The sequence below is a fragment of the Astatotilapia calliptera genome, chromosome 6, assembly GCF_900246225.1.
Source record: "Astatotilapia calliptera chromosome 6, fAstCal1.2, whole genome shotgun sequence".
NCBI classification, from domain to species: domain Eukaryota; kingdom Metazoa; phylum Chordata; class Actinopteri; order Cichliformes; family Cichlidae; genus Astatotilapia; species Astatotilapia calliptera.
In genome coordinates this window covers 39,852,750-39,922,674 of record NC_039307.1, presented here as the reverse complement: position 1 = coordinate 39,922,674, position 69,925 = coordinate 39,852,750, and the positions used below count along the sequence as shown (strand labels likewise).

The 69,925-nt window shown below is 40.4% G+C and overlaps 1 protein-coding gene across 1 annotated transcript; it reads right to left on the bottom strand.

The window, feature by feature from the left end:
• Window positions 1-11,981: 11,981 nt before the first annotated feature.
• hand2 (heart and neural crest derivatives expressed 2) lies at window positions 11,982-17,192 on the bottom strand. Its single transcript, XM_026169393.1, has 2 exons — window positions 16,493-17,192; window positions 11,982-12,381 (listed from the first exon to the last, which is right to left on the bottom strand). The coding sequence occupies exons 1-2, from the start codon at window positions 17,105-17,107 to the stop codon at window positions 12,259-12,261; spliced, it is 738 nt and encodes a 245-aa protein (XP_026025178.1). The 5' UTR covers window positions 17,108-17,192; the 3' UTR covers window positions 11,982-12,258.
• Between the last annotated feature and the right edge of the window lie 52,733 nt (window positions 17,193-69,925).

Genomic DNA, 69,925 nt, shown 5'->3' with positions numbered 1-69,925 from the left:
CTAGTATAGCAAAAATATAATAAAAGGAAAATCAACTTGAAAGCAGACATGAAATGATTCACACATGAAAAAAAAATGTTCTAGCCGGGGTCCAATTTTCTCTTGGAGGTCTAAAAAATGTTTTAGGAGCTCCCTTTAAAACTATTTAGTTTTACTTTAATCTACTAAAATTGGTTTAAAGTGCAAAAGAAACAAAAAACAAACAGAAAAAAGTAAAGAAGGAAGAATCTGCTCTATTGCCTGTGTGGATGCTATACATAACGTGTGTACAGCATCCTGTACAGGGTTTTTCCTTTTCTTTTTTACAGATTATGCAGAATATGGGTGGTTTCCAAGACTCTACACAAATGATAGCATTGGGCTTTGCATCATCGGTTGTAATGCCATTAGATTTTAATTGTTAAAAAGAGTAGCTACAATGCCTTAAAATATTATTTTTAAGCTTGGACACGCAAAGGCCTCAGGCAGTTATTTTTGTGACTCAACCAGCTAATAAGTACCTCCAGGTATTTCAATCAGTATGATAGATTGTTTAAAAGTGCTGTGTCATATTTCGCTACTTTAGTTTATGGATTTTTAAGGGCGGATCTAATTAAATTCAGAGGTTTTCCTATAAAGGGAGGCTGATTTTTTTCCAGGGATATATGATCTGCTAGAAGATTTTTCCATTGCACAGTGTTTATACAATTCTTTCATTTCCAGTTTAAAAATATAACCTTCTTGCTGATAGTTCAGGCTATAGGGAGAATACTGGCATTGGACTCTTGTAGATGAATGGACAACAAGTCACCTGGGATGCAGAGTTGTGGAGATGCGGCAGCCCAAAGAATGATCTAAGTTCAAAAGTGCTTGACTGAGAGGTGCAGGGCCAGAGAGCATGTAAGTAGGTGCCTGTGGTGTTCTAAGAGCATGGTGTGCAGGTATCTGTTTCACTAAATCCCATTTTGTATAATTGTTCCTTCATATAGTGTATTGTCATTATTTTCTGACAATATTATTACAGACTTAGAATAGATTAAAACAGCATAGCCCCTTATTTTCATTGTACATATATAAGAAACTTGAATCCAGAAGTCTGTGTCAGTACAGATCTTTATCCCATTGTAATACAGGGATGATATTTCAGCATTGTTCACAACTCAGATATTTGAATTTATTTATTTAAAAGGGAAAGTGCAGTTTACATAGTTCAAGTGCAAGACATGAAGCTGATGTGCCGCACACAGGTTCATAGCTGCTGCTAATTTTCAACAGTTGTCCCTTGTTGGGCTCACAATCTAAATAGATACATTTTACAATAAAACATATATTTTCATAAAACCAAATTACATCATAAATACAATTACAATTAATAGACAATAATTTAAAATAAAATTAAAATCATTAGTTAAAATATCTTGCAGTTGCCGTTCACCTTACTCCTAGTAATACGATTACTATCTTGTCTCTGGATGTTTCTATTGAGACACTCTGGGGCCATCCTATTCATACATTTAAAGACCAATTTAAGAAAACACAAATGATTAATACTCTTAAAGCTAAGGAGATTATATTTCTTTAAAATGAGACAATGATGCCACTGAACAGAGTTTTTAACCATTATTTTTAAAGATTGGTTATATAAGGACACCACAGGCTGAAGTGTAGATGGTGCTGCTTGGGTCCAAACTGTCATACAATATGAAAAATGAGAGAATATCATAGAATGCATAAATATCTGAGCTCCTGAAGTGGGTATATAGTGCCGAATTAACTTAAAACAATTCAGATTAGCCTTGACCGTCTTAGAGATCTTCTTTACATGCTTGTCAAATTTAAGATGTGAATCTAAGATTATTCCTAAAAACTTAAAATCTTTGACCTCCTTTATTTCTTCGTTCCCTGGGTTGATTTTAAAATCATCAGATGAACTTTTTTAAGTTCAATAGAAGATGATTTTGTTCCAGCCATTGTTGGACATCATTTAGATGTACCGTTAAGGTGTCTGCTGCTTCACCAGGTGACTTAGCTGCTACATGTATAACTGCATCATCTGCACAAAGCTGGCAGTTAGCTTTTGGACAACTGGCAGGCAAATCATTTATAAACAAACTAAACAGCAATGGGCCAAGAACAGATCCTTGGGGAATACCCATTCTGTTTTCCAACATGGACGACTTGTCTTTATCAACCCTCACACAATAGCAATTTGCCATTTCTGTGGAAATTTTTGGTCTAAAACCAAACTGCATTGGATGAAGCCGTAGATTAGTCTCTAAGTAATCAATTAACTGTGCTGCCACAACCTTCTCAAGCACCTTTGAAAGAACAGGGAGTATGGAAACTGGACGATAATTACATATCAAATCACGCTCGCCTCCTTTAAAGACCAGAGTAACTGCAGCCCTTTTCCAGTCATTTGGGAACATCCTGTTTCTTATCGATAAATTTATAAGATGTGTTAATGGTTTTGTCAAGAAATCTCTATATTTTTTAATAAAACAAGTATCCAAGCCATAAATATCCTTTGCCCTAGAATCTGATAATTTCTTAATAGCCTCTGTGATCTCTGCTTCATTAACCTCTTCAATAAAAAATGAGTCTGATGAATCGATAGGGCTATTTTTAATAGTTACAACTGGAGAGCTGAAATTTTGCATGAGTTCTTCTACAGATTGTATCAAATATTTGTTAAAGTCGTATGCCATGGAACCCTCGTCGATAATAATTGTGCCATTTATATTGACTTGCTCAATTTCCTTCCTGCTAGATGATCTGTTAATTAAATCGTTTAAATGCTTCCAAAGGGAGACATTATGACCTTTAGCTTTTTCTATAATGTGAGTGTAATACAAAGCCTTAGCTTTATGCAGTTCCATAACTACTTTATTTCTTAAGCCTTTATAGATCATATAATCCGCACTACCTTTAGTAGTTAAGGCTGTTTTTAAAGCCAAATCTCGTTTTTTCACAAGTTTATGTATTTCACTATTTAACCGTGGTAGATTTTGCTTCCTTTGCTTAGATTTGATACTTTTGGTATATTTAGATATTACTTCAGTCTAAGAGCTAGTCATGGAATTGCAACACAACTCCAAATCATCTGTTTTTATAAGATGATCCCAGTTGCAATTCGCAAGTGCTACGAGTACTGATTAATTACATTTAATAGGAGTTATTTTAGGTTTGGATAGCGTAGCTGATTTTAATAGCAAGTATTACGATTAAAAACAAATTGTGAATTCTGATACTGAACTTCTGCAGTAAATATTGAAAATTGATAAATGAGTTAATGAAATAAATGACACCAATGAGTAATTCCTTTTTCTTTCCAAGTAGTTAAATTGCAGCTGCTGTTATTGGTTATAAAGTTATTCGAGATTGGTGACTGAAAGGATGGAGTAACTATGGAGTGTGTCATTTGAAGTGCCTTCCACCAAGCTGCCAGGGTTGAAGCTTTGGAAACATTTATGTGATAAACAGTAGATCTGATAAATATATATCTTTAACAACTTCTTGTTCTGTATCTACGCAGGCAGTGTCAGATTGGGAGAACTTAAGCCAGCTAAATAATCAATCAATCAATCAATCAATCAATCAATCAATCAATCAATCAATCTTTATTTATAAAGCACTTTTCATACAAAAAAAAAAGTAGCACAAAGTGCTTTACATGGTTAAAAGCAGCCCACCCCATCCCACCCTCCAACTCACTCCCCACACTCTCATTAACAATAATATAGTTCTGAGTTCGGAGCTTCTAATTCCCTTTGGGATTTAGATTTTTGCATTGCTCATATAAGCTTTATATGAGACGTTTTATTTTTCCAACAGAATTTTGATGAAGTGGAGTTGAGAGACTGAAACCAAGTATTATTTGGAGAAATGGGAATGATGGAAAATAGACAATTCATTTTTAGTAGAACTGACATTTTGATTATTGCTATTCACTCATAGAGTGAAACAGGGAGCTTAGACCATTGATTTAGATTGTCTCAGACCTTTTTTAATAAGAGGAGCAAAATGAGGCTTTTTGACAGCTTGGGAGAAATATTGATTCCAAGATATTTAACGTTGCAGGAGTGCTGATTCCAGAGGTCCCACAGCCTGCTCGTCTATACAGAGTGGCAAGGCTAAGTTTGAACAATTCATGTAGTAGTTGGAAACCTTTGAAAAAGCATCAATGGCTGTAAAAGATTCTGGAATGAAAGAGTGTGGGTCTTGCATTAATAATAACACATCATCTACATAAAGAATGGTTTATGCCTCTGATACTTTGCTACTGCAGCTCCTAGTGGTTCACTGAATAATGGAAAGAGATATAGTCTAGTGTCACTGTGGAGAGTGAAGCTTGATGAAACCAACCCATTACTGTGGGTGTAATGTAGAGTGCCTCAATCCAGTTAATAAATGATTCAAAGAGAAATTTCCAGTTAAGTCTGTCAAATGCTTTTTCTGCATCTAATGGTAAGATTAGGGTGTTAGATTGATTGATAAGTGACACCTGAATTCAGTTAAAAAGCTTGTGAGTATAGCTGGATGAATGTCTAATTGTAATAAAGCCAGACTGGTCAGGGTGAATAAGAACAGCTATGACTTTAATTAGTCTAGATGATAGAACTTTGCTTGTTATCAATATAGCTCACAACTTTTACTGTTGTTTTTTTCTTTATTCTCTTAAGTGATCAAGCTATTTGCTTGATTTATTTTTGTTCTGGAACTCATCATGTCTGAGTCGCCCAGTGAGGAAAGTTGTCTTTTGATTTATTAGATCATTAAATTTCATTTTAGATTTTCTTAATTCACAAAGTACCATTTTTAGATTGATTAGTGAGAATGAGTTTTCTAATTCTGGTTTTTAATTTCACTTCCTGTTCAATGTCAGTCGTTTTTTCATATGCACAATATGAAATGATCGGACCCCTTGCTGATTTCTCAAGGAAGAGCTGGAAAGATGTTTGGAGAATCAGTTATTTCCAGAATAGATTCCCAATCCGTTTCTAAAGCATCAATAAAAACTTGGTTGCTAAGCACAGACTTCTTGAAAATTCATCCGGTAATCGCGGTTGGTAGTTTTTCTTAAAATGACCAAAAACTGGGGAATGATTGCTGATCATCTTTGAGCGAATTCACCTTTCTGAAAGGGAGTGTGCTGCTAACGATGAAAAATCTGTTCTAGTGAATGACTGATGTGCTGAGAAATGTATGAATATTGTTGTTTATGTGGATGATGAAGCTCCCAACTATCACCAAGTCCAAAATCAGACATATGTTGTTTTAAAATGAATGTTGACTGCGATGTTCTGGTACTGCTAAGCTAGGTAGGTTATTAATTAACTCCAATTATTAAGAAGAATTTACGGGGGGGAAGGGGGGGGGGCATCTTTATTGGGACCATATAAATTCGCTGTCGTCAGGGGAAGATTTCAATAAAGATGCTGATGATTACGAAACATCTTTCTGGGTCTGTGATTGTGCTATCACGAGCGGTGAATTTAATTCTGTTATTAATGAAGACATCAGCTGCTTTTATCCTGGCGATATACTTAAACAGAGGACACTTCTATACTGTACCTTTTGCATCAGTTAAATGGTTTTTTTAATACACATATATCTGCTTGAGGTTTGCTAAGGTAGTTTATCACTTGAATGCTTTTTGCCTGGTTTCCCATACCACAAACGTTCCGGCTGACCAGCTTACGTGACAGCATTCCTTATAGGGAAGAGAATATGTAGCGTGGGTATGCTTGTCCAAGTGAGAGACAGTATGACATGACTGAAAGTTAGTTGGACAGATTTAACTCATTCACTGCCAATGGCTGGCAGTGAATGAGTTAAAAGTGGCTGAATGGAGGGTAGAGAAAACACATAATATGTAGGAAGAAATAAAAGTGAACATAAAGAAGGTAACAGAAATACATAACAACACATAAACACTGAGCATGATCAAAAAGAAAGACTTTTACAATGTAGCTGACAAATGGAGACTATGGCATAGAGTGTACATCAAACCAACCGAGGGGTCAAAGCACCCATTAATATAAAGTTCATCAAATAAAATGACAGCTTTCATTTTCTTATCAAGGTACAGGGAAAAGGCATTTGCACTGTTCCAGAATGTTCCAGAATGTTCCAGAATTGCAGAATGGGAATTGATCATTTATCCAACATTGTTCCTTTTTTCTTTTCCTTGTTTTTTCACCAACTCCTGGTGTTTAAAATGTTAGACTTTTGCAATATTTGGGCTCGGGATCTTTCAGTCTTTTTTGGGTTTGCAGTGGATTCAGTCAAATGTAACCTTTGAGGCTGTATTGGGTGAGATCTTCAGATCAAGTCATTTAAAATGCTCTCATGTGCATGAGAGCATGAGGGTGGGAATGGATGTTTGTATATGTGTGTGTCTGTATGTCTGTGTCTATATGTCAGGTTGGGTGTCAGGCACCACCTCTCTGGGGACATCTTAGGCCCTCCAAGGTTTGGAGGCCTATCTCCCCCCACCACCACTTCCCCTGCCAGTGGCGGACTCGCTCAGACATCGGTGCGTTGGTGGTTCTTTGTGTCCGGGGATGGGCGTCCAGGTACACACCGGCTCACTCCTTGGCGGCCGCTTATCGGGGCCTGGAGCCTGGGGCTCGCTCGGGCCACTTCGGAGGTGGGGTGCCCCCGGCCTCTCGGCCTGGGGCTCGGTCACTCAGGCACGGCTGGCTGCCGGCGGAGCTCACGGGCGCGTCACTGCAACTCCCCCTGGCTTCTGCTCCGTGGCTGCTGAGTGAGCCCTCATCTGGGACTCTCCTCAGCTCTTTCTGGGACAGTGGCGCGGCTGCCCCTCTGTTGGTCTTCCTTGGTCTCTTGTGTTCTGGGGGCCTCTGGATGTCTGGAGTTTTGATCTCCTCCATACCTGCTTCATGCCCTGGAGGACGGGGCTGTGGCTTCCCACACCCTCTAGCAGATCATTACATGAAGGAACCTTTTAAAAACAAGCGCGTCCATGCTCACAGGTGTACACACGGGTGATCACACTCACAAACTACACCCTTTTTGGCTCCTACCTCAAAGCACACTGTGTTCTGTTGATCTTATGTGCTGCACAATAATGTTTAATATTTAGTATTTACTGTCATATTCCCATATATCATTGTGATGTTGTTTATTCTATTACTCTTGTTCTCTTCTGCTTGTTTTCTTTTTTCTTTCTCAACAGGTGAAATTAGAAAAAAATAAAAATAAAAAATAAAATAAAATGCTCTCATGTTCGATAGAAGAGTGATGGCAGGATTCCACGATATCAGAGAAGACGAGATTGTCTCTCGCTGAGCAAATTGGTAGGTCAAGAACCATTTGTTTAAATTGTGTCTTTGGATGCTGTGGTTATTTTGTCTGTGGGAGTTTTGACCAAAGCTTCTAACTGCTTGTTGTCTTCAGTTACAGTCAGTATTTGCTTATGACAAATGTTTTATTTCTTGGAATTCTTTGAGTAGCAACTTGAAAACAGGGATTCTTGCGTTTAGAGTTTTCAGGTTCTTGTCGATGGATAAAAGAATATCACTGACCTCTGAAGAAAAGTTTGATGGTTCTGTCTGAGTGGGTGAACTGGTAGATGAGTCTGATGAAGCAGGTGTTTGAAGAGAGAGTGGAGCTTGTTGTAACTCTGTGTCCTTTTTTCTTGCCCCGTGTGGGGAGTTGGTCATCACACCCAACAATATATTGTTCCAGTTTGTCCAGTTTGAAGAAGTAGCAGGAGAAAACAATGATCTTCTTTAACAGTTATGTTGTTAAATGAATTTATTCTGTTGTACTCAGTAACTGTTTATGTCTAGCAACACACCAGGTCTTGTGGGAACAGCAATCAGAAAGCTTTGTGTCATGTGTCAATGTGTGGCTGCACCCACATGCAGACACCCAGGCAGGACTGAACTCAGAACAGCTTTATTGCTGCAGCTCGAGGAGCAAAATAAAAGCAAGACTAAACAGGATTTAAGCTCTTACTGGTTAAAAAGCTGCTGAACAGGGAACACACGGGGAAAGTATGACGACGATTTGACAAAGACCAGAGGGAGATGCAGGCAGTAACCACACAGGAAGGAATCAGGGCAGAGAGGAAACACCTGGGGAACATGGCTGAACGGAATCTAACTGACAAGGGACGGGAAGCAAAACTGAACATAATGCACACGGGACAAGAGACTATCAAACTAAGACAGGAAACATAACAAACTCAGAGACTCAGGCTCGAGACACCAACTGGAAACAGCAACAAAGTAACAGAACACAAACACATGACTGAAAGAGGACACAAAAGCTTAAACAACTAACTAGGAGACAGAGCACAAGGAAAGAGAGACATGGAGACATGACAGGAACCAAAGATGAAGGCAATTAGATATCACTAACTGAGAACACAGAAAAAACTAATAGACCACAGACTATGAACCTAATATGGAACTGTAAGCTATCAGACCAGAGGTAACATGGAGGGTGACATGAGAGGGGACTAAAACTGTTACAAACCAATGACTAAGAATATAAATAACAAAACTCAGAAGCAGAAATGAGAATGACATTAAACTATGAAGGCTAAATGTCAGAGCTAGAGCCCAACTTATTTCAAGCTGAAAATATAAATCCAAAGTCACTAAAGCCAGAATACATAACCTAAAAAGCTCCTAACAGGTAGCTGTAGCTCATGCTTGGTGAATAAACTGAATTTTATCCTCAAAATATTTCATGTGGTTTGGGTGAGAAACTGCTTTCAGGGAGGAGGACACATGGCACCTGTTCACGTTCACGTTTTTAAAGTATGATTCAGACAGTTAGGGAAATTAGAATTGTTGGTCCAGGCTGATGTGACCATCTCAGAACAGCAGATCTTACAGGAGGGTGTGATGTCTACTGCTGAGGACGGATGCACTGTAGAATGTGACACACTGAGGAAGTGGACATAATAAAAATGAAAATTTCAAAAGCACGCCACGTCATGGTCGGTGCCAAAAATGTTTCATTTCCCGTCCTTCATTGCATTTTTTTCATTGCTGTGATTATTTATCAGAAATGTTTTTCAAGGGCCTTGGCATATGTTAAGAAGTATCTGCCCAGCAGTGATCGAACTGTGATTGACCACATTTTTGGAAGGTCCTTAATAAATGAACTCATCATTTAAAAATGCACCTTGTATTTAATCTGGTTATGTTTGTCAAATATAAACATTTGTTCAAATGAACATGTATTTGTGACAAATATGCAACAAAATTAGGAGGGTGACAAAGACTTTGTCACAGCACTGTACCAATGCATGGTGTCATGGTGGCAGAAATGTGATTCCTTTGTTGTTTTTCAAATACTTGTGCACTTAAACTGAAAAACTTACAAAAACAATCAAAGCTGGAGGTGAAAATGTGCCAAACCCAAACTTATTGTGTTTTATCTCTTATAGCTGGTGTAAAAATCATTGTGAAAACTTCAGTGCTTCATCATAAAGTCCTTACAATACTTGTTTCATATAATAGCATCAGCACAGAAGGAATATCAAAAGTTGTACGGTTTTCAGGGGATGGAGTGTGTGTTTGTTTGTGCCCAGGTCACTGCAGGGTCATTTCTGCCTGATGCTCACTAATTACGCTCTTTGCATTCTCCTGTTTTCACCCAAGGCCAGACTCAGGCCATTAGAGTTTGTATTAGTTTTCATCAGGACCAGAAAAATCCTCTTTTTTATGGCCCGATACACACACTAACCAGCATACCAGATAAAGTCTTGTCAGTAGATGGCTAACTCACAGCTCTATCAGATCAAAATGTGAAGAGTAGGAACCGTGTCATATGGCATCATGTCTTTTACCTGCTAACGTGGCAGTTATCTGTGAGTGGACGTGCCAAATATCCTCCGGCATGATACCCCGACTAGTAAGCACTTAAACATAGCAGAAAGTGCTTGTGTGAATGGGTGAATGTGCATAAAGTGATTGGAGTGCTCCTGGAGAGTAGAAAAGCGCTATATAGGAATCAGTCCATTTACCATTCAAGTTGATAAATGGACCAAGTTTTCTTGAAAGCGTCTTTTTCCAAACAGCTTCCATGGTACTTCTTGTAATACTCCACCTGGGGCTTTATGTTACTTCTTGTTCATTAAAGGTCAGCGTGTGGTAGATGCAGTCTGCTTCCATTAGCAGAGCAAGGCTACGTTGAAAAATTCCAAAATATAAATCAAGCTGTCTTGTATGAGATCTGAATGATTTCTTGATGATTGGAACAACAATAAATGCCAGAATGATGAAGAATGATGCTCAGTTTCACATGAGTCTCCGCCTTTCAGGAAGTTCATCAGCCTCCGCAGTACTGCGATTGTTCAGCAGCAAAAGGTAAACGTTTTTCTGGCTTTAATGATTAACAAGCATTTCAGCCTGTTGTTTGTTAAAGCATTTCTAGCAGCAGCATTTTATTATGCAGAGCGCAAGAAGCTAAAAAACGGATTAAAGCCCCGCCTTAGCTTTAAATGAAATGTTGCATTTTAAAAAATGAATGTGCTCTGTTCTTCACAACTTCCTGCTACTGCCTGATCAAAAAAGCATAGTTTGTCACAGCAGGCTGAAAACACAGCAACAAATCAATCAGCTGTCCAGTGAAATATGACAGTCATGCAATTAAAACAACATAGCCTCCAAAGAGAGCTAAACTTGTTCTCTTTGGAGGCTAATTTTGACATAACTTTACTAAACACTGTCTTGGTAGTGGGATTAAACAATGTTCACTCCTGGCCATGAACATGCTCTTAGCTTTAATTGCTTCTCCATTTCTCATATTGATCCTTATTATAGAGCAGTTATTTATGCAGAAATTCGAAATAGTACTTGTTCAACTATCAGAGGATATTTTTCTTCCTATCTTTTCTTTTCTGTGTTTGTTCCTTTAATGTAAAAATGTGAGGATGCAATTATTGTTTTCACTACCCAATCAGCACCTAACTCAGACATAAGTTGTTTTTTATTATTTGCTCCAAGAACATTTTTCAAATGTCAAAACATGAGTACTCTTAACAGCATGGGGTCAAGGGTTATGATTACGTAGCCCTCACAGGATTTAACCTTCTGGCCTGATGAAGAGCACTCAAACTTGAAGCCAACTGCAGTGTAAATGTATTTTGTAAATAAAAAGGGCATTTACCCAAATGCAATGCTACTAAGCTCAGAGTGAGAAAAGGCAAAACACAAGTTTTCATAGTCATGTCACCTTTAAACCACTGACAAAGCTAGATTTGAAATGTAATAAAAACATTTATTATATGAGAGAACATTTCTTGTTTTTACCTTTGAATAAACCGGTTGACATATTATTAAATTAGCAACACTGAATTTCCAATTTTGCTTTTAGTGTTACTTTCATTAAAACCTTTGTGCAGTCTGACCAACTGAGAGTCAACAATCAACCCAGTTACCAGGTGGCGGTTTATTCAAATCGTGACACTGTTTTCATGACACATAAAGCATTACTTAGCTCCCGAGACATTTTGACACCACAACGTGGACACGTCGTCATCTGCCGTGACGACATTACATTTACAACAATAAACTGTAAGAGAAAGACGGAGAAACAGAAGAGATCTTCACATACACCTGGTCCTGTAACCACAGATACTCTGTAATATCAGACACAATGGCTGTTTGTATCCTTCCAGAGGTCACATTGCACATAAATATTTTTCCTTAAATAAAGCAAACACCTCAAGACCCTGTGTGTGAATCTGTGTATGTGTTTGTAATTTTGTGTAATTCTGTGTGTGGGAGTCGCACACGTCCTGGTATGATCTGGTAGAACATAACTCAGCGGTCTGCGCAGATGGACCACTCGTTCATTCCACCACACCGAGTCCAACAGATGACCTTTCACGGACATCAAACATGACCACTGACAAAGCAGTCTGTGGTTCGTTTCTGGACCTTAAGTTAGAATATAAAGTGGGATTTTGCTGATTGATGGTGTGTGTGTGTGTGTGTGTGTGTGTGTGTGTGTGTGTGTGTGTGTGTGTGTGTGTGTGTGTGTGTGTGTGTGTGTGTGTTAATCCTAAATTACAGCAAACTGTCATTGCCTTCGCGTCACACCTGAACAGAGCCTCACGCAGCGTCTCTGTAGCTACTGTTTGTGAGGGAAGCCTCGACAACCTTAGGAAGCCAGGCCGACTCCCGTTTCAGTTCGCCTGGACGCTCTCTCCTATTCGCAGTTCGACGGCCGAGCTTGAGAAAGGAAGGAGTGCTGTCAACCTGCGACAGGAGACATTGAGGCAGAGACGGACTACTGCTTCAGTTCCAGAGCCCAGACATGCTGAGGCCATCCCGTCCGCCCCTTACTTTTCTTATCGCCCGCTGACGAGGAGGACGACGAGGAGTTGGAGGACGAAGTCTTCGAGATCTCCACCTGTAAAAATATGAAATTTATCCTTATTATTTTATTTATTGATACATCTACTCTTTCTTTGAATGCGCAATACTTCAGACTACTACTACAATACCGAACGCACCTAAATTTTATTGATGTCTTGAATGTCTTAAATTGTAGGCAGCCTGTGTCACTGTGTAAAATAATGACAACGATGAGAAATACCCCAGCTACTGTGTACCACGCAGTATTAACGAATGGGTGGAATAGCCACTGTTAACATGAATAAAATAAAATAAAATAAAATAAAATAAAATAAAATAAAATAAAATAAAATAAAATAAAATAAAATAAAATAAAATAAAATAAATACATTTGAATAGGAATTCATATTTATTTTTTATTTTTGTTTTTTCCAACTAAGCTTGCGTTTTCAAAAGCCCCAAACGCTGCCCGTTATGACGTATTAGGCCTGATCAAAATAAGTTAGAATATATATATTCAGAGTACAACAGCAATATAGTAAACAGAAGAGCAGTTAGAAGAATAGACTTTGCTATGTTGGTAAAAATAAATAAATAAATAAATAACCACGTTCGCGCAAATGCAGGCACAACGTGGGGAACAACAGAGAGAAACTTTCGTTTCGAGGTTTCGTTCATCCCTTACCCAGGCCTTAGGGTCTTTGTTGTCTGTTTTTCTTTAACAACGACGACAATAATAATAATAATAATAATAATAATAATAATAATAATAATAATAGACCTCCTTAACAGGCCAAATGAGATAATCATTTTTAATGAATGAACGGCGTCTATGTAATTGGGATACTGTACATGTCAGGGGAAAGAATCCAGTGCGAATCATAAATTGACTCTATCTGTAGCAATGAGCGCTGACGACTCCTCAGTCCGGCTTAATGTTTTCCTTCTTACATCAAACTCCATAAAAACGCGACACTACGCTTTGAGCGAAGACAGCCTGCTCTAATTCTGCAGCGGTAAACCACTCTGCAGCTTTAGTGCACACATAATCCACCAACCTCGATCCATCCTACACAAGAGGGGAAAAGAAACAAAGTAACTAGTTCTGAACTCGAGTGATTACCTGAAGCCGTCGCGTTCAGACCTTTTTGAACGGCTTTAAAACGCCACGCAGAGAATATAAAGTACAAGTCAAAGAGGACAGGCCACCTGCAACCCCCCCGAGCTGAAATAGAGGAAGTGATTTTATTCTTCAGGCAAAGTGACAAATTTTAATATGCAACTATGACTATGAATTTTTTATATTAGATAAGTTTAAAAAAAAAGAGAATTCGTATTTCCAACCAGCAAAACCTACGCTAACAAAACATCAGAATTTGTCTCCAACTCTGAGTTTAGGGGAAAATGTTTACGAAATATTTTGTTTATGCTCTGTGTGTGTGTGTGTGTGTGTGTGTGTGTGTGTGTGTGTGTGTGTGTGTGTGTGTGTGTGTGTGTGTGTGTGTGTGTGTGTGTGTCATACAATGACCTAATACGTGAATGCAAAGGCCTGAAAAAAGTTAATCCAGCATCCAGGAATTTTATTGTTAACAGACTGTATCCTTGAAACTAGCGAAACACAAACTGAACTGGAAAAAAACCTTCTGTGGATTGCGTTATATCCAGATCTTAATTCCCTATTTTACGCACTGCGATGTAAACTTACAAAACAACAACAACAAAACTGAGTTTATTTCCTCGAGACCGGCCACGCACCCCTCCCCCTTATTTGCAAGCTTAGAGGTCTGTCCTCTTAAGGACGCTGTAAGTTGTCCTCTGGGTTTCCCACTTTATTATTAATGGAAGACCAGGCTGAGGAACAGAAGCGCCATTATGTTAGTTCACTGATGTAACATAGTGATGCTTCTTCTTATTAATTATTTTGCGGATTTTTTAAAACTAATCAATGGATTCTGTTGACACGTAGGATATAATTTTATTCAGCTGTAGTGTCTCTGTTGGGCTGTGAAAATGTGCATTCAGCCCAAGCCAGGAGTCTCATGAGAGAGCTGACATGAGTTATGAAGTGGACTACATTCTCTTTTTGAAATATGAGGGAAAAAAGAAAGCTCTCTGGCTTCAATTATGCACCACACTTCCTATAGACAATAGACAGGAAATGATTATTCTCCTCCAGTCTCTGCTGTGGTATTGTTTGTCTGCTGAACAAACAATACCACACATGGCCATCATCCACACTCATCTTCTCTGCAGGACAAAGCTCAGTGGTCCCTCTAAGAAAGGCAACTTGTTGTGCTGATAATATTTATTCTGACATAAATAAGCATTATAAAGAAAATGCAGAAGCATGAACCGGTGACATAAGCTATGACCATATAAATATAAATATGGCCTCCGTTTGATATTACTATGTTTTGGCCAGATAAATGCTAGTGTGTGCGGGGGTCAGCTGAATGCAAAAGGCAGGTAAGAATCCGTTGAAATGGAATTTCAACTGTTGGATTAGCCAAACAAATAAATAGCAAACAACTACACAGCCCTCTAAAGCTGGAGCCATGGCTTCCACATTACACATCTGGCAGTGCAGCCAGAGCTAAAAGTACCAAAAGTGACCAAAAGTACATAGCGTTACTGGCTGTAAGGATGATAGTGTTCCAGGCATAATAGTGGTCGGTCTGTATGGCAGCACCTGGCCCTCCTGGCTCCAAACCGTCAGAGAATGGCAGCCAGCTTTCTGTAGACTTATTTCATGTATTTGTAATCTTTTTGTATGTTTATGATGATATATGTTCTTGCTTGAGTGATCAGTGCAAAAGAAGTCATGTGACTCTTACAAAAATAGGGAAACACTCTTCAATTTTACTATTTGCTCTCAGTTTATTGGCTATTTCAGCAGCCCATCTCCAAATAAATGTTGCTCTCTGATTACCCCCCATTTGTGTACTGTGTAATTCTAGCACACCATAAGCCCGTGCTGCTGTTTCCCCTTTCCCCTACCACAGTAGATTTTGGCTTGGTCTCTGCCTGTTCCCCACCCCACTCACTCATCACAGCACTGTAGAGACTGTTTTGGATGTCTAAAGGTCTACACACTTATACAGTAGTATAAGTATCACGTCTGCGTGGATAAGGGATGCGTCTTAATGCTGGAATTTAAATTCAGTGCAAATTAATATACACCGAGCTGATAACAGCTCTATCTATTCAGTCCATTAGTTTTCATTCAATATGCAGAAGATTCGCGGCTTGTTGGTGAATCTCGGTCAAATTGCAGCAGACAATTGGTTAAAACTTTATTTACGGTGCCACTACTGTTGTTGTTAACTGAATTTATCACTATTATTGTAGAGAACATTAAACCTAATAGCCGTAAAATATAGTAACTGTGTGCTGATGCCGCTTTATGAATAGGCTGCTGTGGAAAAAACATATGGGCACTCGTGCAAAAGCAAAAAGTACAATTTTAAATGTGTCGATTTTACTTCACATCATGTAAAACAACCCGCAGTTAGATACGAAAAGATGCCCCGTATTCTATAAATTCCAGACTATTCGGAAGTTCATTTTACACAATTTTTTATTTTGTGGAAAGTAAACGGCGTGACTCAGTGTTTTAAAAGAACTATGAACCTTCAGTAAATCCCACGATGCACAAAATGAATGTTTATTGTCTCCTGTCAGACGCTGCCTACCAACAACGTGTTGAAATGTCTCCTTCAATGATTCGTCTTTGTCAAATAAATCGATATGAAATAATTCAGTGTTAGGAGTGAATCAAATTTGTGAACTTAGGTAATTTGTTGAGTCGAGTAAAAATAAACTCATTTAATTCGTCTTAAATATAAGGTCACCATTGGAAATGATTTATCCATTTGGTTTGGAAAAAAGAGTGTCTTGCTTTGCCAGATATACAGTACAGAATTCTAAATCTGTAATTGCCTGTAATTATAATCCGATTTTAAACTGTTGTTACTTTTCTTCGAAAGTAACTCTAAATCCATCCTGCCCACTCCAGCGTTAGAACCTTCCTTTAATAACTCCTTTACTAATGAACCAGCTAACCAGAGACAATACTATATGTGTACTGTTTGCGTTAAGCGATTATTATAATGAATACCTTTTAACCTCATTTTCACAACAAATAGTGGCCGTAGAGCACATCTTACCGCCTCTCTTTTCCGCCGTTCTTCCCGAGCCTCCGTCTTTTTTAGCTCGGCCTTGAAAGCCTGGGTGTCTCCGTGTTGTTCGTCCTTGTCTAGGATGTCCATTAAGTAAGAGATGTAGCTGGTGGCCAAGCGCAGCGTCTTGATCTTGGACAGCTTGGTGTCGGCCGGGACGTTAGGGATACATTCCCTCAGCTCCGCGAAAGCTGAGTTAATGCTCTGGGTCCGCCGCCTTTCCTTGCGATTGGCCGTTGGTCTTCGCTTCACGGTCCGAGGATGAGTGTGGTGATGATGGTGCATACCGACCGTGGTTCCGTTCATCGAGATGGTGCCGGGTCCTGGAACTAACCCTCCAGGGCCATAGTAGTGGTGATGGTGTGGGTCCAGTCCGACGGTTGACCCACTGCCGCTGTTGCCATGGTACTCCGGGCTGTAGCCGGGCGCAAGGCTATACTCTGTAGGTGACATATCCGCGTGACTTATCAACCAGCTTGTGAAGTACGGTGGAGCACCGGTGTCTTCATGACACCGACCGGCCGCCGCCGCATGCAGCGAATAGTGGTGGCTGTCGTGATGGTGCATGACCGGGTGGTGAGGGAAGCCCGAGACAAGACTCATAGTGACACACAAAAATACGCACTCGGGCACGCGTGAGCGCCCCCCACCCCAACGCGCGCGCGCACACACACACACACACACACACACACACACACACACACACACACACACACACACACACACACACACACACACAGCGCGCGCGAACAAGTCCTTGTCAGATGCTGCAGCAGCAATCGCACCTTCGTTAGTCAGCAGCGCTCAGAGTAGATGTCTGCATCCTCAGTTCATTCCCCGCGGTCGAAGCCAATCGCTTCCGACCATACGGGTCGGTATTCCGTGCGACAGTACACCGGACCCGTCCTAGCGACCTGTCGCGAGGCCTCTCAGTTGTGTTGAAACGACTCCTCCTAAGACATTTTCCTCATTTATCTTCTCTTTAAAAAGTCACAGCAGAACTTTTTAGGTCTCTTCTTTTACTGGCCACTCAGTGCGTATTCCTCTTCTTCACCCCCCACCCCACCCTGCACGCCATTTAATCTTTCTCGAGACAGTTGTCAGCTGTCAGGCTCAGGGCAGTTTGGCAATGCAAGACTGGTCTGTTCAGGCACAGGGTCACAAGTGGCTAGTTGATACTGAACTATTCTAAAGCCAGCTTGTCGGTGAGAGAGAGGGAGAGTGGGGTTCATTCACCACGTCATCTTCACTACCGGGGAGGAGAAACGGATTTCACTGCCTCAGTCAACCAATGGCGAGCCTCCGCCCCTTGCTCTGGCCCCGTCTGCAGGCTCTGTTTACTTCACTTTTATGTCAGTGGGTCTGCTAAGTAGATATGCTGGCATACACAGATGCGCGCGCGCGGTTTACGTTCACGCGTGCAGAAACCACTCCAAAGTCAAGAATACAGCGATGCTGATCCAGTTCTTGTTTCTGTTATCAAGAGTAAGGCTGCAATATGCAGACGAGATAGCCCAAACTCTATGGACCATATATGCATTTTAATTCACTATTTAGACTGTTAATGCATTTAAAACGTATTTAAGGAAACATGTCAGCAGTGACAGCACGCTGAAAGTCTCTGCTGCTGACATCAGATTAAGAGGCCTCTACTATTCTTTAATATGCTTTGGGGGTGTACGAGACTAGCTTCATAGGTCCTGTTTATAAAAATAATAATAATAATTTTGAACATGATTGGTGTTCATGTTCATACTAGTTTTAATTCAATTACGCAGCTATTATAGTGAATCTAGACGAGTTAAAGTATCTTTCATCTCCTTTGAATTCAAATTTATTCCAACACTCAGCAACACTCAGCGTTCGGGAGTACCTGCTTACAGCCTATATTTCTGACAGAGCTCATTTGAGTTGTGTATTCGTAGTTTTATAATACGACGCAGCGCATGCTTCGGCTAACGAAGCAGCGGTCCGCATCTCCACATATGCATATAAATCTCAACATTATAGTTTTGTGTGGGTTTTATTCAGGTCTAGATTTATTAAAGCAGGAAACATTGCACCCACATTTTGGTTGCAAGTGTTTAAAAAGTTCAGTCCTCACTGCTTACTGAAAATGTATTTATTTATATATTTATTTCTTTATTACGCAAATAACCGTTTTTTTATCGTATATGAATAAAACGTTAAAGCGATATAGTTAAATTTAAACACACTGAAATGCATTTAAGCTCATATTTTTTCAGATCTATAATTAAAGAAATTCATTTCGTTTACCGAACCACTGAAGGTCTCAATATTATTATTATTAATTAAGTAAGTAATTAATTAATTAACAGTAATCTCTGAATGTATCTCATTGTAAATAAACAGCCGGTAAAATATCAGGGCGAGGTGACTGACTGGACCCAAAGACGCGGCCTTTCCCAAAGAATACAAATGGAAAGATCAATAAACAACAAACTTTTTTGGTTGTGAGTTGGGCTCTACGAGGTCCACATCTTTATTAATTCTCTTTATTTGCCAGCGAAGTTCAGAGTCATCAATGAATCTGAACTTCGCTGCCGTTCATCAATCATTTAAAGAAAACGCTATATACAACATCTGAATATGTACACGCAATTTACCGCTATTTTTTAAATAGTTATTTATTTATTTACTTTATCTGAAGAGAGACAGTGGGGGTGGGGGCTTTGTGTGTGCGTTCAGTACTCCAGGCTGTGGAAACGCGTGAAATAAACACCTGAAATAAAATGAACTGGTTAACTGGGTGGGGCTACTGTCAAATGATTAATTTAAAATACTTGGAAAATCTTGCTGGCAATATAAATTTGGAAGCAACTTGAGATAATTGTAAGATCTCTAACAACATTTTCAAGACCTGCAGCATCTCACTCAAGGACTGTGATGCAGACACATACACATCATTGAAATCCACTGACTTCATGCGTGTGTGCCTGAATGCTTAAACGTTAACCTCCACTAGACCACTACTTACTTAGTTGAAGTAAGGTCGTTGTTAATGATTTCTGGCGCTGTAAAATGAAATGTTTTGGGGTCCCAGCAACACAGTAAGAAAATAGCAGCGGCACTGCGCAGCAACATGTTGCAGTGAAGGTCTTTTCCTTCTTTGTGACCATAAAGTAAACAGACACAAGAAGGAAACGAACTGTGTGTGTCTAATATGCATATAACACACTAGCACACTCTTTTTTTGACAGTCGCGATTCGATACTGTTGCTCAGGTTCATTTCACGAGTGTGAACAACGGCTGTGAAATTAGGAGTTGCCCATGCTTGCTTCTTGGCAACCTCATAAAATGGAAAACGCTGAGTTGTGACAATAACTTTCCTTATTTAACCCAAACTATGACCTTTCATAAATGTAACCAAGCAGTTGAACCAATGAGCCTGAGAAAACTAAATTCCATTTGAGAAAAACATAAAAACGATGAGGTTTTAAAAAAAGAATTTCTAAAAACACAGCTATTGCTCCATTGATTTGACTTTCATGGAGGTAATTCCATCTATATGACACTTTAAGGGCAAGTTTGTAGTTTATTTCAAGGTTCAGTAAGTTTTGCTTATCAGTTTAGCGTTTTATAGTTTTTATTAGTTTCTTTGTAAAGCCAGTCATTTACAGTCTAGCATAACTTTTCATTTCCCCAACTCTCTACAACAGCGTTGGAGAGAAAGCCATACAGGATAAAAATGATGTGTTCTGGTGGCAGAGACGAGGTTTTAGAGGCTAAACAGGAATCAGTGTTGGCGATGGGGCTATAAGACTGGACAACTTGGGAAACACTGTAATATGTTTGCTGTAGTCTTTCCTGTCAGCAGCGTAGCAACAGGTGTGCCATTTGGTATGTGAAATGGAGTGTTACAATGTTTCCAGTCTTACTGTGCAAATGAGTTGAAAGTGCAAATGTTGTATGAAGGATTTGATCGTTTGATTCTGATTATATGAAACTATTATTAATGGTAACAAAAGTGTAATTTTATGAAAAGATACTTCAAACTAATGTCTGCTTCAGAGTAAAAGATCTTTGCCAACGGTTGTATCTCTGCTAGACTGTGCAGAAGACAGAGTTAAGGAGAAAATGGGGGTTGCAGAATGTGCAGAGGAATTCTCTGTGAGGAAGGCATATGATTTATATTTGTTTAAGTGCTGAATGGAGCTGATTCTATGTGTGTGCGTGAGTGTGTGCGTGTGCATCGTCCTGCTCTGTGTAATCCATCTATGTGAATGGGAGCTGTTGCAGTAATTTAGATCAGTTTGTCTCCTGATAATGATACATAATTAGACTGTAGGTCAGTCGGTCAGACTCCTGATCTCTCCCTCTCTATACATCCTTCTCTCTCTCTCTCTTTCACACACAGACACATGCAACCATGCACACATGCACACATCTATCCCCCTATATGCCCTCTTCTCTGATCTTAGTCATTCCTCCTTTGTATAAATAAATCTGACAGAGTAGCAGGGTTATGTGTCTGTGTGTGAAAGAAAGAGAGCGAGGTGGAGGCAGGGAGGGGGAAGGGGCAGAGAGGAAGACGGAGAGAGAGTAAAGCTATGTGTGTGTGTCAGGCTGATGATGTGCAGGTACATTCCAGAGCAGCGGAAGTTCCTTTTCAGAGTAAAGTGTTGTTGTTACCTGGGCTCACACCTACATGCAGTTCTGTAGGTAACCGTGTGCTGAGCTTTGCACAGATGAATATAATGTTGCGGTACAACAACATGAATTCTCATTTAAAATTAATAGGACAAAAATGCAAATTTCATAACAAGACAGACTCACACAGCTGCTAATGAAAATAAAGACATCTTTATTTAATCAAGATATATTTAGATGCATATTTTAGACGTGATTTTCTAAAATCTTAGCTGTGTAACAATACATTTTCAAATTATTGTTAATATGATTAAAACTGGCTTAAAGCTTTAACTTGACAGACTGACCAAAAATATTGTATATTGTATTATTTTTTTATTTTTTAGCCACAGTTAACTTTTCAGCATCTCTTGGACAATCAAGCAAAGGCCTTTTTTGGAGACAAGGAGACTATTTCTTAATTCTTCAGTGGTCTGATGATTTAAAGTATTTACATTTGAAACCCAAAACATCCAAATTCACTCTCAGTGCCAGTGAAACAGACCATCCTTAAGGTGCAACAAATAAACAAGTCCACGCGAGAACATTCAACCAAACAAGGATTATGCTTTTTAAGAGGTTGACACACTGTTGAAGTGGACCATAAAGAGAAGACTTCATGCAGAAAGTCTTCTCTTTATGTTGTCAGCGCCATAGAGAACAAAGAGATGGTTAATCTAAAGGATTACAGGTTTTGTAAAACTGCACAGGTTGAAACTGTGAAAAGGACGTGATATGAAAACAGAGCAGGGGCATTCTCAGTCATGTGAGAAAACAGCAAAAAACATCATGATACACTTTTTACGTACACTCACATGGTCAATAAATAAATAAATAAATAACAGGGTCTTGTTTGATAGGTAGGCAGAGATGCAAATCACCACATCAATAGATTGATAATAATCACTAACATATGTGTAACCTTTGTCTCCCTGTATCTTTAAAAATAAAAAGGTAGTTAGTCTTTGAGGCACCTGCTTCATATCCTACTTTGTTTTTAAAGAACTGCTTGTACACTTCTCCTGTGGATCAGCTGTGGTGATAAATATCATCCTCGATGTCCCAGCTCTGGGACTAGCATTGACTGCCTCATCTTAGACTTCAAATCCAAAAGACACCGAGCCATTGAACTTGTGATGAGCATACTTTAGATCCAAGCATCATCTTTTTGTAGATTTGTTGCTGAAACATAATCAGAAAGTAATTTGAAAACAATAGAAAAAGTTACAAAGGAAGTGTAAAAGAATTGGTCTGGTGTGGGACTTACGTGGCAGGGACTCATAACTAGGACTTTGCTATATAATTTCACAACCTACCACCAGACTGTGTTGAAGCCATGTATTGCTTTTATACAAACTATTAAGCAATAAATACAAATTATTACCTTTAATTTTTTCAGAAAGTATTTAAAACCACATTTAAAAATGTGTTGTAGCCACTTTATCAAATATTCATTTTTTTACTGTCATGCTTACTGTCACTACAAGTTCTTTTACACTAGCTGGCTCAAAACTTAGACTTACAAATATTAGCATTAATATTAACATTAGCACAAATAAAATTGTATATATTATATTACATATAGATACTTTGGCAGAACACCCACCTGCTTGGTAAACTGAAGCATTTTTTCAGCTTGCATAGTAATATTGTGAATGAAAGTATTTTAACCCTTAGTAATATCTTCAGTCAGCTCTTTAAACAAACCAAACTGCTGGTGAATACACATTTACCACCCTACTACGCTACCTGCCTACTGGTAAGCTACTGATATACTAAAACAACTATTTTAAACATCAACTTTATGGTAGACATCCAAATATAAAAGTAAGTAAGTAAAGAATAAATTAATATATGTGCAATATTTATTTACCTGTTACAAAGTTGCATAAATGTTAGTAGAAACTTGGAAAGATCTATTTAATGTTCTATAAACCGATGAATTAACCTTATTAAGTACTAAAGTCTACTTACCATTTCAAACCAGTTATTACAAAGTGTTACTAAATATTATCTTATGCTGTTTTAGAATAAATTATTTTAAATACCAGCTACTTGCTATTGAAGACCAACACAGAGAGACTGAGGAGGAGCTTCTTCCCGCAGGCGATACGGTCTCTCAATCACACCACCACACAGTACTGACCCACACATATGGTTCTTACACACACACTGGACTTTCTGGACTTTGGTTTTGCACAACACTGGTCACTATATTCTTCATTTCCAGTTAATACTTGTACAGCTGCTGTTATTGTGTATATATTTATTTATATTTAGATTTCTTCATACATTCTTATATAGTTCTACTATATTGTGTATTTTGTTGTACAGTTATTTTATTTTCAACTTTAATTTATATATTTTATCTTATTCTTCCCAGTTAAATTTACCCTTCATTCTAATTTGTGTTGTACAGTTATTTCATTTTTAACCTTAATTTATATTTTATTCCTTCCTAGTTAAATTTACCCTTTTTAATTTTTCATATTTATTTCCTATCTTATTCATAGCCTTTTCCGTTTTTGTTCTCTTTAGGTCACGAGCAGTTGTCCAAGCATTTCACTACATATCGTACTGTGTATGACTGTGTACGTGACAAATAAAATTTGAATTTGAATTTAATTTGGAGACTGCATGCACTAATGCTGCATGTTAGTCACAAGCTTCAAGTAATCCCATGTGCTTCATTTATTACTCTTGCTATAGAGGAATACTGTTCCAACAGTTAGAAAGTCTGAAATCACCACCGCTAGAAAACAGCTACAATTAAGAGAAAAATGCAAACAGTGCCATGATTAATGGATCACATCAGCTGTCTGTGTGCAGGTAATTAGGTGGTCATTAAGAAGTAGTCCAAACTACGCTTTCAGTTTTCATAAGTTGGTCTGTTCCCACATTTTACTGAGCGCGCGCGCACACACTCACACACACACACACACACACACACACACACACACACACACACACACACACTCAAACACACACTCAAACACACACTCAAACACACACACTGTATGTTTTATCATATTTTCCTAAACTCAAATAATCAGTCACGTAGTTTGTACACGTGTGTGTGTGTGTGTGTGTGTGTGTGTGTGTGTGTGTGTGTGTGTGTGTGTGTGTGTGTGTGTGTGTGTGTGTGTGTGAGGTTTTATATTGTTGACAAACAGGGGCCTCAGTGTGTGGGTAATCCTATCTTTCAGTTCTGGCTCAGCGCTAATCCAAATACACATTTAAGTGTTTTTATTTAAAATTACGAAGGAGCTCTGTAAGCCAGATTTTTCTTGATTTGATACAATATCCTTATTAAACATAGGCTAATCCAATCATGCAAGTACATGTAAACATTTACTGTTATAGCTGTCAGAGTACTGCATTCATGCAGGTGGAAACCATAACATGAGATAAACCAGGTGCAATGGATGGATTGATTAACAGAACTAACTATAAGATATAAGAACAAGATTTATTGGAAAATTTCATTGGATTAGGCACCAAAGACGTCTTTAACGCTGATTTTGTGTTTTTATGAGTTATTAAAGTCTGTCCACTGTCCTTTGTCCCCAGGTTCTCATATATTATTCGTAGGGCTTTTTTTAATTAATTAACCAAGTTTACAAATCAGTTCATAGACTTCAGTGATACATTCTGCACTTTATTTTTTTTGTGAAAACCAGTTCACTCTTTTCTCTGATCTGTTTGTTTTACAGGGTGAAGTGGTCACCGGTCTTTAAATTAGGACAGGGAGATTACATAGTCTATAGTTGATGGTGTGTTCTCAAACGCCCTCTGTGGTCATCTGTCTTAATGGCAAAGCTCTAACATAGTTTCCACTCTAATGTGAAGGAGATGTAAGAAGAGACACCCAGCAAGGTTCTATTCCTGTCAAAAGGGAATTCTTGGATGTGTCTTTCTGATATTGTAGGGTGTAATATTGTAGGCAATGAAAGACCTATTTAATATTGTAGAAAAACTCAAATAAAACCTTTTCCAACACCTTCCCCCTGGTAGGCGCTACAGGGCACACCAAAACAAGCAGAGATCTGTACAGCTTCTCTCCAAAGCCCACTTAGGACAGTCACATAGAGTTTGTACTTAAAACATCTGCTGCTGAATCAAGGCAAGCTGTGTATACAGTCTTATACAAACAAAGATAGATAGATAGATAGATAGATAGATAGATAGATAGATAGATAGATAGATAGATAGATAGATAGATAGATAGATAGATAGATAGATAGATAGATAGATAGATAGATAGATAGATAGATAGATAGATAGATAGATAGATAGGAGTTGTTTACGTGATCTCGCACCCAGAGATAGGTGAGTCGTCCCCCTCCTCCCCAGACTCTCCTTCCTCCACGGAAGATGAGCTAGTGGCATTAAGAAGGTCCTCGAAGTATTCCTTCCACCGCACAACAATGTTCTCAGTCGAAGTCAGCAGCGCTCCACCCGCTCTATACACAGTGCAGGTAGAGCACTGCTTTCCCCTCCTAAGTCGCCTGATGGTTTGCAAGAATCTCTTCGAGGCAGTCCAAAAGTCTTTTTCCGTGGACTCTCTGAACTTCTCCCACTCTGGAGTTTTTCTACTTGGCCTGTCGGTAACTATCAGCTGCCTCCGAAGTCCCATAGGCTAACCAAGCCTGATAGGACTCCTTCTTCATCCTAGTGACTCCCTTCAACTCAGCTGTCCACCATGTGGTTCGGGGGTTACCACCAGGCTCCTTCCCCAGCAGAAGGGTGACATTCAATCACCCAATTGCTTACCTTTGTAGCCGGAGGTCGATCCGCTGCCGCCCTGACCGCCACCAGGCACACGTTGCACCCAACCCTTATGGTGCCTCCAGCAGGTGGTGGGCCTGCAGGAGGTTGGGCCCATGTCACTTTTTCGGGCTGTGCCCACCCAGACCACATGGACTAAGGCCCAGCCACCAGACGTTCACCCTCAGGCACCCTCCACGGGCCTGGCTCCAGGGCGGGGCCCCAGTAACCCTGTCCCGGGCAGCGTAAACTCTTCCCTTGATTGTATATTCATAGGGGTCTTTTGAATCGCTCTTTGTCTGGTCCCTCAACCAGGACCAATTTGCAATGGGAGACCTTCAGGCAACATAGTTCCTTGGATCCCTGAGACACAAAAAGTCCTCCACCACGATAAGGTAGCGATTCACGAAGGGGACTAACAACTCATCCATTCCTTATTTATTCTGGCATGTTTGCAACATAAATATGGTTTATATGTTATTTGGTTCTGTGTCATCTTGTCAGAATTGTCTCTTGTCTACTCTGCTGTGTACGCTGAGAGCAAAGAAATAACCAGAGCCCAATAAAGATGATTCTGATTCTGATTAATTGACTGTTGCAAGAACCTACAAAGCAACCAGAGTGCTAGATCTTAAAATCTCCAGTGTCAACTTATCCTTAGGTCTTATAATGAGTTCCAACAGAGGACAAGTAGGATAAGTGCAGTAGGAAAATGTTCTAAGGAAATATATGCTAAATAAAACTGGTCTTCCCCCTAGACCAGAGAATTATGACCCTTTAGTGGGTTAGCCCATGAAGGGTTTCCATGTCACCCACTGAGAAGTTTCATTTTTCACTCAGAATCCACAGAGAGACCCCTGTACTTTGAGTTTAAATGCATATAGAATGTATGGGATTTTCATGTGCACTGATAGTTGATGTAAAAGACAAACAAGTCTACAATATTAATATTAAATGGGATGTATAATTCTCATGGGGGGATATCAGAGATATCTGAAAGTAACATGAATCCTTCATCCAAGCAAAGTTGGGCATCGTATCATAATTTAAACACTAATCTGCAGTGGTTTATATACTCTATGTACTACATACTGACTACTAATTCAGTTAGTGAAGGGAAATGCAGTGAATAATATTCTTGATTGGTCGTACAGCACCGCTAATCATTTCTATGCTTTGGAAATTGTCTGTAATCCACCACAGAATTAAATAAACTCTGTTTTGCATTTTCTTTGTAACTGTACTGGTGTCTGACCTACAAGCCTATCTAAAACTCTTCAACATGTTTATGTTTCACAGCAGATTTTCCAAAGCCAGAGCCAGGAGTACTCTGCAAACACTTGTGAAGAGAGTGAGGCTGCATTCAGACAGACAACACTGCGCATAAAGACCCAGCAGTCTTTCTCATCTGAAAGCAGTGAATGGCCTGTATCAAATGAGGGTGCCAACTCAGAGAGGTGTAGCAAGAATAATAATTGTGTACACGGTAATAACTGAAAGTGTATGTGTCAAAAAAAACAACCCAAGGCAACAGAAAAAACAGAATCAGATTGTACACATGCTCGTTTCCAGCTCCCACATAAATTTGTACACAGTAACAGGCCTAATATTCCACTCTCTATTTGCCAGCATCTGATCACAAATTGTTGGTGCAAAACACCTCATAAAGAAGAAAAAAAGTAAATGTTTAAACACTTGTTCACTCCAACCACTTTATATTTACGTTGCACCATGCAGTTGCATTATGCTCCAAAGGTGAAGATGGCAGATAAAGTAAATACAGAAAGCAAAGTGAGTTGCTGGTGCTACTAAACTATATAAAAACTAACGTTTTATTTATTAATATCTTACAGTTTTTTACAGACGCTAGGACACATGTCTCAATAAAACAGAAATAAAACAATTGGGACATGGAATGTCACCTCTCTGGTGGGGAAGGAGCCTGAGTTAGTGCGTGAGGTTGAGAGGTACTGGCTAGATATAGTCGGACTCACCTCTATGCATGGCTTGGGCTCTGGAACCAGTCTCCTGGAGAGGGGCTGGACTCTGTCTCAGTCTGGAGTTGCCCCTGGTGAGAGGCAGCTTGCTGCCGGTACGTTGGGGATCTTCCTGGTGGATGAAAGGGTTTGTTCCCTGCGCCTTAGGGTCGGGGAACGGGTCCTGACTGTCATCTGCGCTTATGCTGAAAATGTTGAAATGTACTCACTCACTTTTTATTATTATTTGTAAATATGTGTACAAATGGTTGGTTTTTTGTACTGTTTTTATCAATAAATCTCAGCAACAAAGGACATACACCCATGTCTGTTGATTTCTCCCTAAGACGGCAAACTGAAACACTCCAAGTTGGTGACTTTTGGAGATTTATTTCCCTGGATGATTGAGAATGCATCAAGATGAAACACAAAAGGAAGTGCACAGCTTTTAGCAGCTCCCCCACCCCCTCAATCACACACCCCCAATCCCCTCCCTCCAGAATTCCCAGGTAACAACCTAATTTACATATGAATGACTAGCCAATTTAGCTTCCACTTGGCTGAAGCTAAAGCTTAGCTAAAAGCCTACCAGCCATTTGGCTGCTCTCCGGGTTTTATAGGTAGAAAGGTAGAAGCCTGGGGATGTGAGTAGGTAGGCCGTAGTAGGCTGTAGGCCGTAGTAGGCTGTAGGCCGTAGTAGGCTGTAGGCCGTAGGTCGATGATCGATTTTGTAATCGTATCACCAGACCTGTGACCATATGTTCTGGACACCCTGGTAAAGACAGGGGCTGAGCTGTCCACTGATCAACACCTGGTGGTGAGTTGGATCAGGTGGCGGGGGAGGACGCTGGACAGACCCGGTGCACCTAAACGCATAGTGAGGGTGTGCTGGGAACGTCTAGCAGAGGCCCCAGTCCGCGAGATCTTCAACACACACCTCCGGCAGAGCTTCGACAGCATTCCGAGGGAGACTGGGGACATTGAGTCCGAATGGATCATGTTCAGTGTCTCCATTGCCGAAGCTGCTGCATTGAGCTGCAGCTGCAAGGTGGTTGGTGCCTGCTGTGGTGGTAATCCCCGAACCAAATGGTGGACACCAGAGGTGAAGGGAGCCACCAGGCTGAAGAAGGAGTCCTATCAGGCTTGGTTAGCCTGTGGGACTCCAGAGGCAGCCGACAGGTACCGACAGGCCAAGCAGAATGCGGCTCGGGCAGTGGCTGAAGCAAAAACTTGGGTGTGGGAGGAGTTCGGAGAGGCCATGGAAAAAGACTTTTGGACTGGCAAACCATCAGGCGTCTCAGGAGGGGAAAGCGGTGCTCTACCTGCACTGTGTATAGTGCTGGCGGAGCGCTGCTGACTTCGACTGAGAAAATTGACGGGCGGGTGGAAGGTATATTTCGAGGACCTCCTTAATCCCACTGACACGTCTTCCGAGGAGGAAGCAGAGTCTGGGGATGAGATCACTGAGGCAGTTAAACAACTTCTTGGTGGTAGACCCCCTGGTGTGGATGAGGTCCGCCCCGAGTTCCTGAAGGCTCTGGATGTTGTTCATCAGACTGCAAGAAGTAATGGAGAAGAGAAATATGTTGTTTTGGCACTGCACAGCTTTGAGCCATACACTTGGACCAGTTCTTTTAGAGACTGGTAGAAAATTTGCCCAAAAACATGCCAGACTCAAATAGACTCAAGAATATTGTAACTTATATTGGCAGCAGTGAGATGCCCAATTGTACTGCATATAATTTGCACCTGGCCTGATTGTCACTGAGTTAAAGTATCTATTCTGAAAATTATCTCCATAGTGGCAAATGATGAGTCATGATGCCTTCCCTTTCTACAGGGAAGCAGGCTAGAACCAGAAGATAAGGACTGAGCTAGTGTGCAGAGAACAGTGCAGATGGAGGAAGACCAGCAATGGAAATAGCTGAGCAGACCCAGTGTACGTGCAATAAAACTGAATATGAACCAAGCACCTCCAGGTTCATGTTGGGTATCCCAGTAACATAAGTCCTGCTACAGTGGCATCCACCCTCCTGACACACATGTCAGACCCATAGGACCTGCAGCCAGGCTGTGGCACAGATGTGACAGAGCTAGCCACCACTCATCCCAAGTAGGTGGTGGTGCACCAGCAACAGCGTAAGATGCTAGTGCAAACGGAGTGACAGTGCAGTTGTTGGAGACTCTAGCTCTGTCTGAGTCATTTCATCAAGCGCTGCCGCTACCAGTGATCACGTTGCACAAGATGTGGAGTGGGATGATCCTGAATCCTTTCTGGATATGTTCGAGGCCACGGAGTTAAGTAAGTAAGCAAAATGTTATTTATATAGCACCTTTCAAGATAGAAATCACAAAGTGCATCATAGAAAAATACCAGAGCATTTAAAACAAATAAAAACAAAAAAAGTTAACAAACACAATTCCAAAAACATGAGTTTTTAATTGTTTTTTTTAAAAGAGACTATTGAGTCCACAGACCTCAAGCTCAGATAAAGACAGTCCCAGAGTCTGGGGGCCACAGAGACAAAAGCTCTCTCTCCCTTAGTTCTTGGTGCAGGCATGCCAGTGGCCACGGAAGAGTGTTCACAGTGGATAACGCCCCTGCTTTCCAGAGAGGCCATGCGTCGTGAGACAAGCTCAAGGATGTCTGTTGGGCTCCTTAGAACGTCCATCAGAGACACACCATACTAAGCATTTTCTCTCTGCCTCATCTCATCAGGTCCTGGCAACTCAGGGACTGCATCCAGGTCACAGGGAGTCATGCAGATGTCAGGGCAGGAGTGCTGGAGATGCAGGCATAAATATCCCAAAGTGTCCGTAGAAATTAAATACAAGGGCAAAAAGTATAGAGTTAAGGCTTTGATTAGCTCTCTTTACTTCTCGATACCGATTGGTCCAGTGGGTTAAAAACTTGGTGGGACAATGTGTAAGGGTTTACTGACAACAGATAGGCAAATGTGATTCTTGTGCTGCATGCAGTCCGCCAATTGCTCCAGAGAGGAGTTATAATAATGGCTGGTCACATGAGATACAGCAAAATTGTAGTGAATTTTATTGTTCCTGCAACTGGGGGGATGTGTGCTGGTGGTGCACATGTTGCCTGGAATGTCAGCTGGCAACACATTACCTTTAATGGAGGTCCAGTTTGAGCATGGACTCGATCATGCCATTTCACCAGAGTGTGTTGGGATATCACTTTGTATTATTTATGCAACACAGTATCCCAAAACAGAGTCTCTGCAAAGAGTGTAGTCAGGGGCTGTTTCAGGTCATCTCCTAAATCAGCATCCTGAAAGAGGTACTGACTGTCAGGGCACATTGTTCATGTCTCGCTTGATAAAACAACCGTGCAAATTACTAGGCTTTAAATAAGTCTGACTAAACGTCTACCTCCTCAGACCGATCTTTTCTCCCTTTGTACCATTATTGTTTGGCAGGACGCACGGTCGATCATTGTATTATTTAAGGAAAGCTGGGAAGAAAATCCAAGATTCAGTTCGTCTTGGACCTGAAGCAACACTACACATGCTGGGGAGACTACTATGGGAGGATTTGCTCCAGGAATGCCAGCAGCACCTATACAACAGAAGGGCTAGACTGAGACAATTGATACCAGGAGACAGTCTTTCTTCCAGCTCCAAACTACTCACCAAGTAGTCTGTACTCACCCTTTGTGGTCACCCAGTGAGTCCGGGACATACACTATACTTTATAAAGCACTTGGAGTGCTCAGGTAGAGTAGAAAAGCTATATAACCAGTCCATTTACCATCCATTTATCATTTACTATGAACTTGTGCCATGGAGCAGAACTGGAGCCACACAAACATACTACCTAAACCTTATGAAAGCATGGAGAGAGGCAGACTCTGCTTCTTTGGTGAGCCTGGTAAAGGATAGACATCAGTTAGGGCTTGAGGTGCCAAATTCATCCATTTCATCCTCCCTCCTTTGTGATGACCGTCTCACACTGGTCCAGAGAGTGGATTTTGGTGCAATGCAGATGTGTTCTGCAAAGCGTGACTACCAGGCAAACAGTATGGTTCAAATTCACTTTTATTGCTGCCACAGTGTGTTCACCCAGCTAAGTGCCTCTGTCGATCATATCCCATAGTCTGCTTTATGATTCATGCCTGGCAACGCGTTCTGCAAAAAATGCACTATTTTGTGTGTTAAGTTACTACATGGAGAACAAAGCATCTGGTACTAGGAGCAGCAGCACAAGTCACAAAGATGTGGAAAAACAAACTAGTTTCCTTCACATTCACATTTTTTAAAAATCTCAAATTCCAAAAAAACATCTTATTTGAATTTATCACAAGCTATCTGTAACTCCTTGAGACCTTGTCCCTTACTTGGGAGCCATTTTTAACATTTTTCATTCCTTTGAGCTCTGTGATATTAGTTGGACCTGACAGTATAAAAACCATCAAAAACCATGACCAAAAAAGTATTGTCATTGAAGACAAAGTCTGTTTTTTCCAAAGTAAGTCTTGATATGGGAATAGTGGGTTTACAACCCAACATTCAAAAAAGTTGGTATGCTCTGTAAAATTCATACAACAGAACAGAAGAACAGAGAAAATATCAAAGGTTTAAACCAAGAAAATGTGCCCTTTTCAAGCAGCAGCACATCTCACAGAGTTGAATCCTTTTTGTCTGCGCGATTCTGGGAACTCAGGAGATCAGTTCTTGGCCTTCTGTTATCCCGTCTAGTGTGAGCGTCGATGTGTGTGTCTTGTCCCTTGTACACAGATACTTGTCCAAATTCTCTTCATCTTTTAGTGATATGTCCTTTAGAGGAAGTCTTTACAATTTTACTTTGATGGAAATTATTTTGATTATTTTTTATTTGGAAACACTTGTCTCCATGGAGATCAACAGAAACAAGCCTGAACAAAACCAGCTCACAGCGCTCACACTATACACTGAACATGTTCATCAATTTATTATTCAAATAATTATTTAGGATTATGTGCCTGACTCAGTACATGTTGATCTGACTTTCATTTTATATGATATTAAATATATATACATTCAGAATTGTTATACTTTAATGTAGGATAAATGTCAGGAATACAAGTGAACTATCAACAATACAAAGACATGTTAACTGATTATAAACTGAATGAGTCAACCAGTGAAAAGTACAATTTGGATTCCTTGTCTCCTTCCCTTTTTTCTTTCCCTCGCCCTCTTTTTTTCTTGTCCCTGTGTTTACATTTTGTTTGGACTACAGGAAGCCATTCTTAAAGCAGTGCTACAGATAGAGTAGCATGTGCGTATGGATGTGTGGATAAGTGCGTGAGTGATGCCGGAGTTTCTGGCACAGAGCCAACTGACCATAAATAAAGCTCTAAAAAAATGGAAATCTCATTTGTCTGCTGGTAGAGAGAGAGGGGGGGGAGGGAGAGGGAGGGGGGGGGAGGTAGTAGTAGTAAATGGAGACTGTATATTTTCGGAATTTCTGCCAAGAGCATTTTTAAGCATTGTTTAAGATTCTTGGTATCACTGGTGTTAAGTCAACTCAGCATTAAGTTGATTTAAATCAGTATTAAGTCAACTATGTTCTGATGTACCCCAACAAAGGGGCAATGAGACTCTCCGGTTAGCTAAAATGATGAAGATCCATATGAAGCTCTACAAGTCTGCACACTGGTTGAGTAGTCAGTTGCAGGTTTGTCAGCCAGAAGTCTAGTTGGGAATGTTATGCCCTGCATCAATTGCTACTCTTTAGTTGTTGTTTTGAATAATATCTTTTTTGCCTTTTCTTTTTGGTTTTACTTGCTGGTTGGTTTAAACACTTAAAAACTACTTGCTTAGGAAAAATGTATGGTTTGGGATCATTCATAACAGTGAGCCTTCACGTTAAAAAATTATTATGAAAGTCTCGTACATCACCGGAGGACATTTGTGTGTAAAACCAGCAGCTCCTGGTTTCATTTGGAATGATATTTCAGTTCATACACATACAGTAGCAATAAAAAGTCTTATTTTATTTAAATCTGTTAAAAGGAAACATGTCTGGGGTTTTTTGGCCAACAGCAGATGCATCAATTTAAGGACTAGATGCATCTCTCAGTGTCAGGATTTTGCAGGATTTTATCCAGCAAAAATGTTATCTGTATCTTAAGGACATGACTTTCATCTACTTTCCTCATAAAGTCTTTTAAGCATGTACTGCGTGCCATGCTGAGATTATCTTTGTATAAAAATATGATTTTATGATGTCAAACCGGAAAAAGTTATCAGTTTTTGCAATAGGCTGCTAGTGAAAAGTTCCTAAAGCTGCCATTTAAAGCTGGTTCTTTGCTGAAGGGCAAATAATAAAGATTTACTTCAGTTTTCAGTTGCCTTAAAGCACTTGATGCAAATGAGACTTTTATTATTACTATTTTATTTATTTATTTGCAGTAAAACTACTAAAATTACTCGTATCAGGTCATGCTTTTCTTGAGCTTACTGCCAGAAAACTAGGGTTCACCTTTTCCAGTTTAATATTTGTTTATTGTAAAAGCCACTTATATTGCCTACCTATGGACAAGAATAGAATAAAATAGATTTATTTCCTTTTGGTTAGACACAGTACAGACAATGTTTATAATTCTCGTTCCAGCAGCAGTCTTTTCAATAAACAGTCTGACACTCTGATAAATTGCTGCAGTCCAACACGGTTTGTTAACACTGTTCTTCTCTCCCTCTCTATCTTTGGCTAGCACTACTTCTCCATCTCATACATGCTTGTAGAGCAAAAAAAGCTGCAGCCTTAACAGTATTTCATTTTTTTTCTTAAGCATGCCTATTTTTAAACAAAATCTTCCATCCATCTGCTTATCCTTTTCAGGCTCGCGTAGGGGCGCTGGAGCCTACCCCAGCTGTCATAGGGCAGGAGGCGGGGTACACCCTGGAGCGGTCGCCAGTCTGTCGCAGGGCTAACACGCAGAGACAGACAACCATTCGCACTTATATTCACTCCCACTGGAGCCTGATGGTGGAATTGAACGCAGGACCTTCTTGCTGTGCGGCAACAGTGCTAACCACCCTGCCACCCTGCTACCCTAACAAAATCTTTATCAGGGTTAAATTAGTAAACGCTCTAGTTTACACCATGCTCCAGTGGCCTCTTTTGCACGTCTTTGCTCTTGCTTCTTTGGGTTTTCCCTTTACCAGGTTGTGACTCTGAAAGATCTGCACCTGATATTTTAACAAATGAAAAGTTTTTTCCATAGGCAGGGCAGCAATGACTCATTTTGCCCTCCTCAGTTTGGGACACTAACCTGTCCCATCCTGGACCTTCTAGTCTACTAGTACAAATGAACTGTACTGTCAGAGTGCAGCTGGGTCACAGCCAGCAATAACACTGATTTTGCTGCAAGGAGGGATTTGGCATTTTGCTTCAGTTCAGCAAGAACTGGAGTTAAGACAGCACTGAAGTGACCCAAAAGGATAGTGGGTCAAGCCTGGTTTCCTCCTGCTCTGATAACTATGCTGCATTATAGACAGGGCAATAGAGTTCTGACAGAATGTTAGTCTATGCTTTAAATCAGTGTTTAACATTTTCTTGTCTCATGAAGTACAAATAATTCTATATCTACTGAAAAGCATACTTCACAGTGATCGGTTGATCGGGCAATACTCAGTTAAAGTTAGTCCTCCATATTCAGCAACACTGATATCCCGTATTCAGTCAGACCAAACCTCTTTGCAGCTTTATTGGGTGAAACGTTCCAACTCAGCTGGCACTACTGTAACTTTGCCAACATAAACAGGTGACATGTTGGCTCAGAGCAGGGTCTGGGTCAGAATCTCCCTGTTTCTATGTAAAGTTTACGTGTTCTCACTGCGCCTGCACAAGTCTGAGTGAAGTCACACTCTCCATTCTTGGCATTAGTGTTTGATTGATTTTTTTTTATCGTCTTGTGCATGCATTTTCCTCTCATATCAGTTTAAAAGCACTTGCACAGCTGAATGTATGAATATTAACCTTAATATTTGCATTAACTTGACTAGAACTTAATTTATACATGCTACTTGCAGCTGCTCCCTTGTCACCAGGGACCGCCACAGTGAGTAGCTCCACATGTTTGATTTGGTGGATGTCCTTCCTGACACAAGCCCAAATGGGAATTGTTTCCCTGGCTCGAAGACTTAGCAATTAACAGTCTTAACAATTTATATAAAGGGATAAAAAAATAATTTAAAAAAATTCAAAAGCCTCAATGGCATGTTTTAAAATACTGCAATTGCAAATTTCTGTTCAAACTTAAAGTCTACAGTCAACTACAAAAATCTAGAATCAATTACACCAAAAAAAGTTTAATTCAGTGTCACTCCGTTTAAAAAACGAGTGAAAAGCAATATTCATGCAAAGTACAGTATCTGTATAAGCACATGCCTGTCTCTGTGTCCTTTCTTCTTCTTTTTTGACTTTGTGTGCCTGCCATGGTGGTCCCATCCATTAACTCATGTTTCATGTTTGATGTCCAGCCATTAGTACAATCACATTATCCATTCTATCCTGCTGTATGGGCCTACTGTATGGGGCCTGTGTGTGTGTGTGTGTTGTACTGTCTAATCTTAAGGCCAACGTAATTAGCGGTGACCTCATGGTACAGGACAGCGCCAGCACTGCTAATGACCCCTAATGACCTCATAGCTCAAAGTCAGTGAGTATATTCCACATCCTTAAATGGTTTTCTGTCAGTATTACCAAGTTTATGGACGCTACGATAGCCAGTAAATAACAAAAAATAGCTAAAACATGAGTGTGTTTTGATCTCATTGTCATTTTTTTTACAATAAAGATATCACAACGTCTGATTCTGCAGACAGCTGGCTAGAGCAGAAAGAGGTGCATGTTTTTCTTGCTTTTTTGTACAGACATGGTCGTTTCCTAAAAACCTGAAAAAATGAGTCTGACAATTTGCATGAGCTCTGCTTTATAATGTACAACTGAATATCATGCTATTGTTTTGCAACTGTGTCATACAGCAGAATAAATGCTAGAGGTAATAAAGAAATTTACTCATCAGTGTCTTGCCACCCTAAGGTCAACTCTGTGTGACCCTATGATTCACTGACGTTTGACAACTCAAATAGCAACTATCTTTAGCTCACAAGCTTTTGTGACTGTGTGTGTGTGTGTGTGTGTGTTCTGTCTCCAACATGGCCCCAGGCATGTTGTTGCTTACCTCATTAAGCCGTTAAAGATTTGCCAGATCACCATCACACACAGACACACAAGCACACTGCAGCCTTTTGTGCTGTGTGGCAGCATTAGTGTCCATGTCTGTTAAGCTTTTGACAAAGAAAGACCTAAAATGTAGCTGAGAAGCCATTTCCACTGCTAAGTTACATGTCAGATGTATGTGTCTTTGTGTAGCCCACACAGAGAACTTAAAGCTAAAAGGGTAATTTCTCTTCGTTAGTGTTCGTTATGAACATGTAGCCTGCAGACAAATAAGACACACAAGAACTTGCTGTACAAGGCACTGTAGCATGGGATAATATGCCAAGCTAGTTCTATGTAGCCCAATAGAGGAACATTCGCAGCATGTGATTCTGTTGCTTTCTGACAGCAGCGAGATCTTGAATGTATCCTTGCAGACTACTCCTTACCCTAGAAATTAAAAATGGGAAAGAACAATTGCTTGCAATGCCTGTTAATGCATCCATATCCTTGCTGCAAATAAGTTTGTGCAAATAGATATTACTGCAAGCAGTTAGCGCCACGTGGTCTTCCCAAGTTAATCATCTCTTAATCAAGAAATAGCAATATTTAGAAATATTTCACCCATACTGGCTTCTCTTCACTAGCTCCCTGTTAAATCCAGGATCTAATTAAAAATATTCTCATTGCATACGAGGTCTTGAATAATCAGGCTCCATCTTATTATAGAGACCTCATAGTACCATATCACCCCAATAGAGTACTTTGCTCTCACTGCAGGCTTACTTGTGGTTTCTAGATATTTAAAAGCAGAATGGGAGGCAGAGCCTTCAGCTTTCAGACCACTCTTCTGTGACAGATGCCCTACTGTTGCTTTTAAGATAAAGGGCTTAAAACTTTCCTTTTTAACAGAGCATATAGTTAGGACTGGGTTGGGTGACGCTTAGTTATGCTGCAATAGGCCTAGGCTCCTTCAGGCTTTCCATGGCACAGAGTTTCTCCTTCACTCACCCCCACTCACGCACTTACTCGTGTTTAAATACTCTCTGCATTTAATCATTAGTTATTATTTTTCTGTGGCTCTCTTCCACAGCATGTCTTTGTCCTGTCTTCCTCCCCTCACCCCAAACCAACTGAGGCAGATGGCCACCCCTCCCTGAGCCTGGTTCTGCCGGAGGTTTCTTCCCGTTGAAAGGGAGTTTTTCCTTCCCACTGTCGCCAAAGTGCTGCTCATAGGGGGTCACCTGATTGTTGGGATTTTCAGTTTTCTCTGTATCATTGTAGGGCTTTACCTTACAGTATAACACGCCTTGTCAAACTAAGCTACACCTTTTCTTGTGGGTTCACAGACATCTTTTCATTACCAGCAGTTTTCTGCACATATTTTTTTTCATAAAAAAACATAAATCTGATTAAAAGTTTTGTTTTACATGCCATGTGATGTTATAACCATCCTGGACTTGTACAAAAAAGCTGTTCCGTCCTCTCTCTCTTACACACACACACACACACACACACACACACACACACACACACACACACACACACACACACACACACACACACACAGTGGCTTGCAAAAGTATTCGGCCCCCTTGAACTTTCCCACATTTTGTCACATTACAGCCACAAACATGAATCAATGTTATTGGAATTCCAGGTGAAAGACCAACACAAAGTGGTGCACACGTGAGAAGTGGAACGAAAATCATGACTCCAAACATTTTTTACAAATAAATAACTGCAAAGTGGGGTGTGCATAATTATTCAGCCACCTTTGGTCTGAGTGCAGTCAGTTGCACATAGACGTTGCCTGATGAGTGCTAATGACTAAATAGAGTGCACCTGTGTGTAATCTAATGTCAGTACAAATACAGCTGCTCTGTGACGGCCTCAGAGGTTGTCTAAGAGAATATTGGGAGCAACAACACCATGAAGTCCAAAGAACACACCAGACAGGTCAGGGATAAAGTTATTGAGAAATTTAAAGCAGGCTTAGGCTACAAAAAGATTTCCCAAGCCTTGAACATCCCACGGAGCACTGTTCAAGCCATCATTCAGAAATGGAAGGAGTATGGCACAACTGTAAACCTACCAAGACAAGGCCGTCCACCTAAACTCACAGGCCGAACAAGGAGAGCGCTGATCAGAAATGCAGCCAAGAGGCCCATGGTGACTCTGGACGAGCTGCAGAGATCTACAGCTCAGGTGGGGGAATCTGTCCATAGGACAACTATTAGTGGTGCACTGCACAAAGTTGGCCTTTATGGAAGAGTGGCAAGAAGAAAGCCATTGTTAACAGAAAACCATAAGAAGTCCCGTTTGCAGTTTGCCATAAACCATGTGGGGACACAGCAAACATGTGGAAGAAGCTGCTCTGGTCAGATGAGACCAAAATGCAAAACGCTATGTGTGGAAAACTAACACTGCACATCACTCTGAACACACCATCCCCACTGTCAGATATGGTGGTGGCAGCATCATGCTCTGGGGGTGCTTCTCTTCAGCAGGGACAGGGAAGCTGGTCAGAGTTGATGGGAAGATGGATGGAGCCAAATACAGGGCAGTCTTGGAAGAAAACCTCTTGGAGTCTGCGAAAGACTTGAGACTGGGGCGGAGGTTCAGCTTCCAGCAGGACAACAACCCTGAACATAAAGCCAGGGCAACAATGGGATGGTTTAAAACAACACATATCCATGTGTTAGAACGGCCCAGTCAAAGTCCAGATCTAAATCCAATCCAGAATCTGTGACAAGATCTGAAAACTGCTGTTCACAAACGCTGTCCATCTAATCTGACTGAGCTGGAGCTGTTTCAAAGAAGAATGAGCAAAGATTTCAGTCTGTAGATGTGCAAAGCTGGTAGAGACAGACCCTAAAAGACTGGCAGCTGGAGCTGCAGCAAAAGGTGGTTCTACAAAGTATCGACTCAGGGGGCTGAATAATTACGCACACCCCACTTTGCAGTTATTTATTTGTAAAACATGTTTGGAATCATGAATGATTTTCGTTCCACTTCTCACGTGTGCACCACTTTGTGTTGGTCTTTCATGTGGAAATCCAATAACATTGATTTGTTTGTGGCTGTAATGTGACAAAATGTGGGAAAGTTCAAGGGGGCCGAATACTTTTGCAAGCCACTGTACATGGAAAAGTAGTAGTGTGATCATTGTAATTGCACTGCCAGATTGTCTATGCATCATCCTCTTCCTAGCCCTAACTCTAACTGGACAACAGTGTGTCGATTAATACACAGAAATATTCAGACTTGTCTAGCTAGTGTCAGCTAGTAGTATTAAATGGATTAAGTAGGAGTTACCTTGTTGATGTGTGACCCAAATCACAGTGTAATCACATACAGTTTCTTTAAAATAGCATTGCATTTAAGACAACTGCAATGTGCTTCATTCGTATGGATGAAATTTACTAAATTTACCTTTTTTCTGTTTACCATACCATAAAAAGAGGTAAAGCACTTTAAAGTTCTTAAGGATGAACTGAAGGATGGACTGTGTAGCGCTCTATATCATATTTGTTATAATATTACAGTGGTCCCTCACTATAACGCAGTTCACCTTTCACGGCCTCGCTGTTTTGCAGATTTTTTTTCTCTTCTTTCTCTTTTTAAGTTTCCTTTCTCACTGTCCCTCTTCCCTTCTGTTTTTCTTTTCCTTCCTCTTTCTTTCTCCCTTTCCTATCCCTCAGTCATGTCTGTCCCGTCTGTAACAACTCAAAATAAAATAAAATAAATAATAACAACAAAGGTAGATCAAATGGACCAATATGGCAAGGCTGTGATGGCAAAGTAAATCCATTGGGTCTCCATGTTGGTCTTCAGACAACAATTCTGACGGCTAAAGAACCAAATGGCACAGGCAAACAAATAAATAAAAAAAAAAGAATAGACCTTGATGATTTTTCAGTGGAAATTTTTTCATTTACCAGCAAACCCTGGTAGAATGGCAGTCATGAAACACAGGCTAGTTTTTAACAGGTTTGGAAAGCTTTTAAATTCATGAAATTTGACATGATGAGAGCTTTCATGTTTTATTGCTCTGGTCATTGAACACTGCAAAATGGCTCCAAAACACTGCCTACAATTTTTTTTTTTAAAAGTCCACACACTACATTTCTATGAGTCTGGTAATTTCTCAAGATATACAACAAAGCCTTTCGAAGCCACAACGCAAATCCGAGAGACAGTTAAAGAGTCTAGGGGGCACTCAAGGGGGCATTTTTCTGGTGCACAGTGAATTATTTCAGTTTTATCTTGATTTAATTCAAGAAAACTGTCTGCCGTTCAATGTTTAACAGTGTCTAGGCACTTTAATTAACTATGGAGTTCAGACATTTCATTTGGGTGAAACAAGGTCACAACTGAACATCATCTGCATAGCAGTGATAAGAGATGTCCTTTAAGGGGGATAGAATGAGCACAAGGGGGAGCAAATATAACAAGAACAACACAGGCCCCATAAGAGAACCTTGGGGTACACCAAAACAGAATCGATAAGTGGTGTTTTACATGGTGAAGACTGTACAATTGGGACTCGTTTACAAGGACAGATAGAAAGGCAATGTTCTTAAAAGGATCTGTTGGGACACCAACATCATTATAAGGGGATAAAAATGAAATAAAAGCCTTAGAAAACATGCCGGCAGTGGAGAATTTTAAGAAGCAAGAGCAGACCTCATGGCAGGCTGAAAACCTCGTCACAGTTGCTGTTACGACCCGGCTCAAAAGCCGCAACATAAAAAAAAGGAGACGAACAACAGAGTGTGGGTGAGAAGAGGTTTCATCCTAAAATGGAAAACCAGGTTGGCTAAAATGGCTGGTGCCACCAAGGCAAAGACTAGTGCACTGCCGGAAAGCTTGCCTCAGGTATGCTTTTATCCACACCTGACTAGGTGTGGCCAATTAGCACCAGCTGAAAACACTGAGACGAGTAGAAGCTGCAGAGGGACGTAACACCTCCTCCCTTAAAAGGGTTCCTCTAGGACCCTTAAATTTATTAAAAGCCCCTCTGAAGCCTTCAGTTCCTTGACCCACAAACCTGGAATAAAAGTTAAAGCTAACAGAAGCACAGTGTTCACGTTATAGTTGGCATCTCTAAGCATGGATGGGCATGAGGATTTGAAGTTGCCACACTGAACAGACAAAAAGTAACATGTGACCAACACAAAGGAGCACAACAGTCAAACCCAAAATGATTACCTGATCTGCTACAACACAAAACCAAAAGTAGCAACAAATAATCACAACTAAGTGATCTGTTGTCTCCACCACACAAACAGTCACATACAAGTGGCCCTATACCACAACAAGTTACTTTAATACAAAAAGTTCAGTAAATCAAGCACACTAGTGACCAACCACAAACTGGAGAGCTATGGCCACACAATGATCACATCAAGGGTGGCTCAGCACCCCACAGTGTTATTGCCATCACCTGGCCAACAACACTCACAAGTGATCCAACAAAATAGCCATATTCCCCACAACACTAAAGGTCACAGCACAAAACACTCACCTCACAAGGATCTCATTAGCATCCATCCACACTGACATACGCACACACAGGGTGTGCACACAATGCCAACTTAAAAACAGCCTACCTGCCTCAGCTACAGACCATAATCAAGAATGGTCTCAAACCTCCTACCAAGTTTGGTGCCACTGATTTACTATGTGCAACTCCCAGCCTAAAACACTAAAAACAACAAAACCCTTACTTTTCCTACCCTAGTCTTCAGTGGTGTACCAGGCTCGAGGCAACTTTAAACGCGAACTCGAGAGCAGGCAGCAGACCAGAGATATAGTCTCCTACCAAACTCTGAAGCGTACCCCCACCCAGGATAGCCACCAAACACAATAAACTAAAACAATAAAGCAAAACAACAAACAAGTGCTTCGATGGAAGGGCAGCACAGCCACCCAGCTGAAACACACTAACTAAAGGGAGTTTGCTCAATTACAGTGACCACCATCACTCACCCACTTAAAAGCAAAACAAACTGACATTCAGTCTCCACTAAAATGTCCAAATATCCCGGACGAGCCCCCACTTATGTTACGACCCGGCTCAAAAGCCGCAACATAAAAAAAGGAGACGAACAACAGAGTGTGGGTGAGAAGAGGTTTCATCCTAAAATGGAAAACCAGGTTGGCTAAAATGGCTGGTGCCACCAAGGCAAAGACTAGTGCACTGCCGGAAAGCTTGCCTCAGGTATGCTTTTATCCACACCTGACTAGGTGTGGCCAATTAGCACCAGCTGAAAACACTGAGACGATTAGAAGCTGCAGAGGGACGTAACAGTTGCAGATAAATTAAAAAATAACACAGCTGTGGTCAATAATAAAAATGTCCTTAGAACAAATAGAATCAACATTCAGAGCCAAAGTAAGAACAATGTGCAAAGGGTGCCCTTTGGTGTAAGTTGGGCCAGACACATGCTGGATAAAACTAAATGTGGTACTCATAAAACTCCAAGCAAAGAGGTCAGAGTCAGTATCAATATGGATGTAAAATTCTCAGTTACAGCCAGTCTTGGGAATTTCAGGGTGGACTCAACTGACTTCTTCAATAATTACTTCCTCCAAACCATCATATCTATCTAATAGACTGCAGTTTGTTCATGTAAATGAACACTGAGGTTAATTATGGAGTTCCACAGGGTTCAGTGCTAGGACCAATTCTGTTTACATTATACATGCTTCCCTTAGGAAGCATCATTAGAAGACGGAGCATACATTTACACTGCTATGTTGATGGCTGTTGGGGAATTCCCATGATGCACTGAGTATTTCTTCTTCAGTCAGTTTTTTACTCACTATGTGTTTATACAGCTCCATGAATTTAACTTTGTCCTTTCTTCTTCCGCTCACCCCCAACCGGTCGCAGCAGATGGCCGCCTCTCCCTGAGCCTTGTCTGCTGGAAGGTTTCTTCCTGCTAAAAGGGAATTTTTCCTTGCCACTGTCTCCAAAGCGCTTGCTCATATGAGGTCATATGATTGTTGTAGTTTTCTCTGTTTTCTTTGTATTATTGCATTGTCTTTTTACCTTTAAAAAAGCATCTTGAGGCAACTGTTGTTGTCATTTGGCTCTATATTAATAAAGTTGAATTGGCAACATTAATATTTATTGCCTCAGTATCAATATATTATTACCATGCAAGCTATTGCGATATTATGTTGTATTCATTTTTTCTCCCTACCCCTTCTGTGTATCTGTCTGTGGCTGTAAATTCTACACAATTAAATCTGGCAGATGGACAGTCTTCAAATCATTCCTCCTCCCAAGATCAATTTACATATAACAATAACTACTAATAGAGCAGGTGTTGTCTTACTGAGCTTACAGAAAACTGAGAGGTTTATAGTGCATGGCAGTTATTCATGCAGCAGGAACAGGAAGTGTATAGAAATGAAAACAATATCTCCCAGTACAGATATATACAGAGCTCTGTGCTTCTGTCAGCTGCTGACAGAATATTAGTTGACTTTTCTGGAATTCCAGAATCGCTAAATTCCTGCATTGCATCATGCTTTCATCTGTTACTCTGGCTGTTTTCTGACGCTTCATCTTGCATTTCCCATGTATCTTCTTTTGCTTTTGGTATATCTCCAAATGAAGGAAGACATTCATTTATATGACTGGCTCTCCTCCAGCTGTCTGCATTGTCCTCCCAACTGTCAGTGAGAAAAGATAACACAAGAAACAATGTAGGATTTGACACTGAGATGGATTCTTTCTTAAGCCTGCATAAAGGGGCATTACACCGTGTTCTTTTTCTGCTTGTTAGGGTTTCTTTTACTTTTGTTTTTAAATCAAGATATATCCACATTATTTAGTTTCCTGTTCAGCATTTGCTCCACAAAACAAATACTAAACACACTAACATTCCTTTATAGCTTTCCCACATCCTGATGCTGAACAAAAACAGTTAACTTTCTTATCCAAAACTGTTAATTTTCTTATCTAACATGAATCCTTATTTGAATCAGCAAAGGCAAAAAAAAGTCACTCTAAGAACCAGGTCTAAGAACCAGACACCAGGTCAATGTACGTGAGAAGTATAGAGTCAGAACACAAATAACTGTCAGATGAACAACAAACGGTTATCAACAAATACCACACACTGAAGAAAGGAACAGCTTACCCCCACAAACAGCTGTGCCAAACAGTTTATCCTTCCTGAGCCTGTCTCTGGACATCTCTTCCTGGGGAAAGAGAGTTTGTTCTTCTCACTTTCGTGGTGCTTACTCACAGGGTGATTGTTGGGGGTTTCCAACAATCTCTTGTACTGTATCATTTTGCAGTATGAAGCACTTTTGGGTGACTTTCTTTGGCAGTATATAAATAAAACTGAACTGTAACCTTAAAGGAGTGACCAAGCACAGTCCAGTTTCTCAAGAATAGCTTTTGTATGATGATAACTCTTTAAGAAGATTAGCAATACATCCCTTGACTCTGTTTGTGGCATATAAACAAAGCAGAGCCAAGCAGCAGACTCCCAGACTGAAAGAGGAAACCAAAAAGTAAAGATTGCAATTCTTTGAGTGACGACTTGAGAAAGGAATCAATTCAGCAGCCATTTATAAAATTAAGTATGATTTCTGTAAGTGATTTGCACCTTTATATTTACAGTTTATTATATTGGGAGATTCATTTATTCTTTATTGTTAGGGGCACTGCTGCTTTGACTGACAGGTTCATAGTGAAGAAAGATGGCTGTAGCAGCAAATAATGAAAAATGCTATGGCATTACCTCTCTGCAGCAAATAGAGTGGTCAGAATAATACAGCCAAATACAAGGAGATCCTGTCCCAGGTTTTCTGTACAAGCAGTTCAGATATTATTAAAATATATATCACTCTGGAATGAAATGATTGGCAAATGACTGCCGTTCCCATAATACACCCCTGGTGGGGCAGGTGATGTGTTGATAAAAGTTCGGCGCTGCGCGTTTGAGGTTGGCGCTATTAAAGTCCCCCGTCACAATAAGCGCAGCGTCCCGGTGTTGTGTCTGGTGCTGTGTGAGTGCCTCATGCAGCTCGCATAAGGCGGTGACCGTGTCTGCTTGTGGTGGAATATAAACGGCACTTACAATGACCGATGTAAATTCCCGAGGTAGATAAAAAGGACGACACATGATGGACAGTAGTTCCAGATTTGGTGTGCAGGAGCGTGTGAGAGGAACAACGTTCGCACTGTTGCACCAGTTGTTGTTCACCATTAAACACAGGCCGCCTCCCCTTGACTTCCCCGAGTCCCGTGTCCTGTCCATGCGGTGAACCGAGAAGAACTCGGCCGGCTGGATGGCGTGGTCCGGCACCGCTGGGTTCAGCCATGTCTCGGTGAAGCAGAGGAGATTGCAGTCCCGAATGTCTCTCTGGAACTTTATCCTGGCCCTGAGGTCGTCAAGCTTGTTCTCCAGTGACTGGACGTTGGCGAGCAGGATGCTAGGCAGAGGTGTGCGGTGTGCACGAGCTCTCAGCCTGTTCCTGACGCCGGCTCGCTTCCCTCTAGGCCGCCGCCGCTTCCCTTTGTTCTCCCTCGAGATCTCACTCGGCCAGCTCGGATCCGGAGTTAAAAACTTCGAATTGTGAGTACATTGTATACCAATAGAAACAAGAGTGTCACTGTCATACCTAATGTACCCAATGGTGATGATTTTGCCGATTTAGAAACGCTGAAAACTAACTTAAAAAACAAAGACAAAGAAAAAGTGGTCGGAGCCGTCGTGACGGCAGCCGACCTCACCGGCGCCATCTTATCGGTGGCCGCGTTACAGGACGCACTCGATGACGCAGACTGGGGCATGTTCAGAAACAGCTCCGACGATGACGTCAACGTGTTTACGGAAGCGGTTGTGGGATTCATCGGGAAACTAGCGGATGATACCGTGGAGACAAAGACTATCACAACGTTTCCCAACCAGAAGCCGTGGGTGGATAAAACCATCCGCGATGCTCTGAGATCCCGCACCACTGCCTACAACACGGGACTCATGACGGGGGACATGGACCCGTACAAAGCCGCGTCATATAACGTGCGGAGGGCGGTGAAAGAGGCGAAGCAGCGCTACGGGAGGAAACTAGAGTCACAACTCCAACAGAGTGACTCTAGGAGCCTGTGGCGGGGACTAAGGACAATAACGGACTATAAAACACCAACAACCGGTATGACGAACGCGGCCGTGACTCTGGCAGACGAGCTGAACACTTTCTATGCTCGCTTCGAGGCTGCAGCTAAGGTCTCCAACAATGCTAGTGTTAGCGGCGCTAACGGCTGCAGACAGGAAGATACTGCCAGCACCGGAAACGTGCTCGTCATCTCCGAGCATGAAGTAAGGAGAGCCTTCAGAAGAGTGAACACCAGGAAAGCAGCAGGACCAGACGGCATCCCAGGTCGTATCCTAAGAGACTGCACATACCAGCTAGCTCCTGTGTTCACTGAGATATTCAACATCTCTTTATCTCAGTCGGTGATCCCCACATGCTTCAAAGAGTCCATCATTGTTCCTGTCCCGAAGAAACCCCACCCTACTTCTCTCAATGACTATCGCCCTGTAGCCCTCACCTCAGTAGTGATGAAGTGCTTTGAACGCCTGGTCAGAGACTTCATCATTTCTTCACTACCAGACACACTGGACCCACTACAGTTCGCTTACCGTCCAAATCGTTCCACAGACGATGCCATCTCTCATCTCCTCCACACATCACTCACTCACTTGGACACTAGAAGGGGGAATTATGTTAAAATGCTCTTCATAGACTACAGCTCTGCATTTAACACCATAATTCCCTCCACACTCACCACCAAGCTGGAGCATCTGGGACTCAGCTCATCTATGTGTCAGTGGATCTCCAACTTCCTAACTGGCAGACCGCAGGCAGTAAGGATGGGCGGACATGTCTCAGCCTCCACCACTCTCAGCACTGGAGCCCCCCAGGGGTGTGTTCTGAGCCCCCTGCTGTACTCTTTGTACACATATGACTGTGTGGCCACTACCAGCTCCACCACCATCATCAAGTTTGCTGACGACACCGTCGTGGTGGGCCTGATCTCTGATAACAACGAGACGGCCTACCTGAAGGAGATTAGGAATCTGGAGAACTGGTGCCAGAGGAACAACCTCCTTCTAAACGTCAGTAAGACAAAGGAGCTGATAGTGGACTTCAGCACTAAGCAGGAGAGGAACTACCAGACCCCCGTCATCAACGAGTGCCCAGTGGAGAGAGTGGACAGCTTCAAATACCTCGGAGTTCACATCACGCAGGACCTGTCATGGTCCTGTCACATCAACACCGTGGTGAAAAAGGCCCGACAGCGTCTCTACCACCTCAGACGCTTGAGAGACTTCCAACTGCCCTCCAAGGTGCTCAGGAACTTTTACTCGTGCACCATAGAGAGCATCCTGACTGGGAAACATCTTAACCTGGTTCGGGAACAGCACCATGCAGGACAGACGAGCTCTACAGAGGGTTGTGCGGTCAGCTGAGCGCACCATCCGCTCCGAGCTCCCTGACCTGCACTCGATCTACAGCAGGCGGTGCTGGACCAAGGCCAGGAAGATCGTGAAGGACCTCAGCCATCCCAACAACAGACTGTTCTCTCTGTTGAGGTCAGGAAAGCGATTCCGCTCCCTGAAGACCAACACAGAGAGACTGAGGAGGAGCTTCTTCCCGCAGGCGATACGGTCTCTCAATCACACCACCACACAGTACTGACCCACACATATGGTTCTTACACACACACTGGACTTTCTGGACTTTGGTTTTGCACAACACTGGTCACTATATTCTTCATTTCCGGTTAATACTTGTACAGCTGCTGTTATTGTGTATATATTTATTTATATTTAGATTTCTTCATACATTCTTATATAGTTCTACTATATTGTGTATTTTGTTGTACAGTTATTTTATTTTCAACTTTAATTTATATATTTTATCTTATTCTTTCCCAGTTAAATTTACCCTTCATTCTAATTTGTGTTGTACAGTTATTTCATTTTTAACCTTAATTTATATTTTATTCCTTCCTAGTTAAATTTACCCTTTTTAATTTTTCATATTTATTTCCTATCTTATTCATAGCCTTTTCCTTTTTTGTTTTCTTTAGGTCACGAGCAGTTGTCCAAGCATTTCACTGCATATCGTACTGTGTATGACTGTTTGAATTTGAATACAGGCAGGTGGTGCAGCCACTTTCATTTAATGGTTAAATATGGCTACAAACGACTTTAACAAAAAACTAAGACAATGTGCTCTTATCCTGTTGTGCTTCTTGAGCCTCTCAATGCTTTGGGCTTTGTTTTTGTTTTTATCCCATCTTTGGTATAAATCCATTTAGATTCCTATCAAATAAAAATGTTTATAAAAAATCAATTCTTTGGATATTTAGATATAGAATTGCATCATTCTTGTCTGGAAATACAGTGCAGTGTTTTTTAAGTTAAAGTAGATTTATAAACAAACAGCATGCTTCAAAAACCTCTTTCCAGCAACGATAATAAATGGCCTGGAACATGGACCATTTATCTTTTTATGAGGATCAGGTGACTGGTATGGCCCTACACAGAGCACTACCAGCATACATGCACATACACATACACACAGACACACCTAGTTGGCTCCAGAGAAGCTAATAAAGTTGTTTTTATGACAATCAGGTGACTGAGGCCCCTGATCTTAAGCAGAGGAGACACAAGGCCAATAGAGGGCCACCCAGCATTTATGCCTTGTCTGGATAATCAGCCTAGCAGCCAGGCGGAACAGATGCAATACACACAGGGACACAAAAGAGGAGCCCCTGCCAAGCTATACAACATAAAGGACATACAGGGAGTATTTGTCATCACAGATGATGGCGAAGACTTTTTCCCCCAAATTTCATTCAGTTACTTTTGTATGACATCAAGAAATGTAATTGCAGACACTATTTGATTCTAAAAACTTTCCAAAGCCCGTGTATTTGGTATAAACTGTTTTTTTAGGTTTTTGTTTTTGTTGTCTTTTAATATAGCACATTGATCAGGACATTCTGGGTGAAACTCAAAGCCATTTTTCCCTTTTTTCTGTCACAAATTCCTGAGTGGACTAACGAGTAACCAATGACCTTGAACTTCATTATTCCCCAGGGAAATAACGATTTTTCAGACTAAAACTTTTCTTACAAATTTAACAAGTTTACACGTATTAGATGAAAAAAAGCTGATTTAGATGACGACAGGTCATCTGTTGCTGTTTAACTGTTTGAAGAGTTATCAATACGTTCACACTATTACATAAATTGCATGCATTGTTCAGTCACAAACATGGACACTGCACACTCTTTAGCAAATCCTATTGTCGCTTTGTAACACGAAAAGAGGATTTAGCATCGGCACTGATGATTCATAAATCTGTAGCTAATCTAAGGAGCTTCAGTTATAAAATTGCTTTGTTTATACAAATATTGACACAGATCGTCCTCTCCAGCTTCATGCCCCTTTCGCGTTTTTCAGCCACTCCCACCTCCATCTCCCACCCTTGTTTCTATAACTATAAAAGCTCAGTGTGATTCTGCATTATTTTTATGGCCACATTCCAGCCCATATATCTGCCACACAACTGCACTGTGTGTGTGTGTGTGTGTGTGTGTGTGTGTGTGTGTGTGTGTGTGTGTGTGTGTGTGTGTGTGTGTGTGTGTGTGTTGCACAGGAAGGATCTACATATTTTGATCTGGACACAAGCCAGGGTCAAAGATCACAAACTTTCGGTCGGCCCGTCTTGACATTCTGACCCTAAATGCCCTCAGTGACTCTCTAAACAAACAAACACACACAAACACTCATTTACATGTGCAGAAACACAACCACAAAACCAGAAGGTCCAATAGGACACGTCCATCGCTTTTTTGTTGTTGCTGTTTGAGTTGAGTTGCTCATACCGGAAAAGGCTCCCTGAGACAGGAGCACAGTTACAGCATCCTCATGCTTTGCATTCAAAGTTATTGTAAAGAAAGGTTGAGTATACAGGAAAGTTGTTCTGCTTTCTAAGTTTTGCTGGAGATTTGACCTCTACTGGCTGTTGGCAGAAATAAGGTGAGCTGAAAGATAATGATGGGGACATTTAGAGATTGAGTTCAGATAGGTTTTATTTTTAAACCACCAGTTCAACAATCCCCTGTGACTAAAGCAACTTGCAATGGTAAGGAGACAAAGTGTAAACCCAGCAGTGGTGTATAAATGCACAAGCAAAGAAGACAATGAAAAAGTAATTTCTCTGTGCACCACAGAACATCCCCCAAAACCATGAGCCAACTCTTCGAGCCCCCAACAGATTCAGTAATTGGAAGCATATAATTTCTGAAGTAATTCAGCTTGACTTTCACAAAATACCTATTTAAAATTCAGCAAAGGGGATGTAGTCATGTCTCCATTAGCTGATTTTTCTTCTTTAGGTGATTTCATAAAAAATTGAAAGGGTAAAAATATATATATTTATTTATTCATTTATCAAGTTCAAAAACTAAAGAGAGTCTAGAAAAGAATAAAACATCTGAATTATGATAGGCCACACAAACATGAGCGTGGTTTCTTAGCAGTGAATGTGTCTTCTCTGAGCAGTTTTGTAGGAATGGGGTCTAAAAGACACGTTGATGGTTTGGAGGAAGTAATTATTGAAGTTAACTCAGAAAGATCAATTGGAGAAAAAGAGTCTAACTTAACATCAATGGTACTAAGAGTAGCTGTAGATAATATTACATCTGTGGGATGGTTTCGAGTATTTTATTATTATGAAGAAATGAAGGTATTACTAGTTAAGGTTAAAGTAATACTGGTGCTCAATAGAACACCAGCATACCACGACACAACACATGATGACACCCACACTCTATGGCTGCAGCTACCTAACAACAAGTGCAATATCCTTTTTAGCAGAACTGTGTGTATTTATACTTTTATATTTTGTTATTTTAATGTCATTATGTTTACTATTTTGCTCATTTTGGTTTATTTTTGCTATCTTATTATATTTACTATTTTATTGTACGGTTATTTAATTCATGAGTTTAAACAAGGATGTATATAAACAGCAACAATAAAGGAATCTTTATCTTCATATCGTTATCTATGCCATATGTCAGAACAAGAGTGACTGTGATTAAAGTGATACGTGGCTTCTTTTACATTTGAAAGAAGCCAGTTGAGTCTAATATTAGATTAATGCCTTGTTGAGGCTGTCAGTATCTACATGGAGCTTAAAATCATCCACAATAATTATCTTATCTGAGCTGAGAAGTAAATCAGATAAAAAATAAATCTGACAGGAACTGTGAGTAAGGCGCAAGTGGACGATAAATAACAGCAAATAAAACTGTTTTATATATTGAAATCTCTCCACTCTAATAATTCAATTTAAAGTGTAGCTTCACAGTAGAGAATTTTAGTGTGTAAAACATAACAGAAAACAGGCCTTTGAAATGATTTAAACACCAGAAATTACAAACTTTGGCTTGTTATCAAACCTTCACATTAAAAACTTCCCATTTCTATAAGATCCTGAAGAATTCCACTGATGCAGTTCTGTTCTTGCATAACATCCTTGAACAGAAAACCAAGCAGTTGTTCACCATTGCAGGGCCAGCAGTCAAGTTGATTGCCTAGGCTAGAAGCTTGTTTTTGAGCGTCATAAGCCTTGGGCTTGGTTTGGGTCCAACAAAAACACTTTGAAAGAGCTCCAAAGTTTGGGCCAATACTAGAGATTAAGGGCACATATCACCCCAAGGAATAGGCTGCAAGCCTTGGCTAACATCAGTAAATACTGGGATTCCTTCGATGATTAAGACAGTTTTTTTTAAACGTTTTGTTTCATGATGTCATTCAATTCAGATAATCTCAGTTTCTGGGAAGACCACCGTGAAAACTCAACAAGATCCTGTCCATTAAATGAAGGTGGAATTTCCATCCACTTGGTCTTATTTGCATTTTCAGTGTGTGCACAAAAAAACCTGAATGGAAACTATAAAATAAAAACATCTTGAAAGGGCATTCACAATTAAGTCAGTTCACAAAAACCGGATTGATTTAAGCTTGTACGTAAGAGTGATCCAGCCTGTCCACTGTCTCCCACATGCTCAACGAGGCATCTCAGAGTTCCATCGCTCTTTTTAACTCTAGAGTTACTTTGTTCTTGGAGTGGACAACAATGACAAACTGAATGTTGGACTATAGTTTTATAAATATAAATATAAATTACTAGATACGGATTCAGAATAAAATGGCAAATCGCTTACCTGGAATGGTTCGAAAAGAGCAGGCCATCTATCCTTGAATTCTGGACAACCACTTCACATCTCCTCCAGTTGTAGAGAAAGTTGGAATGGGAAACACAGCAGGCCACGGGTTCTGCCTTTCACAAGGGGAAGGACTCAGTATCTCAGGAGTCCACAGAGAGATTCACAGACTCGCATAGCGAGCTCAGATAAGATGCTTCAAGTGTTTCTTCCTGGGGAACAGCTGTCAGTATTAAGCTTAGTGGTGCTTGCACTACTTTAAGCGTGTCTTTATCTTTTACTTCAGTTGTGAAAGTTGGGGTGAAGAAGTCATCAAAGTCTTCGTCTTTGTATTGGAGTTTTATATCTGTGGGGATGGAAATTTGTTTCTTTAACAGCTACAACCAACTCGTCCACAGTTGATGGTGTGCCACTGTTGAGGTTAAGTTTCCTGACTTCATGATCAATGAGGAATCTCACAGTTCGTTCCATGTCTTGGAAAACAGAACACACAGAGAGATGACGCTCAACACTGGAGGCAGATGTGGAGCAGGACATCTGTCTTCTTACAATAAAAGGCACTCATTCCCCTAAAAGTGCCATTTAAACAATCTCTGCAAAATCAGGAAGACCTGCAGTAGAACCATAAGTCACAATCATGCCTTTAGAGTACCTTGTTCCCTGACAGGTGACCATGTCAGAAAGCAGAACAAGAGTATGTTGTCAAAGTTGCCAGTATGCCTTACAATCTGTTTAAACTGACTGTGTTTGTTGTCCGGAGAGCAATCCCAGGTCCAAAAGCCTTTGTTAGTGCGGTGCTTTAAAAACTGGTGCTTTGGGATCAACTCTTCATTAGGAAATACATCCTGGAATCTGTGTCGGTGTTCAGACATTTTTGAGTCTCGATATCGGCAATGCTTTCTTCATTCTGGACTGGGGCAACAACAAGCGCAATAATAAATTTTAAAGACATTGGAACAGCTTTAATTTGTTAGCCCGCTTTGTGTTCCCTGAAAAGGCTTTTTTTGTATAATTCTGCTCTGGCAGTTCACCACTCAGGGCTGGACTGGGACAAAAAATCGGCCCGGGCATTTTGACTAGAGACCGGCCCCCCAGGTATTAAAGCCATAAAGCCTTTGAATGAAAACAGACGCTGTGGTGACAGTGATGTACAGTCTTGTTGGTATATGTAAGATTTCTATACGTTGTACATCAGATAAAAACTTTGGTTGTAAGATTCACATAATTATTTAATAAAAGTGAGACATTTTAAATGAGAATAAGAAAGAAAAGTATTTCTTTGTGCCCCCCTCTCCCTGTTAATGCCCTACCTGGCCCCCTGGCAACACTTTGCTAGACCCGCCCCTGCACAGTTACCAGCTGTCAGCTACTTAGAAAAGGATCCTGGTGTTATTTGTCTCTCAGAAACAGTTCATAACTTCAACTCATTCATGTCACCTAAAGGTTAAACCTGTTTCTCCATCACCTGTTCAGCTCTGATGATTCAGTAAGGACATCTCCTGGTTTCATCTTCATGTTTCCCTCTCACCACATATCCAAACCGACATCATGACCAGCAGCTTTACAGCTGTGGCTCCAGCAAACATCAGCTGATACTGGAAATTAATATTAAATACATTCTAACAACAGCTGATCAAGCTTAAACGTGCTGCTGTTGTTTAGCGCGACATCTGCTGGTTTCCTCTTTCGGAGCAAAGTGAGCAATAAACAAACAAGAGAGACGATCAGCTGATCATTGATCAGTTTCATGACTGAAGTAGCAACAGGAGAGGGAGGGGAGAGAATGAAAGAAGAAGAGGCAGCTGTGCAGCAAAGACAGAATAACTCCAGCTTTGTGTCTTTTTCATTGTAGCTGAAGTCCGGGACAAACTGTTCCTTTTCACCTCAACACAAAACACGTAATATTTTCTCTGAAAATATTACGTGGCACGTTGGCACGGTGGTTAGCACTGTTGCCGCACAGCAAGAAGGTCCTGAGTTCAATTCCACCATCAGGCCGGGGTCTTTCTGTGTGGAGTTTGCATGTTCTCCCCGTGTTTGCGTGGGTTCTCTCCGGGTACTCCGGCTTCCTCCCACCGTCCAAAGACATGCAGCTTGTGTTGTTTGTCCCTGTGTGTTGGCCCTGACATACTGGCGACCTGTCCAGGGTGTACCCCGCCTCTCGCCCTATGACAGCTGGGATAGGCTCCAGCGCCCCCCGCGACCCAGAAAAGGATAAGCGGAAGCGAATGGATGGATGGATGGATGGATCAGTAACATCATAGCACCACCCAGCTGTATAGAAACTCCGTCAAGCTAGCTAGTAGCAGTACGAGTTATTGTAACTGACTGTAAAAAGTCAGCACAACGAAAATAAACTCCACCTGAACTTGGTTTATATCTGACCCAGATACACTGCAGGTCAGAACTTCTTACCTGATGTTCAGTTCACCTGACACTCGGCCGCCTCGGGTCTCTCCTCCTGCCTCCCCTTTCTCTCATCCACCTGCTGGCCTCTTGTGGCAGCTCCGCCACACCCACCACCAAACAACTGAGTTATTTTTACACATCTGCCAGCATCTGGCCAATCCACCACCTCTCATTGTTTATACTGTTATAAAAAATAAAAAAATTAAAAAAAAAAATCGGCCCATAAATGCCCGGGGGGCCGATGGCCAGCTATGTCACCACTTATCTTTGTACCATTTCAAGCTATTCATTGGACTTGAATGACTTAAATTGCAATAAATAACTGGAAAAATTGGCGTGTTCTCAAACTTTTGACCAGTAGTGTATATACTTCAAAATTCAAGCAGCTGCTGCTGTCGTCTATCACCTAATCAATAAAAAATAGAGTAAGTCCATGCATTTCACTGTGCACTAAGCTGGAAATCAGCCTTGACCCTACTTTAGTCATTCTTTTGCAGGCTGCTCTTAACTTCATTAAACAATGCTGTTTCTGCACTCATTTTTTTCTGACCTGTAGGATTTTATACATACATCTATCCTGTAACACGTCCGATGAATGGTTTGCATTTGGTGGTGAAACTTTTATATTTCCCTTGGTTTACTCTGTGAAGTATCTTTTTTTAATATACTGAAAACCTGTAGTCAGCAGAGAGATCTAGCTTTATTTCTTTCAACTGCACCATGGCAACGTGAAATGCTTTGCTTTTAGAAAAGTTAGCTACATTTTGAAGAAAAAAAGTAAAACAAAAAGTTTATTTTAAATGCAAATTGTAGATTTCATCTGATGACAATCTGCTGGTGTATGCTACCTAACAGCTTCTTTACTATCTTTTAAATCGTATAATCAGGGATTAACTTTATTTCTGTTGCTAATATACATTTGCTCTGACTGTGTAGAAGAATATAGACATTAACTTTGAGGGTTATAATTTATGAAATGATGTCGGTTTGTTAGTTTGTTTGAAAGAGTTTGAAGAGTTTTGACAGAGAGTACCTCTCCACTCTGCTCCCATGAGCGTCGGTGGGATTGAAGTTAAACAATGATAAACTAATTTTAAATTCATTGACATTTTTTAAACTCAATGATTAGGCAAATATCAAAATATCTACATCATTTTACTCAAATTGAATTTTCCTGGTTATTTGGGTCCTGGGATTGTTACAATATAGAGGATCTGGCTGCAGACGGGGCACTGCTGAGAGGCCTATTAAGTGATTCTTAAGGGAGAGAAACATATGGTTACTGATGACAACCATTTAAAGGTGTCAGACTGGAGCCACAGCAAATTATCATAGGCAGACACACATAGAGAGAGAGACACGCACATACTCTCTGTCTCTCACTCTCTGCTTCTCTCTCTCTTCCATTCTCTTTGTCTCTGTAGTCTAAACAAGCTTGTTATCTTGCTCATTACTAGATAATGAATGACAATAGGTCAAATGACCTGCCCTAACAAGCTGGTTGTTAAAGGCGACATGTTAATAACACAACCTACAGAAATGTTGTGTTTTTTCTAAGCCCTTTAATTAATATATTATTTAAAAGGAAATAACTTCAGTTTGGGAGTTGAAAAGAACAGTCTGGGTGAATGTTGCATTAGTGTTTGAGTCATGCTTTCAAAGCACAAGACAAATGTCAAATCACACCTTTTTAGTGTTAAGGAAAAACATATAATGAATGAGGAGGTTATTTTTCTTTACTAATGCCTTTTCTATTTCAGCAAACCCATGAAAGTTTTGAAATCCACCCAAAGCTACACCCATTCATCTGGGCAGAAACATTTCTTCAGATCGACTGACCAACAGCTACAGTGTTCCTGAAATATATTTGTTATTTACATCATGGAAAAAAATCTGACTGAACAAATGATATGTGTGAGTGTTTGTTTGCTCACTGCAGGTTACACACACACACACACACACACACACACACACACACACACACACACACACACACACACACAGACACACACATATGCCCTCGGTGCCACGTCTGGCGCCAGTGATTATGCTGTTAAGCCAAATCAGTTTCCTGTGTTTGGTTTGATGGATGCCATCATCTTCACGGATCTAAAACAGGTAAGTATGCCCCCCCCCCTCCGCCTCAACACAACAACTACTCAGGCAGACATACATTTATGAGCACAACCTCCGAGAAGATAAATAATATATAAGAAAATGCAAATATATATAGCAGCATTCTCAAATACATTAAAAGGACATTTTAAAAAGTAGTTTTCATTGGTTGATCCTACTAATAATATTCTGATCTAAACAATGTTCACAACAACTCAACTGTGTTGCCTTTTATTACCCTGTAGGTCTCTGATCCACATCCAGGGTGTGTTAAAACACACTGTCCTCATTTCATTAAAGACTGCAGAGCTTTGCACAAAAAAAGCTGAATTGTGGAAATTACTAAATTGATCATACAGAACATACAATAACAATTACAGCAGTTCCTATAGGATGACAGTTATTACATTAAAATTTATTATGTGTCCTTCAGCAAGACACTGAACCATATATTGCCATAATTCATCCATCCATGTGAGAATGGATGTGGCTTGTAGTTAAAGTGGAAAACACTGAATGCTTACATCATTTAACTAAACTTCATACTGGTAAAGTCATATTAGCGAGGAGTGGTTGGAGCAAAATTATTGTGACTCTATGCAATGAACTTGCAGTCTCACAAGTAGAGAACTGCAGCCACACCCAAGCCTATATCTGCACCCTCCTGGGGAGTATATATCATATCATATTTATTTGTGCATTTAAAGACCAAAGTACACCAAAGTGCTTTCCAGTAAAACCATGACAAAAATCACAATATAAAATATAAATTACAGATGTAAAATAATTACATAATATAAATGCAGAGCCAGATAAAAACCACAGTAATTAGCCTTTAAAGCCAAACGTGTACGTTTTTAGACGTGATTTAAAAGATTGAATAGAATCTGATGCGCGAATGTCAAGAGGAAGATTATTCCATAATTTGGGTGCTGCAATGGCAAAGGCACAGTCAGCAGGAGCAGTAGCTCAATATCTCCAGGAGATGCTGTTTTTCCAGAGCACCCTCAGGAAGTGCAGTCTCTGCAGGGCGTTCTTTAGCAGCAGAGATGTTCAGATTTGACGAATCTGTCCTTAGCACCGGCTGAGGCCCATTTTCTCTTCAGGCTGGGTCCAGCCATGCTGTGGAGAGACCGGTTTCAGTACCTGACTGCTGTTTTCCTCTCCTTTAGCAGCAGTTGGACTTCCCGGACATCCAGGGCTTCTGACTGGGATACATACAGATGTCTTTGTCCACTGTGACAGTGTCCGTGCAGTATTTAATGTAGCAGTTCTTCAGGTCTGAATGTTCATGTTCTAATTTGTCCTATTTAAGCACTCCAGGAACAGCTGAGAGGCACCATCTGGCCACGTCTTAACTGCCTTTATGGTTGTTGTAGCAGTTTTCGTGGGAGAATATGCAGGTATTATATTGGTTGGCCCAGGTGGGGCAGTGGTCTCGCTCTGTAGCCTATAGTTTGATGTTGATATAAACCTTGTCTAGCGTGTTTTCTTCCCTTGTCACTTATTTGACTTAGTTTAAGAAGTACTGCTACCAAATCTGCACGATTAAACTCCCCTGCTATTGTGTGAGCATCAGGGCACATGCTCAGCTGATACGTCTATTTGACTGCAGACACCAGTTTCAGCATTATTGCACTAAGTAAGCTCAGTGTCTGGATCAGTTGGTGGGTTTTGTGGTGTTTTTTTCTTATTTGACTTGTAGGTGCTTAGATTTCTGGTATTAAATCATGTAATGATGTAACCATGACTACATCATAAAACCAAACTCATCGGTGTGAAACTGGTTTCAGTGTTGTGGGTATTTGACCTATTTTGTGTTTGTTTTATAATAAACACAAAATAGGTATTTTTTGCATATTAAAGCTTTTAGCACAGTGAGGCATATCACAAGTTTTTTAAATGTATTTGGCACCAAACTCAGTATCACCATACATTTAAAAAACATACAAAAAGACCTCACATTGATACTTTGTTTGTTTTGTGTTGTTTAATGTGTAATTAAATATCACATTGTAACAATGTGTTGTAATTTGAGACTTCGTCATTAAAGTTTATTATATTTGCTGCCTTTTACAGTCATTATAGAAGGTTTTTTTTAATAACGGTTGTTTAACAGTAAAGAGAGTAACCTACAAAGAACATTTCATAAAATATAAATATGATGTTTATTGTTTCTAAGTTTGTTCTTAATTTACATACACAGCACACAAGGTGTCCTTCTAATTTAACTCACTATGTCAGTGCATCTGTGTTTGTCTCAGCGCACTGGACTGTTTGTGTTTGAGCACACAGGATAAGAAAGGATATCAGAACTAACTCTTTCCATAATGAGGTCACTCAAACACACAAGTGTGTGTTTGTGTGTGTTAGTGCATGGTGGAATAATCTAACACAAAGTTGGATAAGAGTCTGTTTCTCATGGTATAAGTAGGAGTAGTGCAGTGCAGGAGATATAAGTGTGTGTGTATGTGTGTGTGTGTGTGTGTGTGTGTGTGTGTGTGTGTGTGTGTGTGTGTGTGTGTGTGTGTGTGTGTGTGCGCGTGCGCGTCTGTGACAGAGAGCCAGTGTTATCAGCAGAGCAGTAGGAAAGTTATGCTACGCTAACAGGAATGTTTCTCATCAGTCCTGACACAGTCCAGTCGTCTCTCTACCCCACCCCCACACACACATGCTCAAACACACAAAGACAATATACAATAAAAAAATAAAATCATTATAATTTTAGTGAAATTCATGCATAACCTACTTAAAACTTTACTTTATCTGTACGTTGTCCCATATCCTAATTTTACGCTGCTTTGATGGCATTACTCAGCTGTCATTGCTAAGCACACGAATACACTTTAATCTGCAGCTGAAAAACACAGCCAGTCAAATAAAGAGAGCAGGAAATCAAAAATGTAAAAAAAAATTTAAAAAATTGTGGCATTTTTCATTTACTTGTGTGTCAAAACTAGAGATGGACCGATCGGATATTACGTATCGTATCGGTCCGATACTGACGTAAATTACTGGATCGGATATCGGAGAGAAATAAGAAATGTAATCCGATCCATTAAATATCAAAAAAGCACCTCACAAAACTTGCAACACGACGTAACTCGGCTCATAACCGTAGCACGTGGGAGCAGTGTGGTCACGTGATAGAGCGGCTGTGTGTGTTTGGAGCCTCGCTACCAAACTCCGAAGAAGTTTTCCCAGAGAGAAGCAAGTGTGTAAGTTCATCTCTGAATGTTTGTAAAGCATTCCCACATTAAGCTTAACAACCGATATATGGAGCGACTGCCTCTCTCTCTCTCTCCTGCTGCTACTCCAGTCATGAAACTGATCAATGATCAGCTGATCGTCTCTCTTCTTTGTTTTTGGTCCACTTTGCACCAGAAAGAGGAAACCAGCAGCTGAACAACAGCAGCACGTTTAAGCTTGATCAGCTGTTGTTAGAATTTATTTAATATTACTTTCTACTCGAGGATCTTTTTCTACAGCTGACGGCTGTAACTGTGCAGGGGCGGATCTAGCAAAGTTTAGCCAGGGGGGCCGATAGGGCATGAACAGGGAAAAGGGGGCACAAAGACATACTTTTCTTTCTTATTCTCATTTAAAATGTCGAGCTTTTAATAAATAATTATCTGACACCCAAAGTTTTAATTTGATGTAAAATGTATAGAAGTCAATTACTGTATATAGTAACTGTTAAGTCTAATATACCCCAGTAAGCTATAGTACTTTTTCCTTTGGGAAGGTACCATCTGTGCAGTCTGCAGTTCTGCTGAAGAAAGATGTTGAATCTATTTAATTATTCTTGAAAAAATAATTGATTTCTGTGCATCAAATTAAAGTTGATTACGTCGATTAAGCATCATGAGGTGGAGCGTGGGGGGTGGTTCCCTCTTTTTTTTGCTGGGAGTTGGAACCCTATTAGTTAGGTTGCTTAATATTTCTGCTAAGTACTCTTTAAAATACCAGAATAGGGAGGATGGAGCAGGTTTAAGTTTATTAGATTGATCAGTTTTGCTGAACTATGAAATATTTTGGGTGCAGTGTATTTTTTGCATACAGGTATAACAGAATAGCTTTAGTGTTGTTATTTATTTAAACTTGAGTATGAACTTATACAAAATGCAGCAAGATATTAAACAGTTTTATTGATTAAAACACACTATATCGGAGTCATGTCGGTATCGGCAGATATCCAAATTTATGATATCGGTATTGGACATAGAAAAGTGGTATCGTGCAATCTCTAGTCAAAACTGTGCAGTGTTTTGCAGGTATGGAACATCAGTGTCACCATGGAGTGATGATGGTGGAGTAAGTGTTTTGGCAGAAATTTGCAAAAATAAGAAAAGCCTTCTCTGCTTCAAACCCTTTCGAATCTAATTCAATGTTGTCCTCACAGACAACCTCCTTAAATCATGTCTATCTATCTATTCAGTACTTTCACCCACCCCAACATATCACATGGCATTTCTCTCTCTTTGCAGTTTTTCCTTTGCAAAGTAGAATTTTAAATTGTATTTATGGATGAGCAATGAACTGTGTTCACAAGTGTTCTTGACCTGTGTGAAATCTGCATTGTATTTCAGTATTTATTCTCTAGCCGATATGTAGAAATCCCTCAGACAGTGTAGCATCTAGCATTAACATTAGCTTCAATTCACTTTTATTTAAATGGTGCCAAATCACAATAGCATCCACCTCAAGGTGACCCTACAGTAACAGGGTAGTCATTGCTAAATCACTATAGTTTGAGCCTTATGTGTCATGTCCCTGCAGATGTCACTAACACGTCCCAATATTACATTTAAGGTATATACATTTATATGTACATTTATTATTATTATTATTTCGCTCTCTGAGATCACCTAACCCACATGAAACAAACGTTAAACCATGAAACAGACTTGGAGACTAGGTCTGTTTTTAAAGTTAGAACTGCATCTGAGTGTCCCGGCTTAGGAAAGCTTTCCAGACTTTTCAAGCCATTTCTTACTAGACTTTAGCCCGATCTTTGATTTTATAGGTGTCTCATTCAATAAGATTTAATAAGTTGCACAAGTTAAAATACAGATATGAACATGCTAACAAATTTCCCACGTGTGGGACTAATAAAGGTTATCTTATCTTATCTTATGCTAAAAGTGTAAATAACATTTCCTTTGAAAAGTTAAGCAACAATTCTTTGGGATACAATGAATCGTGTGAATAAGATCTAAAGAAATTCAGGTTGTTCTGTTTAATTATTAAACTTGATTTACAACTGAAAGGTTACTGTTACTGAAAGCAGAGTTCTGATTTTTTCTTTTCTCTTTTCTTCAAAATCATATTTCCAAACCCAGCAAGAACTGTAATTGAAACTGCTTAGTAAAACCATCTCATGGAAGTTCAGTGTAGATTAGCTGTGGGAATGTGAAATGCATGCTTTTGATCCTGGAAGTAATCTATGAAAATACACATTAAGAAGTGAGATATTTGGAAATGAAGTCAGAGTTTTAATACTTATAAAAAAAAGTATATTTCTTCATAATAAACCCCTTCTGAACCTTGTCCTCCCCCCAAAGTGAAGTAGTATGTTGTCGGTTCAGTTTACCTGTCTGGCTGGAAGTTTACAGTCATTTGGCAATAAATTGATAAATTCCTAAGTCAGATCAACCCAACAGATTTAATTTTGTTTTAGCTGAAATTCCAGGCAAGTTCACTTAAGAAGTTTTTACTTAATTATTAGCTTTACTCTGAAATGTTATGTTATTTAGCCCAACTAAGGATTTACCAACTTTCAAGGAAATGCTTCTCTCAAACCAGTAAATGGTAAATGTACTGGTTCTTATATAGCGCTTTTCTACTCTTCTGACACTCAAAGCGCTTTATACAACTTGTGCATTCAAACAAGCACATTTTTCCTAGGTGCTTTCTAACTGACATTCACACACATTCACACTCCGATGGATGCATCGGAGAGCAATTTGGGGTTAGTATCTTGCCCAAGGATATTTGGCACGCAGACTAGGGGAAGCCAGGAACCACCAACCTTCCGATCAGTAGATGACCAGCTACACCACCTGAGCTACAGCCAGCCCAACAAGAGAAGAGAAACACTAGAAGAGAAAAACTAGAAGAGAAACACTTCTAGTATGGAAGCTTATGAATGGCTTCAAACCATCCATAACTCAATATTTTGAGTTATTTTCTCAAAAGTTTAGGTTAGGCATCTCAAAGTTTTGAGAAAATAACTTGAAATGTCAAGTTAGCTCTGCTAATCCACAATGAAGTTCCCTTGAAGTTCCTCAGCAACAGATGCAATTCAGCTAGTAACACAAGGATTTTATCGTTTTTAAAACCACACTGAAATTACTCCGCAGTTTGCTCAGTCATAACCGGTAACTGCAGTACTGGTAGCACTGGTAGCTGATGCCTCATGCCTTCTGCTTCCAGGTAACAATGTACCTTTACAGAGCTTCCTAACTGGCAGAGCTAACTCAAAATATTAAGTTATTTTCTTGAAATTAATAATAATACATTTTATTTGAAAGCGCCTTTCAGAACACTCAAGGACACTGCACACAGCAGAATAACAAAAGCAACATAAAAGCCAGCAGTTTACACAATCATAAAAGCATAAGACATAAAACAAATTTAAAATAGCAGAGTGGAGAGGTTATGTGGGATAAGCTGTTTTGAACGAGTTTTGAGTTGGGACCTAAAGAGAGAGAAGGAGGTGATATTTCTTAAATCAGGAGGTCAGGAATTCCAGAGTGGAGCAGCTGAAAGCCCTGCTCCCCATGGTGGCAAAACAGGGGGAGGGGACGGAGAGAGAAAGAGAAGAAGAAGATCTGAGACACCGAGATGGGGCGGTGATCTGAACCAGATCAGAGAGATGATGAATAGTCTTAAATGTGTACAAGAGTATTTTGAAATTGATGCAATATTTGACCAGGAGTCAGTAAAGCTGCTGCAGGACAGGAGTGATGTGGTGGACAGAAGAGGTCCTGGTGATGATACGGGCAGCAGAGTTCTGGACGCGTTGAAGCTTGTGGACGGATTTCTGAGTAAGACCAAAAAGAAGTGAATTACAGTAATCGATCCTGGAAGTAACAAGGCTGTGGACAAGAATGGCAGCGACATGTGGGGTGAGAAAAGGACGGAGACGATTAATGTTGCGCAATTGAAAATATGCAGACCGAGTGACGTTATTAATGTTTGAATTGAAAGATAGAGTACTGTCGAGGATGAGACCCAAGCTTTTCACAGAGGAAGAAACGAAGACCAGCGAGTTATTGATAGTAACAGAGAAACTGTTGGTTCTGGATAATGTAGATTTAGTGCCGACCAAGAGGAGCTCGGATTTGTTACTGTTGAGTTTGAGAAAATTAGAAGAGAACCATGAATTTAGTTCAGCTAAGCAGAGGGTGAGGGAGGATGGGGGAAGAGCAGCATCAGGTTTAGTGGACAGATACAGCTGGGTGTCATCGGCATAACAGTGAAACTGGATATTATATTTATGTCCAAGTGGAAGAAGGTAGATAATGAAAAGAAGGGGCCCAGGACAGATCCCTGGGGCACGCCAGTGGTCAGAGGAAAGGGCTGAGAAGTGAAGGATTTGAGTTGAATAAACTGAGTGTGATCAGACAGGTACGATTTAAACCAGGCTAGTGGAGTATGGGAGAGACCGATAGAGGCCAACCTACTGAGAAGTATAGAGTGAGAAATAGTGTCGAAAGCAGCGCTCAGATCGAGGAGAATAAGAATGGAAAGTAAACCAGAGTCAGCTGCCATAAGAAGATCATTGGTTATTTTTATAAGTGCTGTTTCAGTGCTGCGGGACTGGAACTGTTCATACAGATTATTATTAGTTAAATGTGAGTGGAGTTGTGTGGCGACTATCTTCTCAAGAATATTTGAAAGGAATGGTAGATTGGAAATAGGATGAAAATTCTCAAAATTATTGGGATCTAGACGAGTTTTTTTTTTCAATATTGGGGTGATGGCGGCAAATTTTGAGGGAAGCAGGAACAGTTCCAGTGGTAAGTGAAGAGCAGACGATAGCAGACATGAGGGGAAGCAAAGAAGGCAGACATGCCTTAACCAAAACTGTAAGAATGGGGTCCAGCTGACACGTAGAAAGTTTTGACTTACAGATGAGATCTGAAATATCAGTAACAGAGGGAAGCTGGAAAGCAGAGAAACAGCGTGATGGGAGAGGAAATACACAGGAAGAGCTACATGGAACATCGGAAACCAGGTCTTGGTGTATTTTGTGAATTTTCTCGATGAAAAAAACATTAGAGAATCAGAGGAGGACGAGTAAAGGTGCGCAGGTAGAAAATCTGGTGACCTAAAAGAAGAGTTGAACAGTGAAAACAGTGTCTTGGTTGAGTCATCATTTGAACAGATAATGGTGGAGTAGCAGGCAGATTACACTCCTTATAATACAGAATATGATTATTAAGCAAGACCAGTTTTCTGATAAAGGCGTTCAAGCCATCGGCCTTTTGCTTTCAGGAGCCTGAGTTCAGCTGTGAACCAGGTGCTGACTGAGAGAATGATGCAGATTTGGTTTTGAGAGGGGCAACAGAGTTTAGACTACTGTTGAGACTAGCATTATAATAAGAAACTAAGTCCTCTTGGGTGAGCAGGTTATGAAAATGCAAATGACCACAGAAAGCAAAGGAAAGAGTATCAGGATTGATTTTCTTATTAATGTTCCGAAAATAAATGGTACGAAGGTTCTTGGTTATAGAAAAGGTCATTTTGACAAGAAAGAAGCAAGTGATCAGAAGTGAGCAGTTCATCAGCTTTGCAATTAAAAGGAGTAAGTTCAGAGCAACAAACTAGGTCCAAAGTATGGCCCTTAATACGTAGCAAAGTTGTTGTTTAAACCAAAACTATAGAGGCAGGATGATCACTGTCATCCATATGAATATTAAAGAACATTAATGAATATTTAATGAACTCAAAATTTTGAATGAGCAATTTTTGTTTTGCTCTTGGCAGAAACAAGTTTCCATATCTGAATATCGAAGCTTGTGTTGTTTTACTGTTAAACATACTCTTATGGTACTTACAACATTTTTATAAACTGACATAAAAAAAAGGATTTTTTTTTCCTAGTTATAGTTTAAGTATAATTTCCAGTTAAATACTGCCTTCACTACCTGACGTCACTTTTGTTGTTCTGTTCCTTCCACTACTTGTTCCATATAAGCCAGCGATAAACCAAAAGTCTGTAGTCTTCTTAGTCCTATAAACCAAAGTCCTTAGTGTGAGCTTTAACCACTGTTCTAAAGATGCGTGCTCCTTGTACTTCTGGAACATCCAAACTGAGGCTACGTCCACACGTACCCGGGTATTTTTGAAAACGCAGATTTTTCTATGCGTTTGCACCTTTCGTCCACACGTAAACGGCGTTTTCAGTCACTGAAAACGGAGATTTCTAAAAACGCCTGCCAGGGTGGATATTTTCTAAATCTCAGTTTTTGCGTTTACGTGTGGACGAGAAAAACGCAGAAAACGCAGCGTCAAAGGTGTGCGCATTTTGTGACGTCACACTGTGCGCCACGTTATTGTTTCGGTGAAATGAATTTCTACAATACTGTTAATTCTACTCTCTGCAGTGTTTAAATGCTTACATATACACACAGTTACTGTCCGTCCACACATACGACTCGGTTCTTCTATGCCCCAGCTTTGTTTACTTTTTCCCACCGAGGCTTCTAGACTTCTGATTGGCCAACATTTCTACACGGTTAGGAATCTAGCGCCACCTGCTGCTTTGGCATGTTCATAGCAGCGTTTTCCTTCATTTCTGCCTTTATGTGTGGACGTAGCCTGAAACTGTTCCTCTCAAGTCCTCACACGGAAACATCTTTTGAGAACACTGTGTAAAAGTATTCCACTTAGTACTCTGAGGACTACTAAGGATTTATTTTTTGATAACTCACTGGTTGCATCTTCAAGACAAAAGTGTGTTTAACATGACAATAATGAGAAGTACTAGGGCTTCTTGAATATGTCCAAAGAAGTTAATAAAGAACGATCATGATTATTTAACACGTTATTTTCGTCAGAGAAAATGATTATGAAGACTTTCTAATGCCTCCATGCAACATAACTGCACATTAGCCACCCTGCAACGATGCCAAGCAAGCGCTTCCCCATCTCCCATGTGGTAACTCTCAGCCGCCCACTTACTCCAAACATGACACATTTTTGTCAGACTTCTATCACAGTGTGAGTTTGTTACAACTGGTCTTTCACAGTTTAATAACAGACCAGAAAACTACATGGGGTTCATTCCAGAAAGCCATTAGTGATGAAGAAATGGATCTTCTTTTCGAATGACTGGGAAGTCAATCAGCTGAGCATGCAAAATACATTAAGTCCACCCACATACACCAGCCAGCAAAGTGCTGAGTATACTGGTGCTTGTTTTAGTTCATCTGAAGCTTTTGAGAAGGCTTGGTTCCAAAAACTGGGTATTCCCAAAAATTGGCAAGAAAGACCATGCCAAACTCCAGGATCTCAGTAACGTGATGATGGAACTAGATGCTGCTAAGGCTGAGGGAGATCTGCCTGGTCTTGCTTATCTTGATACCCCCAGAGGTGTAAATGCAATAGCACAAAAGTTTACATATGGTATACAAGTTAAATGGCTTTCTCGTGGATCCTCTTGCAAACAGTTACATTGTGTACCATTTCCCCCGTTTTCCCTCTTTGTTGCCTTCATCTACCAGCAAGCACAAATTAGGAATGATCCAAGTTTCAACTCTGATTGTCAAACCAACATGGTTAAAGTAGAAAAACCTCTTTGAAAATACAAACGGGGGAGGTTTCCGTCAACAAAACAGAGCTGTCAGCTGCTGCTCCACAGACACAAAAAGGATCCAGATAAGAGATGTTCTGATAAGAAACCCCACACATTAAAAAAGTGTCAAGACAGAAAGTTCCTCAGGGAGAATAGTAACTGTTTTAGGGGTTGCAAGTCCTCAGTGCACCCTGCAAGGGAGTGTCAAAGCAACATTAAGTGCACTGAGCGCAACAGTGACAAACACGAATCTGCTCTGCACCCAGGTCAGGCACCGTGGTTTATAAACCTGCTTTAGGAGCATGGAGGGAAGCCAGAACCCATACAAACCTTAGACATTACTATCCAGTTCACTCAAATCTGTGGAGTGAGACTTTCACTGTTGAGATCTGCCCGGCCACGGTCTATCCTAAAGTAGAATGGGACAAAGCCACAAAACCCTGTGTTATCATAGCTCAGCAGTCTTTAGCTTTCTTTGATAAGTTTAACGTGCTAAGTCCTACTGCATCTCACACACTGAAGGTATGATCTGTTATGACTGAGAATATGGGAAGGAGAGTTTCAGGCTTCTGTATAGAGTGGTAAAACAGTTCAGCAGGCAAAGGCAGTTCATGGGTCATAATCCTTCCCCATGCATCACACTTGGGTGGCTCATGGGAAAGGATGATAGGAAGAGCCAGAAGAATCCACGATTCAGTGTTTCTGCACCTTGAACCATCAAACTTGATACATGAGGTGCTCACTATGCCGATGACGGCCTCTCATACTCTACTGATCCAAGTCTGATCCTGTAGACAAACAGGAATGGTCCTCAGAGTCTTAATCAAAGAAAAGTATTGAATCACTTCTGCACAATGTCGCAGAGCTGTGGATTCCTTATATCTTCACACAGAGCTGCAGTGCAAAGATATAAAGTAGTAGTAGTAAAATTGTTTTCACAGGGACTCGTAGAGTAAAGGGAAAAAATATAGGAGCAAAATGAGAATTTAGGGACACTGATTTTTTTTTAATGAAATATTCACGTGTCTCTTTTTTTTAACTACTAGTGTGCATGCGTCAACCATGCACGCAGCCTGATAAAGTTATAGGCCAGTAATGTTGTAGGGATGGAGCTGGACTCCCTGAAGGTGGTGCCTGAGAGGTGGATGTTGTCCAAGACAAGGACAATGCTGGATAACACCTCCCACCCACTCCATGACGTGCTGGCTAGTCACAAGCACGCTCAGTGAGAAACTGGGATTACTAA

Coding starts and splice junctions, on each gene's coding strand:
- hand2 (XM_026169393.1), bottom strand. CDS start 17,107: ATGAGTCTTGTCTCGGGCTTCCCTCACCACCCGGTCATGCACCATCAC. Junction 12,382..16,492: donor AACGGCGGAAAAGAGAGGCG/GTAAGATGTGCT, acceptor ATATTTTTACAG/GTGGAGATCTCGAAGACTTC.